Source organism: Bacillus rossius, chromosome 2 (genome assembly GCF_032445375.1).
Source record: "Bacillus rossius redtenbacheri isolate Brsri chromosome 2, Brsri_v3, whole genome shotgun sequence".
NCBI lineage: Eukaryota > Metazoa > Arthropoda > Insecta > Phasmatodea > Bacillidae > Bacillus > Bacillus rossius.
Window position 1 is genome coordinate 87191133 of NC_086331.1, and position 72089 is coordinate 87263221.

Here is a 72089-nt window from a genome sequence, read left to right on the forward strand (position 1 = left end):
TACGTCAAGTAAAGCGAGCGGGAAATGACTATATACAATGAGAATGCTTTTATTGTGAGGTGCAATAATTTAAAAATGACCAAGCGTACCGGTATGGGACTAATTATACAATATGAATGAGGTACTTTAGTGTGATCGTGTCTCGATTGTGCTGCGCCGTTATCCAAATCGTAAGTAGAGGTTATTTTTGTGTGGTTCTATCACCACTTGATGTGGGATTGCATGTAGATGGTTCTAGGCTATTCATTTTTTGAACTCCTTAGACCATATACCTTTTTTTAAATTTTTAATTTAATTAATATGTTCTATCGTCAATAACAACAATTGCATCAATCGTAAGTAGAGGTTATGTTTTGTATGGGTCTATCACCAGGCTATTCATTTTTTGAACTTCTTAGACCCTATTTATTTTTTAAATTTTTAATTTAATTAATATGTTCTACGAAATTTTTAAACTCACTTGATCTGCCAGAGATACCACCACACATACTTAAATTGAAAATAGGTGTGCCAATTATCCTCTTGCGGATTATTAATCAGCCAAAACTCTGCAACGGCACGCGACTTTCGGTTAAGAAATTAACGAATAACGTAGTGGAAGCAACGATTTTAACAGGGCCTTTCAAAGGTGAAGATGTCCTCATTCCTCGAATACCCATGATCCCGACCGATACACCATTTAAATTTAAAAGATTACAATTCCCAATTCGATTGGCATTTGCAATCACAATCAATAAAGTTCAAGGTCAATCTTTAGAATTGTGTGGTTTAGATTTAGATGCGGATTGCTTTTCACATGGACAACTGTATGTTGCGTGTTCCCGAGTCGGAAAACCAGATAGTCTTTATATCTACGCATACAGTGGAAAAACAAAAAATATTGTATATCCACAAGTATTGCAAAATTAAACTTATATGAAATGTATTCTTTGTTTTGTTTCTCATTTCTCAACTATTCAATTACAATGTGCCACAGCGAAGCGTGGCAGGGTACAGCTAGTTACTAATAAATCTACAAGTCACAAGCAAAATGCCTTGTAGCTAAGACAAAATCAAGAAAATATTTTCATAAAACTAAAAGTAGACTCTTGCCGATTTACAAGTCACAAGCTGTTTCTACAAGTAACGTTACACTTATGTTTCATAAAGTTTCTTGTAAAATTCATGTTCTTGTAATCTGTGTAACAAATCAAGTCTTATCAACAATGAAAAAATTTTACAAGTAAAATTTCTATGCTTTATATGGAAGTATAACGAATATACCTAATATTCAAGGAAACTGTGGATTAGATATTGATGTTATTGGGATCAGAGACAATACAATTTCAGACCCAGTATAAAAAAAGGATTTTGTGACAATTTTCGAATTTGTAAAATGTTCTTATTTATTTATATACTCATGTCCACCTCAATAAAAATTAAATTTATTTAAAGCGACTCTCTGTGGTTCACACTCTTTAATAATAATGCAAGTATATTATTTGTTATATTTATAACTTAAGAGAACTCCATTTAAACAAACATATATAAAACAACAAGAAGATAAAAATGTTATGTTACTTCTCAAATCTACATAATATAGAATAAGTTATGTTTCTCACTGTGGTACTTTTTTTCCAGTTTTGCCAAATAGAATAAGTCCAAAAGAAAAAGCAAAAACATAATATTCAGTCCATAAACTAATTTGGTCTTCTTTTGTGATTTTATCTGAGAATGTTTTTATTTTTATATTTTTCTGAAGCGCTGATGGATTGTTATGCATTTTGGGCTTCTTCAAGCTTACTTTTCAATTTTAAGATCAAAATTGCAGTCTCATTATGAAGTTTCCTCTAAAGTTAAACAATTCCATCTGTCTTTTAGGCTTGTATTTCAGTTTTATTAGAGTGCAACTTTTATAAGACAAACCATTTTAATTTTTAACCAGTGCAGCTGTAAAACATTCACATGAAATTAAAGTTTGCAGCTTGTAGACTTGTAGTTTCGTGAAACAGAGCCGTGCGCGCTCTCTCTGAGCGCGTCTCCACATCTGTCGGGCGAGTGCAGCCGGCAGCTCTTGAGTGGTGACTCGGGAAGTCGACGCGTGACAGCGGTATTTGAAGCACGCATTTTTATCGCAATAGAATGCATGTTCCATTGTTAATGTTTACGGTTTCCTGTACAAAGCTTTGAAATCAATTAAAAATTCCAATATCAAATTTTAAAAAGTTAATATATAAAAATTTTCAAAACATTAACTGTCAACACCCCAATTGCACGCTTTTTTATTTTTTTTTCTAGAAAAAAAAACAGGAACCAGATAACTTGATACTTCTTTGTTTTATTTCAAGAATTCGGAGGGAAAACAGCAAGTAAATTCGCTGGCTCCCACTGACATTTGAGGTGGTGACGACACCTCTATGTTGGATGGTTGATATCCTTTCGTAAGTTACTTTACAGGAAAAATATTAAAACAATTCATAGCATATAGAAACCCTTAAATGGTTTCTCAACACTGGCGCAGATTGATTCCGTTGTTTCTCGTATGAGATAACAAAATAAAAAGTAAAATTATTAATGAAATGCAATTGAATTTCTTTTTGAATTATTGTTACAGATTTGACAAATTTACATGCAGCAAAATATAGCGGATTTTAAAATAGTTAAAATGTTGTGTGTGTCTTGATCAGAGTTTTTTTCGAGACGTATTTTCAGACTGCACCCAACATACCCCTCACCACGGAATATGCGTTTAAATGCGGGCGAAAGGGTTAACTAAATAAAGGCTAAAGAAATCTGAAGGATATATAATATTTCGGCAAGTACCATATATGTACGCTATAAAAACATAGACCTCAAACGACCATTGTTCTTATTTGAAGGTACCGTTGGATGGCACTTATGGAACAAATAGTGCACCCTCGTAGCAAGTAGTGCTCGATCGGGGAAGTGACTCTTGTACCAACACTGGTGTTGATGGGTGGTTTGAAAACACAGCGTGGAGCTTTGGGGATGGAGGGGACCGAACAGCAGCACTCAAGGAGATCGTGTTTGTCTCATCCCCCGGCGTCGATTAACTAGGTCTTTTGTGCAGAAACCCACGCTACAAGTCCTAAGACACACATAGACTTGGACTGCAGACAAGAGTGATGCTAGGAAGATCAGAGCAATAGGAACGACGTTTATGAGGAGTATGTCGGCAGCTACGTGGAGATCCAGAATCAGGAATAAACTGGTGCAAGCAAGGACAGGAATATAAGATTTGAATGAAATCATGGAAGAAACAAGAATGAGATGATATGGCCATGTCCATAGAATGAGGAAAGAGAGGCTGCCTATAAAATGATGGAGTTGAAATGCACAGGAAGAAAGCCCCAAGGAAGACTAAGGAGGATATGAGAAGAGCAGATAGTTAGTTAAAGGAGTACAGGAGAGAAGAGAAGAGTGGAACAGATTGAAGGACGAGGAATGGTGGATTGACAGACTTAGCTGACCTGGTCTCAGGCTGGAAGCAGTTGATGATGATGATGAATAGAATCGATTACATGAAACCTATGGCACGAAGCTTCAAAATCTAACTGATTAAAAAGTTTATCGAAAACAAAATCCTAATCATATTAATAGTATTAGAAGGTAGTAAACACAAATATTTGCCAAAACACGTTTTCTTCTTGAAATAAGAAAGTCACCAGAAGATTTATCTCAACATGTTGGCAATCAAAGTAAAGAAATAAAATATAAGTCCAGAATTTACTACAAAGTAATGAGGGTAACCTATTTTTAGGTAGTACTTAAATTCAAGGCTTAATATAGTTATAAATCACTTTGTAAATAATTATAATTATAAATAGTCTTATAAAACTTACCAACCCACAAAAAACTTTACGTAGACGCATTTGTTTAACGTGAATTAGTAGTACTGTTGAAACCAACAATTTGAATAAATCAGTAATTTAATATAATTCTCCTACTTTGAGTAAGGAGTTTTCTTTTAAATCCACCCACTGGAAATAACTCTTTGGTTCTTGATGCTAGATAATATACTTTTTTGCTGTGATGCACATACATCTTTAATGTTTGTGAGAACATTTGGTGCGGGTATTCGCGTAAGCAATGTTATCGATCTGGGTGAATGTGTCCGCCATTCGTGCCATATACGAGATGTTAGAAGTTGAACAGCTGTTAAGAAAAATCAAGGCGGCTGCCCTTTGAAAGATCTTGCCACAATATTGCAGCCGCAAAGTTTCATACTGGGATTATAAACCTCGCAAGAAACGCAAAATCGCAAGGACGCAAAACGCAACAAACGTAAGAAAACTACCACAGTTTATAAAACACGTAAGTAGCAAGACATCGCCAACCCTAAAACTTTAAACTGTAAAACTATTAAAAAATTCCTTCATGAAGTTTTTTTCATAAATAAAATTTTTCACGAAATCGTGTGAAATAATTATTAGTTTGATTGAAACACGTCATATTATTTCACTGTGCGATATTTTAGTACATGAAAAAGTAACGTATATGATAAAAACCGAAAATTCTATGCATATTTATATATGGGATACATAAACGGAAGCTGAAACGCAAGAAGATAAAAGATGGCTCATAGCCGTCATTTAACTTTTGGCGTATTGCGTTTTTTACGTAGTTTATAAACCCGGCTTAAGAATCTCTTTAAATGTAAAACAGGGCGTTTAAAATACGGCGCGTAACTGACCTCCATAATGTGTAAATGAATGTTAGCATTAATATGTAATCCGAAGTATTAAAAAAAAAGCATATATGAACGAACAGAACGGTCCATTCTAGAAAACTCTTAGGTACATTGTTGCAAGGAAATAACTTGCTTATGTTCTTTACAGGATTTCAAATGGCATATATTTCAAACTAGTCGATAAGCATAAGTAATTTCCGTTAAGATTTAATTAAAAGTTTATTTGAAACTATTGCCCAGTACATAGAAAAAATAACATTTTCATTTGAGCTCAATATTAAGAAAGTATGTGGATTAATTTTGGTGAGCACCATTTGGTTAATTAAGGGAAATTTTGAAGTATTAGTAGATATAAATTAATAAAGGAAATTTGGTTACCAACAATCTAAACAGACTGTAATATCTGCATTATTACAAACATTTCTGGATGATTTGTTGATTGCTCAATCACAAGTAGATTATGATTAAAAAAACCATGTAATTAATATATATGTATATACGTAAATGTGTGTGTGTGTTGTTCGGGAAGTCGCCCAAAATATTACAGGAAATTATTTCTTACAAAAATTCATATTTATAGATACTTACATGTATACAAGCCAGTAGTAGTGTAATTCAATCCCTAAGAGTGATATGCTTTTACGAAAATCAGTTTCAGAAATTCTATTCGTGCAATAAATCGAAAACCTTTTAAAATATGTGTTATACTATGACGTTATTTACTCTATTAACAAGCCTTAAACGCACTCTCTCCATTTCCTAAATGTTAAGAGGAATCAACCACCTATTACTTACAAAATTGGTATCTTCCAATTCAGTGGCTATTTCGGGTGAGTTTCCGAACAACTTGTACGTTACATGTGTTCGCGAACGGCAGTACATAAATTTAACGAATGGCAGGGAATGCCAAAAGAATCAATTTTTTTGTTAAATGTCATATGTCAGTAAACGAAACATTGAAAAGTTACAGGCTCAACCAGTGGCACGCGAATTTGAATTTGGCGGACTTCAGGGGACGACCAATGAGTGACCGCAGCGCAGTGGCGTTCAAATGCCCCGCATGATGCAGGCAAAGTGAGTGAGCCATGCGCACTCTGGTGCACAGCACACTGGATCGTTGGTTGTGGTACGTTTAAGTACATGTACGGCTTTGGGCGACTAGCGCAGTGTTGGCTGTTAGTGAGTATAGTGCTGCGATCACGTGTTTTACAAACAAGAATACCACTGCTGACTAACTCACAGAGACAGCCTATACCTATATGTTAACGATGTACGGGCAGGCGAAAAAAATGCAGCAGGGGCAGGCGAAAAAAATGCAGCAGGGGCAGTGCGCATTTACTAAAAGGCACTTTCACAACAGATCTAGTTTACTGAATAGGAAGACCGTCGCACGTCTTCACCAGCGACTGTTTTCACTGCGATCGCGCGTCCACTTAGCCAGTGTAGTCGTCCCTGAAGCCCACCAAATTCACATTCACGCGCTACTTTTCGTGTCTGTAACTTCGCAGGGGTTTCGTTTCCAGACATACGTCCCTCAACAAAAAGTTGCTTGTTTTTACATGTTTTGCCACCCATTAAATTTGTGGCCCGGGATTTGCGAGCAGCCTGTATATACATGTATTTATTTTGTCTGCCACAAAATAAGTCAGGTGAGAATAGTAAGACGGGTAATTTTCGGTGGAGCTAGTGATTTTATATGAGAGACAGAGAAGGGGTAGGCCACACGCCACGCCCTGGCACCAACCCAAGTACCACGAGCAGCCTCCAGCTGTCCAAACATTCGGTCCAACGACACGTCTCACAGACCTCTAGGGCTAGGGTACAACAAGTGGATCGGGCAACACGGAACAAGTTAAAGCCGCAGCATTTAAGATAAATCTTTTACATACAAGTTCTATGTTTGTGGTTTCTCTGAAAAAGTTAAAAAAAATAAAGAAATAAACACAGACTAAAGACAGTTTTCGAGTCAAATCCCACAATTAAAAGCTCCAGTGTCCTCTACCACTCTGTTTGTGCCTGGTGCCGGAACAGATCTCAGTTCCCCTAATGTCGTAACTGTTTTGTCTTGTGAAGCCTACTGTGTTTGTCTGTGCTCTAGTAGTTGTTTTTTTCCCCCAGAATACTTGTTTAATTTCATTGCTGGATTCACATGTGCGTCGCAGTATTGGCGGTGCTTAGTCCAGATAATCTGTATAGTACCGTCATTGGGTTCTTCTGTCTGCAGCTGTGTTGTTCAAAGTGGTTGTTTGTCTAGATTTACTGTTTTTGTTGAAACTGTCTCGTCAGTGTCAGCCCAATGTGTTCGTATGTGCTGTTACATTGTTCTAATTCCTTCCACGGAGTTATCTGTGCTGTGTCTGTACATTTAAGATTTGTCATCGACTGAACTTGTTTTCTGAGTGTTTGGTATTTATCTTTCTTTGTCCATTCTTCGGGTTTTCTCTACGACATACAGTGCAAACTATCAATGACGTGTGTCCAAAATAATGATTTATATCAAGTTATAGTCTCAAAGTTGACAGTTATATAATTAGGTCCAATGGCACCTATTTACCAAATGTCATTTGTAAAGCAAGACACGAAGATTTTTACGAACACTAGAACCACACGAAGTTGTTTACAAATATTGTTTACTTAAAAAAAGTGGCAGAAGGATATGTATACCATTGGAACTACTTTTGAGAACTAATATGAGACGAGTTACATAGCACAGACTATAACGGATGCGGAGGTAGCTCACGGGTAGAGTGGTAGCGATGGGCAAGCTGCAAAATGTATTTACGCCCAAATATTTCCGAGATGGCTAGCAATGCGTCATTAAACGTTTAAACTGCTTGACAGGCGATAGCGTAAGACATCATTCGTGGGAATCTGACTAGTTGTAAAAGTGTAGCTTTGAAATCAAAATGCTCACGGCAGCCATCGGACTTGACTTTCAAAGTACTAGATTCAAGACTTTAGGAATTTGCTCATACACTTTTAATTTCTTGTTCAGTTTTTAATGTTAATCAATGAGTATTTAAATGAAAAAAAAAATTATCATTTTCACACATTAAAATCAGGTAAGCAATATTAAATATATGTGATATGCGTGCAAAAATATTTCATCTTAATTACGTGTTTGGCAACGAAATTATAGTCACCACACAAAGTCTCAAAAAACGTTCTAAACAGCCGCACATCCTCGCTGTACGTTTAAACCCATGAATGACGCTTCTCGGTGGCGTCAGAGCGCATGTGTTGCCTAACTTACTCTCAGAGCATCAAGAGTTACCTACCTTACTCTCAGAGCATGAAATGTTGTCTACCTTACTCGCAGAGCATGAAGAGTTTGATACATTCAAGTCATTCCCGAACAAAATATTCTGACGTTGGTTACGATGTTAAATTACGTTCCCTGTCTTGTGTATCCTAGTTTTGCCAAAATAATTACAAAATAAAACATTTCAACATAACTTAGTATGTGTATACAGGAATAAAATTAAACGCTAATTTAATAATAATACAAAAGCCATGTTATTGGCGTATAATGGCGTTTAACATAACACTGGTCTGCCTATGAAATTATTTTTCCATAATCACTACTAGTGTGGAACTATGATTTAACCGCCTGGTAATGTAGTGACTTGTACGTCACACATGCATCACGATTACTTTATGAAAGGCCGATCATTCTTTATATGCATGTTATTAAGTAATAACTCAGTACAATCAATACGCATTACAATACTGCAAAATTAAATCTGCTAATAAGTTTACATTCTTAATCATAGCACCATGAATGATCTGTCTCATAAGCAGGAAGGTGATAAACTGGTTTTAGAAGCAACGCCACAAAGGCATCTCTCTCAAAGTGTTTCAAAGAGGAACAAACAGGCTAATGCGGCCACCGGATCGGAGTGTTACTGTCGTGTTCGAGATTCAGAAGTGCGAGAGAGTTTGTAAGCACCGGCACGTGCATCTAACATCTCGTCGTCTGCACGCGCCTCTATGAGACATGAGACATGAGACATGAGACGGCCACGTTGCGCCGTGAGCTGCAACAAAGTATATTAACGCATTGCATGTTCCTATGCTACTTGGGAAACTATGTTAAGGCATTTTCGAACAGGAAAATTGCGGCGAAAGAAAAACCAGCACTCGGAAAATGTACGAGTATATTAGAAATGAAAAGCAGGAACTTAAGAAAACTACAGATGTGGGCAGATTTAAAATGTTCCTTGTCATCAGAATTTGGTTAAACTTAAAAATAAACTTTTGAGGCTCTTTATTTGCACTGGTTCGTGGCTAATGCATACTACAGACTACAATTGTAGTGATGAAATAAAACATGAGATTAAGGAAAACTTGTCTGTCGTATCTTGTAATTTTCTTTAGAAAATTATAGCAGCAACGATTCATTGTTTAATTTATTTTCTAATGTATACAATTATTGGAGCATTTAATAGCTGAGAAGCTGAAAACTTTATAGTAAGTCCTTGGTATTTCATTTGATCCATTAATTAAACAAAGCAATTTAAATGTTTTTCTCTGTAACATTATTCTAAAAAAAACTTAAAGAGATATTATTTTGCTTTGCCCAATTCCCCTTAAAAATAATTTGTAACTTTTGAAGCAAATAATAGGCCTACGTCTTTTGTAAATTTTTTATGTTGTTATTTAAGTGAATTTAAGCCAAACTGCGGTTGCTTGTCATACATTTCACTCAGTGCAAGCATATTAGCTGAAATGTAAGAACGGAAATTTGCTTCGGATAGTTTTTTAAGAGTATAGAGTTTGAAAAGAGGAAGCCTGAAGTAATTATTGGAAGTATTTGAAGATCGTGATGTTCTTACCTTTGAAATACATTGCTGTTGAATGCTGTTGTTCGCATGTATATTTCACAGTGCAATTCTCGCTCTCTGATTGAAGTGACCGACTGAAAAATAAATGAAACGTGTGTTTAATAATGGACTTGTTATTAAAATCAAGGCTTACTTATAAAATAAAATGTGTAGCCAAGTTCAAGGAACGTGAAATAAAGACAGAATTTTAAAAAACTACTTTCTATGCGTTATTAATTTTTCTACGTTAATTTAAAAAAATATATATTACACTGCGAACTGATAGAACATCTAATAAATTTTGTAGTTTTCACGTTTAAAAAAAATTTAAAACTGTAAAAAACAAATTTTAAATTAGTTCCAAATTTTACACATAAAATTATTATTCCATTTAAAATTTATAATTAATTTAATTTAATTGAAACTGCCTGTCTCACAACACAGTCGGTTTATCATAATTCCATGATGAAATGAGCAATCCCGTAGTTCTCACTACGAATGATTTGACGTTACCTTGTTGGTCTGGGGTCGGGCCCGCCACGTCTTGGAGCGCACCGCGGTCTTCAGGGAATGGTCTGGCCACCGAGCATTAGCCCGTGGTTGATGTTTCCCTCCGAGTGGGGTGGGGCGCGCTAGGGTGCCCGGGGAGGGGGGGGGGGGGAGCAGTCAGACAGATTCATTATGCAGGGCCCAGAGACAGACGCGGCGAGCAGCGATGTGTGTCAACAATGACTCTGTCCGCCCCGCTGGTTCGCTTCTTGGCCGCCCTGAACATTTCGTTTGATTTTATTTCAACGGTCTTTTGACAACAGTCTCTGCCCTGTTTAATTCGTGGTCTTCAGATTCGTATACAGAACTGAGGTCCTTTTTTATGTTTGTAATAAGTCAGATATACACTCAGCATACCAGTAAAATAAATGAATAAATATGGACGTAAAGAGATTTGGCAAACAACGCTGATCTCAAGATAGTTCTGATTAAATACACTTGACCTTAATTAGTCTTCGATTGTAGTTTTCATCCAATATCTCACTTTACACTTGCAAATAATCAGTCTAATATATAGCTTCAGAAATAGAGTAACTTGTGGAGCATAGACTGAGATCGCTCTTCAGAAAGGGAAGAGGTTTTAACTCAAATGAGAATTTGGAACTATCTCGCATGAATATATTCATTATTATCAGTGCCTGTCAGTGGTAAAATATCAAAAGTTAATTGAGTTCATATGTATACAATTTATCGTATTTTTTCTTTCCTAAAACTTTTGTCTAAATATAATGAAGAAAAACTACTAAGCACTACAGAAATGAACTCAAAACAATTAATTTGTTCAACATACACCAATAAAAACATTATCTCTGGATGGAGTTCATTATGTAATTTTTTAAGGTGCACAGGATGTTTTCATCTGAAATAAACTTCGTCATTGGTCTTAAGGGGTTGGCCCACCTAGAGTTGTTAACATGGTTATCTGGACAGATGCAAAGAAGCGTTAAGGGCGATACCGGCCAGCGCTTCACGTGCCCAAGCAGACGTCTTGTGCTGCGTGCAACTGTGCGAATAAGTTCCGGTTACACAGTGTATGGTATTGTTTCAATTAAATAATAAGAATTGATAAGCCATTAATTCTATTTCACAATGTAGGGTTAGCTATAACCATTGCTGATTTGTCTGTTACCAATTATTAGCTTCAACACAAGAATAGTCACGATTACTAGGCTTATATAAACAATCTAAACAAACGAGTTTGTCATTCTCAACATATTTGAGGTTATGTTGTGCACTGGAGTTTCAACTTGACAGCTTGTCTGTTAAGAGTTCAAACTTTATAAAACATTTTCCTCACGTAGTAGAGTTATAAGATCATTTTTGTATTAAATTTTGTAAATTTATTTTAAGCTCGTAACACAAGATAAAATTTTCAAAATAAAGGGTAGATTAGCCATGAGTTTTGTGCACTGTAAATGTTCACAACCCTAGCGCACCAGCCTACCATACGCACGTTGACCAGACACTTCATGCGGGGACTGATATGTGTTAATCTGTCAACACAGATACCAGGCTTCGTAAGTTGTTCCGCAATCGAGACTTCGTGAGCTCATTATGACCGGATACTAAGTTTTGTAATATCTTCTGAATATGTCTGCCAAAGCTTACAAATGAAACAAAGAAAGAATTGTAATTATTTATACGTTTTTATATATATAACATCCCATAACTCAACTTCAAGTCGAGGACATGATAGGCCGATTAATTACGGTTCTTCATAAAACCAAAAATCAAAAACTGTCGTAGTTTTCGAATTATAAGCATATTTTCAAAAGTTTTTAAATCACCACAATGTACCAAATTATTTTATTCTGTGACTAAACTTCTCGCTGTGCAATCATAAATAACCCCACAGTTGATAACAATTAAAAATAAAATCAAACTTAATATATTTTTGAGGGGGAAAATATATTTGGAAGACCTATGAGTCAAAATGTTTTATCGGGTCAGTTTGAAAATTATTCTGCTTACTTTTTTCTTATTATGTCTAATTAAAGCAAATGACTTGCTTAGTAAGAAAAGTATTTTTTAATACTGTAAATAGTCAAAGTTATCGGATTAAAAATTGTTGCCGATTTAGTCGTGCAAAGCATTGTTTTTCCCAAAAGGTACAGCATGTTTGATTTTATTTTGAATTGTAATCAATAGTAGGGTAATTTATGATTGTTTAGCAAAAATGTGTAGTTACAGTATCTAATAATTTGGTCCAAGGTGGGGATTTAAACATTTTGAATAAATGCCTATAACTCGAAAATTACAATGTAATCAATACGTAACCTAGAGTCTTGCAGTGATTAAAAATTAAATAAAAAATGAAAAGAAATGCTTGTTAGCCTGGAGTAATTTCGTTTGAAAGGATAAACTACCATTCACTCTCATTTCAGTTTAATACTTTTTAAATGTATTTTAGTATCAAACAATAAAACTTATTTTACAAAATTTGCTTATACATCAAGCTCCTAGTATTATTAAAATAGTATTCACAGGCTTACGAAAATAATAATAGTATGTTACTAACGCAAAGTATACTGTTGCAAACCTTTAACACGCTACATTTAACATGGCTGATTTATTTTATGTCAATTATGAACTTTTTCGTTACACTCGAAGCCAATCGTGTCTCCATCTGATTGAACAAACATAATCCACAGTTCTCTCATCGTGAACCTTAAAAAAACACTATCTTTTGTACAAAACATAAAAATTTACTACTTGTAACTATTTTGCAAATTCCCGAGGACGACTCGGCCTGGAAAATTAAAAATGCAGTACGCCCCTCAAAATCAAAGTCAATATGTTTATATACTCTTTTCAACCATTGTACACTGATCACCTTTTGCAAAAATCTACAAACTGCTACTTGCACCGAGTTTAACTGAACCATGTTTACTTCGCAAAAATTCTTCGAGTAAACGAAATTATAATCTCACTCCTCAACCACCATCTCAAACCTAAAGGCTAGCAAACAATTCACATACCAATTTAAAATCACGACCAGATCATTACAAACAATGTCGCGTATTCATATTAAACTTACTATGCCACCCGGCATTCAACTGCGAGCTGAAAACTGCCCAGGATGAGCAAACTATAGTGCTCAAACTTATTAAAGGCGTTTTCTCTAACATAATTTACACAATATTGAAGCTAGAGCAAATTACCTTATCTTAATATCCTCGCGTATGTTTACCATCTGAGATAGTTTGTTACCGCACGAACAAGACGTTTGGAACTCAAGTCGTGCTGCGATCTCACTACCATACTTCTCAATACATTTATGCATTTACAAGATAAGTGGAGTACGAATACATGTATATAACAACTATGCAGACTCTGTCCGAGTCAACATTGCAAAGGGCTCACAAACATTATCATCCTAACTACTAATTAAATACAATCGGGACTACTACTCACACTAGTGTTGCCCACACACCAGTTCAGCGACCGTCACCTATTCTTAAAATATAACAACATTCCTAGCCAAGAGCTCGACGAAGAAGAAAGTTCTATCATGCAGTAATCATAATTCCAACTGTCTACTACCCAATGCGCATGCGCGGAGGGGAAGAAATCAACTAACGAGTGGGAAGGATAGCTGAATCATGCTGAAGGGGAAAGGCACAGTCCAGAATCGGAAACCAAAACCTTGCGGCGGGTTCTTCAAATCCTAAGCGTCTACTCCTTACTGCCGGTCCCATCATCCTGGCTTTTAACCCTTACTAGGAACTGTCCAGTCACAAGAGTTTATTCCATGTTCATGCTCCTCACTCCACTCTCTCAGAATTTAGTCCCCCTTAGTGTCAGTTCGTTGCATAGTCAGATACGAATCATTGCATAATGTTCCCAAATAATATAGATACAGATACAGACGAAGTCTCAAAGAGAAGATGGAAGAGCAGACTCTATTATGAAAAGTAACAAAGATCAGAAAATAGTTCACTGGAGCCTTGAAAGACGTCATCCGCACTAATGAGTTGTCGTGCATAAGGCCTAGTTTCCAGGAGGGCAGTTGTTCGGGCGTCCAATAACTCGATGTTAATCAGGTTCCACGGTGGCAGGCAGCATGGCATGTTGACAGGGCGCACATCGTTGGCAGTCATCGCAGAGATAGAATCCGCAGCAGGGGTGTCAACCGCTATCTTCTGAACAGGCAAATCTTATTCTGGATCCAGACGACTTGGCGACATAAAACATTAACTTGATTCATAATCACATGTTTACGATCTAAGAGGGAACTTATGTTGTGGAACATGAGTGTTTCAAAGGAGTAGTATAGAAATGTATGTCCGGGAACAGGCTTCAGGCTGTGGAGCGTGGAGATGAACTGCCATCTTGGATTCTGACGTCACGGCGGCCATCTTGGATAACTGTGACCTGGACCTGGTTCCTGATGGCCAAATTGGATGACGTCATGTACGCCATCTTTAATTTTGTTGTCATGTCCACCATCTTGTATCTGGCATCACAGTCAATTTTTCGATTCTGATATTATGTCCGCCATCTTGTATTCGTCTGCTGGAGGCCACCATATTGGATACTACCATCTTTGTTTCTGCTATTTGTTCCTAGAGAGCACCGGCATCGCTATAACTCATTAACATAAGGTCGATGATCCATTACTTACCAATGGTGTTATGGTCGTTATCGACACATTAACTTAAATTTTTATACAAAATACATTGGAAGCGCGGTTATTCGAACCATGACAGATCGGTTCTCTGGGTTGGAAAACATACGCCTTTAATCGCATGGCCATTGAGAAATTTGCCAGACAAAGAATTAAATAAGGCATATAAAACAAATAAAACACATATTCGGAATTGTATTTTTTTTAATTTGAAGAAATAATAACATAACCTGCTAAGAGGGCGTTGCCACCATATTTATTTTCAATATTTGCTACCAAGAGCGATAGTTAATACACATCGTCTGCTATAGGGCACTGCCGTCATCTTGTTTTCAGTAATCGATACAAGGAGCGCTAGTGTCCTGTAGTACACTCACAATCTGCTAGAGAGCGCTGCCACCATATTAGTTTAATTTTTAATCGCAAGAGTGCAGTAGTATTTTCTACTATAGCGTTCACCATTTTGTTGGCCGTCTTGGCTGCCATCATGAAAATCTGAAATTATTGACCTCGTAATTCGGAAAAAATTCCAAATATCATCAAAAATATTACTTATTAAAATAAGTATTGATTCCATCAATTCATGCCCATGGTTTGATACCAGGAAGTACAGAGTTAATTAAAGTCATTAATTATATATTACATCAGTATAAGATTCCCGGTACAATAAATATAAAATATCAATATCACATGAAACAGCAGGACAGAGGAGGAGTTAGCACACACCAAGTGCTAGTCACTCATGTGGTATGGACCATGTGTTCAATATCTACCACAAGCATAGCAGCAACTTGATAATTTGTTCTTGCATCGTGTAGTAAATCGTATACAAATACATATGAAGTTTAGAGTAGTCATTTACTTTGTTTCCTAAACACCTAAATTCAAGCTCGTTAAACACAAAGTTTAAAAAAAAATCTCAAGGCAAGAGACAGAGGCTGGACGAACGAGACTCCTCTGTCGCTGCGGGCAGAGATTTGCAAGCTTGCAGAAGCATCGGGAGGCCAGCTCGCTACAACTAAATAAAACTTGTTAAAATCATAACCCGGTACATGAAAAGTACTTGCTGGAATCGGTTCAAAGAACGAAAAACAGAACGAGAGTTAAAAAATAGCCTAAGAATGTAACATTTGCGCCCGAAAAATATTGTAATGCACGTGATCTAACAGAGAGTCGAACTCAAAGCATATGTAAATTAAAGAAAGACATCGCCACGAAAAATATGATACAAGAATTCTTCACATAAGCTAAGCGAATCCCAACCACGAGACATTATTTTTTTTCGATACTCGGCGAACATTTTAAAAAAACTCATGTACAATGCCTGGCATATCCGAACTACGAGGCCAATCATGATCTAATTACAGACTTGACGAGGCACATTCAAAAAGGAAACGTATTTGGAAGCAAAATTTAAAATGGAGAACATTTGGAAGCATGTACAAAAAATGAAGCACATTTGGAAGCACATTTTAAAAGGAAGCACATTCGGAAGCACTTTAAAAAAAGAAATAAATTTAAAAAAAGAGGCACATTAGGAAGCACATTAAACAAGGAAGAACATTAAAAAAAGGAATCACATTTGGAAGCACATTAAAAAAGGAAGCACATTTGGAAGCACATTAAAAAAAATAAATTACATTTAAAAAAGGCAGCATATTTGTGAGCACATTTGTAAGCACATTAAAAAAGAAAGCACATCTGGAAAAACTTAAAATAGGAAGCACAACTGGAAGAACTTTGAAAAGAGGAAGTATATTTGGAAGCACAATCATAAAAGGAAGCACATTTAGGAGCACAATAAAAAAAGCAGTTACTCGGGAAGGTAGGTCTCTCCCTATACAGTAAAGGTGATGAAGTCTTGGGTGTTTAAATGAAAACAAGAACAAGTTGTTCCATTACAATATTTCCATTTTTTACAATAGAATAAATATACATAAATAAAAAATGAATAACAATTATTAATAAATTTCACTTCACACATTCATGCACACAATGAAAAAAAATATCCTCTATAACTTCTGGTTAAAAGTTACATACTTGGTACATAAAATTGATATTATTTAAAAGGTTAAAACATTTTCCAAGTTAAGAAGACCCAAACAAATTACATTCGCGAATGGCCGCTCTCCAGCCAACAAATGATCCCGTTCTTAAAAAAAAAATAAAAATAAAAAAAAACCTCCTTAAAATACCTTCCCTGGGTAGCTAATTTATTACCTCAAAATTACGTAGACACTGCGTGACGTGAAAACTTGTCAGCAAAACGACAAAAAGAAAAGCGGCCACTGTTTCGTCACGATTCTAACCACGCGGCGCGTTATCATCGCATCGATCCAGCGCCTGGCAACCTAGCAATCTGACGGTAGGTTGCGACACTGTCGGCGCGCTACCAGACTCGTGCGCATGCTTAGCTCTACCAATTCAGCTCACAAATTATGATGGTCAATGCTTTCCAAACTTTCCCGAAAGAGGTGGCTTAAAAGCCTCTGACGGCCGGCCGCGCCGCACCAGGCGTCACGCCACCCGTCCTAGGAAAACTAAACGACATGCACATCCCTACAAGTACAGCAGAAACCTAATACAGAACCCAGGTGTCGCAAACAGCGCGCCGGAACTGCACGAGGGGACGAAACAACTAAAAATTAAAAGACAAGGAACTTGAAAATTTCTACTTCGTGACCATTTTGTTATTCAATTCTCTTTGATCCGTTAGAGCATCATACATCCCACATAAAAATAAATAATATTTACCCCAACATAACAGTATGTGATATTTGTTGGTGGAACGCAGAACTATTTGGCCATGAATATTTCAGAATGACTAATTATCGCTGGTGGATTACTGAAATACATATTTAATTATTAGGGGCAGGCATTTTTCGCGAATAAATCTTAACGCCTATTAGACTGCAACAAGGTAGGGGAACATGGGGCAAAATGGGGTATCTAATGGTTGTAAGGTAATATAAGTAGTTAGAAATGTTACAAATTGATAAATTTGATTTTTAAATGATACTTTAGTCTATGAAGGATAACTAAATCATAAATTGAAAGATAAAAATTACTATTGATTTTAATAATTATCATTTAAATAAGAAAGTGCATTTTACCCCATTTTGCCCCTAGTATGGGGCAAAATGGGGTACAGTTATAAAAAATTTTGAAACCAATAATTTGAATTTTCTAAATAATTTTAATATATAGTTAACATTTAGCATTAAATATGAGCATACAATTATGTTGAATGAAAATACAAAAAATTATTGCAGTTAGTGTGCACAGGGTTCACAGATGTGAACCACTTCGTCACCATCACTGTCAACACCAGCACACGAATTGTGAGCCAACTTTAAACATCTTGAACAATTTATCCATCCTTCATTTGACTTAGAATAAAAGTCATTTCATTACAGGCACTCCGCATCGTCATCTTGACTTTCTTCACTCTCACTTATTGAGCACTTGAGGAGAGGAGACTTTATGTTTTTCATTCTTTTATTTTTTCGCTCATCTAAATTGAGCTGTTTCTGTGCTGTTCGTGTCAATTTTTTGGTCTTTTTATTCTGGGTGACTAGTAATTCTCCCTTATAGGGAGATGTAGTAAGAATTGCTGTTGTTCCCCTTTTACGTGTTTTCCTCTTTTCGCCTTGTGCTACTTTGGGGACAGGTAGAATATTTTCAGGAGAACAATTTGGGAAAGTGGAGAGAGTAGCTCTACTTTGAAAGGATGTTTGAGGCAAGGGCGTTGAAGTTGCTGTTTGGAGTTCTGCATCTGCCGAGTTAGAGCATCCTTCTTGGGGGTCATCTGTGGGAGGAATTTGCAGAGGTGGTACAGTGCTAGGACCATCAGCTAGTAAACCTATGTCAGTGGGATCTGCAGGAAGAAAATCTAATTAAGTGAACACATTCTTATTAACAGGCCAGATCCCAGTCTTTCGAAAACCATTGATGGCAGTTAACATAGTTGCAACCTGCAAGTAAGCTGATCCAAACAGAGATGCAAGCTGAAATAACGTCACTACGCGTCCAGGATGAGAACGCAACAATTTCCTCACTTCATCTTCGTAATACTTGCTGAGGGGCTTCATGAATGATACATCTAGTGGTTGTAGACGATGGGAACAGTGAGGAGGAAAGCACAGTAAAATAACACCATTTTCCCGGGCTGTATCAATAAGTTGAAGGTTTTTAGTATGAGATGCATGCCCATCAAGCAAGAGAAGCACTGGTGATTGTTTGGATGCTCTAGAAAAGATAACAAATTTATTAAATCTCGAAATAAATGATTCCTTTGTGATCCATCCTTATTCAACCTCAGCCCATGATCGAGGAGGTAGTCCTGTTGGAAACTCTTGTTGCGTCCTTTTCCTTGGAAAGATTAGCATAGGTGGTATATAAACACCAGCAGCCGAAAAAAAAATTTCTGATGTTACAGTTTCCCCTCTTTCAGCTGAAGTCACAGTACCAACCTGCCGTCTACCCCTCTGAGAAATAATTCGGGAATGACCTTTGGGATTAACCATGATTCCCGTCTCATCAACATTATATATTTTATCTGCAGTGAGGCCATATTTGTCAAAAATTTAGTAAAAAAAACATGGGGCAAAATGGGGTAGTAGGTTCCCCGTTTTGCCCCTTGAGAAACATTTTTGGTTACAACCTTCTAGCTAAAAAAGTACTTATCTAAAACATTAGATGGCATTCATAAATTGTTGCTAAAGACATGCACTTTTTTATTAGTATAAGTATAAATTTTAAATAAGTAAGTATATTTAGTTACCTTGGCTGGAATATCACGTAAACATTGTAAAACACACAGTCTGAAACAGCATACTGCCACTTCTAACGAATTGCAAACAACAAGAGGATTCCGGATACGCTGTAGCATTGCGTTTCACTTTGGAGTTTAAGTTCCGTCTACACATAACAGGTGGCAGCAGGTTATTGACGATAAAATCGTGGTACCCCGTTATGCCCCGCTTCCCCGTTCTTCCCCAGGTTCCCCTATATCCGCACCAGTGGTTTCTTCCTTTGTGATTGGCGGCCGTCTGCGAGAGAAGTCGTTGCCTTATTTGACCGAGCCACTCGGGACGCGTTTACTTCCCCACTGAATTACTGTGATTGGTGTTGTGACAATCGACATGCGCCTGAAAGACATTCATCCAATCACGAAACACAGACGATGCTACAGTGTTTTAACTTATAACTAATCTCAAAATCTTTTCGCGAAATATACATGGCCCTATTAATTATTTATTTCAACGAAAATTCTCAGTAGTATGTATTTTGTATAAGTCGCAGAAGTTTACATGTTGTTACTGCAGCAAGGAGTTTACCTTGAGAAAGAATGCTAAGTGCCATAAGAGGAGCAAGTTTATTTATGGCCCTCGCCAAAATTCATTTAATTATGACAAGTTTAGTCGCAGAAATATCTTGAATAAACATCGCAGATCTGTACAACCAATCTGACTAATAATTACGAGGATTAATCAACAACAGAAATGCATCTGATTAAAGCTTTAGCTCCGATGTACTTATTACATGCGAGTTTCTAAACCCTTGCGGACCGGCCTGTACACCCGTAAAGGTAGAATCCACCCCAAAAAAATATGGCTTGGGAAACGGATACGCCGTATCATCGCAGCCCAGCCCATAGCCATCGGTAAGGGCTATGTCGAGAACCTCAAGACCTTCCACCATTTTGTTTTCCACCATTTTTAATTATGACGTAATTGTTACAATTTTCGTTACGGCCGCCATCTTGAAAATCTGTCATTATTATGCTAGAAAATTTGACAAATTTCAAAATTAATCAAAAAATGTTATTAATAATTTTTTTATTAAAAACGCACTTACATCATGAAGTCCTCGGTTCTAATTCGGTAAGGGAAAAATAAAAATGGCGATGGATCCTTCCCCCATGGTGGCTGCTGATAGACTGACCCCCACCACTAATACCAATGCATATGTGAACTAACACCTCCTCCTTCCAACAACCCGTTTTTTTCTTCAGAACTTACTCGCTACAACCCCTCCCCACCTTCGTATTTTTTTTTTTTTTTTTTCAGAAATTACTCGTTTCTCATCTCTCCAGCTTTAATCTCACTGGCTCACTATGCTCATTCCTAATTGGCCGGTACCCCACCCTCTTATTAATTGCAATGCTATTGGCTACCACCCCTACAATACTCACTGCTTAATGGCTCCCCTTGATTATTTATTGCTATAGTCACCCAGTGTATTATTGGCTAGCACTCACCCATTCCCCTACCGTTTATCCTATAAATACGGAATCGCTGCGAAGCCCTTGTTCCTCACCCATTATGGCTTCTACTAAGCCTACCACGGAGAACGTTCGCGATTTCATAATGGAGGTTGTTCGCGGCTGTGTTGGAATGGACTTTGAAGAAAACCACCAACACATCGCATCCTCCATCATCAACATTCTGGACAGGTATCCCGAGGACGAGGTGTTTGTGCTATATCTGCACCATGCGAATTTTTCCTGCGTAGAGGTTGCAATGTTAACGCAAGAGGTAATGAAAACGAGGGAATTGACAGCCGATTGGTGGGAGAGCGAGGATTATGAAGAAGAGTTTTAAATGTCATGTACAATAAGTCGCTCACCTCAACCAATACCAGCATCACAGTTTCGCCGAGGTATCCAGTACTGGGAGCGAGTCATTCTCCATAGTTCATTTATTTTTTAAATATTGTAAAGCAGGAGCTTTATTTATCGCCGCTGAAGAAACTGTATGCATCACCTGCAGTGCTGCAACAATAGGTGCAACCAACATCGGAAACCCTGGAGCCTCCAGCAACAAGGATCGCCACTGCCGTCGACACCGAGGTCTGCAACGGTTCTACCCTCGACAGGAGTCTGTAAGCTCCAGTGACTCTGATGATGAGACCGGGACATCAAGGCTGAGTGAACACTAAGATGGACGTCACGTCTCCAGGTGAGGCACCGGACCTACAGACTGTATCGCTTTGTACGCGGCCGTCGACCCATGATTGGTACGCCAATGGTGATATGTTGCAGGAACATTCAGACAAAGACTTATGGCTCTGGTAGTGACACTGATGCACCTAACATTGATTCGGGCTCCGGTACCTTTATAAGACCGTTGCCAATTTGTCTCCACCAGATCCTATAGTGCTCGAAACAGACTCAGTCGTAGCTACTATTCGATATTTCAAACGTACATTACACAAGTATCCGGGTTAGTATGCACTGCAGTGAATATGAAGTGTGTCTTAATGAACCATACGTGTATTTTACCACAATACCTATCACCATTACATACTTTGAACAGTGTAGGTATCGTGTTCATTTTCGACTCCAGTGGAATAGGAACATACCTTACAAAACATCTAGACTCTTAACTGTGTTTCAGTGTGAGTATCAGAACTGTGTTATTGGTCTTTGCCACCTTCGTGCTATATTTCATTGTACGTTGGCCGAACTGAAGGCATACCGATGGCGAGATGAGGATCAAAATTATACTGAATGGTGTCAAAGAACGAAACATTTCCGTTATAGCCCACTTACATCACCACAGTGGCTGCGCTCTCACTATACTCCGTGAATTAGTCATCCATTTTCCGTGGCCCGAACGCGCATATTGCGTGACGCAAACTTGTCTGCAGCTAAGCACATAATATACAAGCAGGAGCCTATAAATAACTTACATGGTAATGGTGTACATACTGAGAAGAAAATAATGGACTGTAATGAGAATTGCGACCCGTGTTTTGCGAGCACGAAGTAGTTATATTCATTTTATCGTATTGTTAATCAAAAATAAAAAAAAGTTCAAATGCCAGCCCAGGTACTATTGCAAGAACTAATACGAAGATCGTCAGTGTTCCGTCAGTGTGAACTGTGCTGATGTATGCTTGCATCCAAATGTCAGAATAAACATAAATGTATACATGTTTATAAAAAAACAATATAGCTAGTAAACATACTGCAAGTTTTATTTCTAGCACAAACCCAGGTCATGTAATAAAAAAGTTGAGAAATGAAAAATATTGTAAAAATAATCGATAAGTACGAAGTAAATAAATAATAATTACGTATCTGTGACAAAATCAAGTATGTAGCCTATGTAGTAAAAAACTATAAATGTTAAAAATATTACAATAATTTTAAATCTTTTCCCATTAAAATCTGATAATAATTACAAATTTCAATATGGCGGGCATTATGTCAAAATCCAAGATAGCAAAAACAATTTATTTAAATTTTTATTATTATTAATTTTAATTTTTTTCCCAATTTGTATTATAAAAATATAGATTTCCAAGATGGCGGCCGTAACGAAAATTGTATTGGTGACATCATAATTCAAAATGGTGGCAAGTTCTATAAATCAAAATGGCGGTAATTCAAAATTGCGGAAAGTTCTAGAAAACAAAACTGCAGCTGTGAATTTCAAAATGGAAGAATCCAAGATAGAAGATTCAAGATGACAGCCTGGGTCAAGGTCAAGGTCATCCAAAGATGGCTGGCATGACATCACAATCCAAGATGGCATCGACAATACTCCATCCTCAGCCAGAAGCCAGGCGCAGGAAGCCCTATTTTATACTACTCTGTACCTAACTTGTACTGGGCGGGGGAACTGTAGCGAATAAAAAATATCCTAATGTTTGTATATGTGTTATTATTAATTCCTTACCACGACTCTAAATAAGAGATATATATTTTTTTTATGATTTAATATTCGAGTTAAAATATTTTATTGCCTCATAAATATATCAAGTTGACTAAAATTTAAAAATAAAACATATTAGTATACATTTTTTCAAATAACTCATAAAAAATAAAAATTAGAAAAAAAATCAGCTGAAAAAAAAAGAGTTTTATTATTTTCATAAAATTTAAGCGGTACCATTTATTTTATCATGTCGTGTCCACATTGTTGCTGTCAGAGATTAACCACAGTGGTGTCAGTTTCACATTATTCTTTATTTTTCTTAGGTTCATGGACAGCGAAACCAGTATTATTTTATAATTTAATACAAAAGAAAATTAAAAAGGAAATTTTATTTAGGAAAAATAATTAAGTACTATTCGTCTAATCTTAGGAAACTGTTAATCATTTTTCCTCTTGTACCTATTAGTGTCACGTTTCCACGATACAATAGATTATGTAATTCTTAAAGTGTGTGATGATTAATTACCAATTCCACACAGATTCGTTCTAACACTGACTTTATTTTTCTCACTAGTAAAAAACATACCTGCACGGGTATTTATGTGTTTTATTAAATTAACACTTGAACCAAACCAACTATCAAATTTAGTTTTTTTTTCTGCAAGGACCCTTTGCCCAACATACATTTTTTTTTATCATCTCTGAAAACAAACATAATTACCACAAGAAACCGCTAGTCAGAGGAGTTAGCACACCAAGTGCTAGTCACTCATGTGGTAAGAGCCATGTGTTCGATCCTACCATAAGCATTGCAGCAACTTTGTATTTATTTTCATGCCTCATGTAGAAAAATAACCTCCAATACATGTGGAGTTAAAAGTATTCACGTACGAATAGTCAAAGTACCTAAATTCAAGCACGTTAACCACACAGCTTTTAAAAATATTCACGAGGCAGAGGTTGGCCGAACGAGAATCATTTGCCGGCGCGCGGGGAGAGATTTGCAGGATACCGACCACCTGGCCGCTCGCTCGAGGCCTCGCTTCCCAGCTATCGCGCTAACACATCAAAACTTTGTAGAATCATTACCCTTTACATACAAAGTACTTATTGGAATAACTTCAAAGCACGAAAAACGAAATGAGAATTAAAAACTAGACTACAAATACCTAACTTGCGATCAAAAAGAGTCGTTGTGTGTATACCAGAGTCGAACCCAGGTACCATTCTGTGCAGGTAATAACTTTAAAAATTTTAAAAAGCAAAAGGTTTACAACAAACCACTTTCTTGCATACATTTTTTGGGAGCGCGTCGTTTGGCCTAAAATATTTGGCCTAAAACTGTTTGAGAACATTCACTTGGCCTAAACTTTTTTGACCTAAAGTCATTAGGCCTAAAATTATTTGGCCTAAAGATGTTTGGCCTAAACATATTTGGCCTAATTTTCATGTACCCAATATTCTTGTTAGTAATCAGTAACGAAAATATGAGAAACTTGGCCGAAGAGTTGTTTGCCAAGTAGTTTTAAATCGCACAGTATATAGTCCATCGAGAGCACCAGTTTTATTCACTGGGTCGGTTAATTAGTTTTTTTTTTATATATTTTTAATATCGGCACATTAGTGTCAGGTTATAATTTTAAGACCACAAAATTTTTCAAAAGTCTATTAATTTTATTTCGTGGAGTAATAAATTATTTCACAAAAATGATTTGATCGGAATTGCTTTAATGCTACGTTATTACCTACATGTGCCAGCACTTCACCAGCTTCAAAACATATTCATCATACACTTACACAAGATATAAACAATTACGGTATCCAATTTCTTTACATAACCAATTCAAATACAAAATTTTAAAGCATGCAGACGAACTTTTAGGCAAAAATTATGTTAGCATAAATAGCCTAGCAAAATAAAAATAAAAAACACCCACAAACGAGACGAAATGCGTATTACAGACCTAACTATATTGACAGAATTACTGATCACATGTAATTTAGTTAGTTAAGAAAAAAATTGTAAAGTATGTTAAGATAAATAAATTAAATGTTTTCATGCTATATTTTATTTAAAATCACATTTTACATACAGTTAAAATATCAACCTTGTATTACTAGTTCGCATACAGTTCTCAGTCTATGCTACATAATCTTATATTCAAGAAATATTTTCAGTTTGTTTTTAGAGTAAAACAAAAAAAATACAACTATCTCTCATAGATCCTGGTACAACTGTTCAGGCAATGTTATGCCTTAGAGCCCTGCAGATGTAGATGTCAGGGCCCTACTTTTACAAATTTTATGGTGTTTTTTCAAGTAAAATTTTCGTGTGGCCTTCTCACACAGAAATCTCGTGCGGTCAAGATTACTTATACAACCATTATTTTCATGGGTTCGTGTATTTTGTCGTCGTTCTAATCTTTTACCACAGTAGCGGCATTGACACAGCAGTGAACCATCATATTCCGATGCTATAGCAGTAGTTTGCGATGATGTAATATCCGCTAAAGTAGTAACAGAATCTGATTTCAGTAAGTCTTTAAAAGCCTCATTGTGTGATGATGTAGTTGTTGTAGATGACAGAAATCCTTCGCCATTACCAGCAGTTCTTCGATGTACAGCTTGCAAATGAACTTGGCTTTTACAGTGCCTAGTCAAATTACTTTCCTATGTGACATTTACACCACATTCGTCATATGGAAATGTCGCACGATTATCGTTCCTTCTGCAGCAATGATTTTCATGTCTGCTTGCATTTTTTAGATATTAAAAACTTTTGTCACAGTACCTACACAAGTAGTATGTAAATGTTCCTCTGGCATTAGGAGTAGGAGTGTGGATTGCGGATTGTGTCCGCCATCTTGTATTGTGACATACTGTCGGCTATCTTGAAAGACCTTGACTTTGACCTTTGACCTTTGCCATCTTGGATTACACTATCTTGGATTCCGCCATATGGATTCCGCCATATTGGTTTCCACTATATTGGATTCTGCCATTTTGTATTCCACTATATTGGATTCCGCCATCTTGGATTATGCCATTTTTCTTGAACTCCACCAATTATTTGAATGATGACATCATTGTTGCAATTTTCGTTATGGCGGCCATCTTGAAAGTCCTAATTATTGTCAGAAAAATTAAAAAAAAAAATTAAAATTTATAAACAAATTAATTAAAAAAGCACTTTCATAATGGAGTCCTCGGTTCGAACCCGGTGAGAAATCCTTCTTTCATGGTGACTGATGGCAGGCTGTCCCCTCCCCCACCACTAATATCATTGCATATATGAACTACGCCCTCCCCCTCCTACCCCCTCCCCACCTTTGGCCAATCACCCCTTTCCCTGAAATTTTTCTTGGAATTTCCCACCTCCACCTCTTACCCCCACCCCACCATATATTTTCTTAGGACTTCCCCCCCTCCAACCACCCCCTAAACCATTTCCCAAAAAATATTTTTTTCTTGGAATTTTCCCCCTCCAACAATCTCCCACCAATAATTTATCTTCTAGAAATTGTCTCCCTCCCATTCCCCCTCTCCTTTCTGACATTCCCGCCCAATTTTCTGATCCCTACCCCCCACCCTACCTTTTAGACTATAAATACCAACCCGATGACCCAGAAGCGTTCTGAGCTGGCTGGCAGCCCGGCGGGAAACGGAAAAATGTCGCCCCCGAAACAACCAGTCCCACCCAAAATCCACGCGGACAGCAATGTCCAAGCCCCCAACCTCCCGCATGGTAGACTCTTTTCTACTCTGTCCAACTCTTCTTGAAGAACCACCCTTCTGTTTCCCTTAACCAACCTGCTTGGTATTAATGCATGGAATTTTGCTCCCGCATGTAAGTACCCAGGGTTTTCCCTGTGTCTATGCAGGTTTTATCTGGGCCCAACCTATCTAGTTTTAGTCTAGAAAAGTCAGTGAGGAGAGTTAGTCATGACGCCAATCGCTGCCATGGCTGGCCAATCCCCCTCCTAGCACATGATTCATGCTACCCCTCCTGCATGGCTAACATCCTGCGTGATTAGAGCGTATAGACTTCAGCCTGAGATGCACTTAGTCTCCCTCCCTAAACAGGACCCCTCCCAAATACACTTAGTTTTTAGTTAGGTTAGGAAAAAATCGGAAGCCTTCAGTTTACAAGTTATTCGCCCGCACCAGTCGTCTACCGAAGAGGCAATGAAAGTAGCCATCTTGTATTATGACATCACAGTTGCCATCTTGTTTTCGTATTCTGGATGCCGCTATCTTGGATCATGACATCACAACTGCATTTGGTTTTTGTCTGCTGTAAGTCGCCATCTGATATCATATCACAACCGCCATATTGTTGTTGTAAGTTGGAGACCGCCATCTTGGATGACATTTTGAGTAGTATAGGAAAGTATGTCCTGGGACTGGCGCTGGCGCGTGGAGCCAGAGCCGGTGTCCGCCATCTTGGATTGTGACGTCACGGCGGCCATCTTGGATGAGCGTAACGGGACACAGCGTAACGGGACAAGTTTGACCTTGACCTTTGACCCTCAAAATTCGCCAAAATTGGGCAAAAATTGCCCAAAATTCGTCAAAATTTACATTTCTGTGGAAAAAAATTCCGCCAAAAATTTTCAAAAAATTCCACAAATTAAAAATTTCTCTTTTCGAGGGAAAAATTCCCATTTCGAGGGAAAATTTCCCGTTTTTATTCCTCAAAAATCCCAGCGGCTAGAAATGTCCTGATAGAGGCTTAAGCATCCTTAACTCAAGCCTCAGTTAAGCCTCTGACGTCATCATGGATGATGACGTCACCGCTGCAATTTCCGTTACGGTCGCCATCTTTAACTTTTTTATGTATTACCCGATTTTAATGAAATTTTTTTTAAAAATTAAATAATAAAATTTTAACAAAATAATTATAAAAAATATACTTTTACGACACGGAGTTCGGAGTCCTCGGTTCGAAAGCGACGAATGCAAAAAAAATTAAAAATGGCGACAGGCTCCTTCCTCAATGGTGGTTGCAGGCAGACTGACTCCCACCACTTTTTTCAAAGCATATATATCGCCACCCAGTATGACGTCACGTCCACCATCTTGAAATTTGGACGCCATCTTGAAAATCTTTATTTATTATCCGAATTTAATGAAAAAAATTCCAAAATTCATCAAAAAATTAACGTATTTGAATTCTGTTTGATTATATCGATGTACCTCCTTGGTTCGATTCCCGGCGAGAGTAAACGGTCGATCCTTCCTCCATGAAAGCTACCTAGACTGATCTAACACCAACAATACCAAGGTATATATCGTCAACTGGTATGACATCATGTCCGCCATCTTGTCTTCATCCGCTGGAGACCACCATCTTGTTTTCGTCTGCTAGAGTGTGCCGATACCATGTAGTATAATTATCTGGTCACCATACTTTTGTCCTCAACTGTTGACATTGAACATTGACCTTGACCTTGAACTTTGACCTTGACCTTGAACTTTAACCTTGACCTTGAAATTTGACCTTGACCTTGAAATTTGACCTTGACCTTGAAATTTGACCTTGAACTTGAAATTTGACCTTGACCTTGAAATTAGACATTGTCCTTGAAATTTGACTTTGTCCTTGTCGACCATCATGGATCCGACATTTTATGTTCAGTACATGCTACCAGGAGCTACCACCTGCTGGAGTACGTCATATTGTGTGTGTACTTGTATTATAGAGTTTATTTCCATCTGGATAATTTTATTCTAACCCGCTACAGTGCAGTAATAATTTATTATGGAGGTTCCCTCCGCCATCTTGAAATTCGGCCGCCATCTTGAAATCATGTAATAATGTAGCTAGAAAAGCGGGAAAAAATCCAAAATTCATTAAATAAATCACTCATTAATTTACATATTGATTCGATCGATTCCCGTCCTCGGTTCGATCCCTGGCCGATACAAAACAACTTTAATTAAAAAAAATACTAAAAAAGTGTTAGGTTTGAGAAAATAAAAACACCACAAGTTCTTTTAAAAAAAATTTATTAAATAAATTCAATACACTACTACAAGTACAAAAAACACTGACAAATTACCAAAGCCTTTTGGATTCCTCGATTCAAACAGTCTTCTTATTGTACGGACTAAGCCTTTTACATGACTTTAAATGTCTATCCGATCCGTTCATCACCGCAGCCAGAGACGGACTGAAGTTCATAGCACCTATATATAGTCTCATTAGCCGATACAACACATTAGTCAAATCAACAACCATGTTCATTATACTTCTCGGAGCATTTTTTATAATGACGATGTAAGCTGTCGAGACGTGAAATTAGTTTATTACATTTTATGCACTGAAATTGTATTCTTTGAACATTATAAGAACAACCGCTTCTTTCATGTCTGCGAGCATTTGAGGTGATAGTAAATGATGCACCACAGTATTTGCACTGATGCGAAGTACGCTCTTCATTAATTGAAGTATTCAATGCTGATGAAACTTCAGCTGATGGTGGAACAGCACATATCGAAGTCTCCTCCAGTGTAGTCAGAGACGTTGCCAACGGGATCTGCTCCAACATCGTCGGCGCCGACGTCATGGTTCCCGTAGTCGATGGTACATCCTCCATCGAGTACGACGTTAAAGTCGGTAAAGATGCCATCGAAGTCTCAAGAACAAGCAATTACACGTCTTATGCACCAGAAGAAACAAACTAGGTGATCCGTACACCGTCGACGGCAGTAACAAACTGAGCGTCCTGCTGTCTAGGACTCGTTTATATACATTAACCGGTTTTAATAATACGCTAGTCAAATCAAGAACATTTTACTAAAATACTAGAGTCAAAACAACATTAAAAAAATAGAAGCACCATCAAAAAAAAAGTAAGCACACTTGGAAGCACCTTCAAAAAAGGAAAAACAATAGGAAGCACCGACTACGAAAAGGCAGCACATTTGGAAGCACCGACAACGAAAAGACAGCACATTTGGCAGCACCGACAACGAAAAGGCAGCACATTTGGAAGCACCGACTACTTAAAGGCAGCACATATGGAAGCACCGACTACGAAAAGGCAGCACATTTGGCAGCACCGACAACGAAAAGGCAGCACATTTGGAAGCACCGACAACGCAAAGGCAGCACATTTGGAAGCACCGACTACGAAAAGGCAGCACATTTGGAAGCACCGCCTACGAAAAGGCAGCACATTTGGAAGCACCGACTACGAAAAGGCAGCACATTTGGAAACACCGACAACGAAAAGACAGCACATTTGGCAGCACCGAAAACGAAAAGGCAGCACATTTGGAAGCACCGACTACGAAAAGGCAGCACATTTGGCAGCACCGACAACGAAAAGACAGCACATTTGGAAGCACCGACTACGAAAAGGCAGCACATTTGGAAGCATCGACAACGAAAAGGCAGCACATTTGGAAGCACCGACAACGAAAAGGCAGCACATTTGGAAGCACCATCATCGAAAAGACAGCACATTTGGAAGCTCCATCAACTAAAAAAAGGCAACAAGGAAGCACAAGTTACGAGATCTAAGTCTTAGTTAGAAATCAGAATACAAGAAATAAAAACATTAAATTCTTATAATTTAAATTATTTATTTTATTGCTTTATATTATACAAATGCAAGTAAAACAAGCCATTATTGTATGTAGCCAGCATTCCTCAGTTCCTTGAGTATGAAGGATATTTCTTTGATGCACGAATAGTTTCCTGCACAAAGCGAACCATGTAGAAGTATTAGCCGGTCAACCAATATGTTTGGATCTTTCCATGATGTGTAATCAATCTCTTCTACCACCATCTTCCTTGCACCTTTATAAATATTATGATCTCTGGTGTCTTCCGTTTTACCACTAACCTCAGGGTAACTTTCATGTTTGAGACGGTGATCATCACAAGCTTGATCAGATTTATTTAATATATCACGTCGTTTCCACCGTTTCGGTCTCAGGACACCGCCACATTCTTCGATCTTGGCAGCTTTAGGTGCTTCATCATAGTCTATGTCTTTGTCAACAGCCTCAGAGTCACTGTAACAATCACTGTAGAAGGAATCGTCTTCAACCAATTTACCGTAATAATTCGATGTTGATGATGTTGAAGTGTCTTCATCGTCTTCATGCTTCCTTTTTAGGAGTCCATAATTTTTACAAAGTAGGAAAGATCTACTTGAATTCGGCTGGAATATATTCTCACTTTTCACGTTAAGGATTCTTCCATTGTCTTCATTCTTCCGTAAATCATCAACCTCCTTAAATTTAAGTTCTTTGTCGAGATCGGAAGAGCCAAGAAAATTATTGTCGTAATGCAGATCACTCTTCCTTAGGATGATAGATTCATCGTTGTCCTCTAGCTTGTACGCAGGCTTGGCGCTACAAGTTCTGCCATGTCTTTTTAGGCTCTCTCTCCGCGTAAACGACTTGCTACATCGAACACAACTTATCATATTGCGCAGTGGATTTTTAACACAGTCATTCTTCTCGTGTTGTCTTTTATTCTTTCTCAAGATAAAATCTTTACTGCAAAACTTACACCTATGTTCTTTCGATACAGCGTCAGATCCCAAATCAGAATTCATATTAGTTACTGAGACTAATGCCAGATACCAATTGAGTGTTTTAAATTAGATCCAATACTTAAATAGAAATTTTTTCATATTTCATCAGCGAGAATTAATATATCTCCTGCAAAAGTACTTTATGCATGTAGTTCTGCTTTTCAACAACAGATGTCGCCACATGTTGCTTGCAGGTAAATAATATTTAGTTATTTTATGCGGGATGCGGGATGCTCACTAACGATCGCAAAAGAAGGATGGCTTCGCTAGACTCCAAGGAAAAGGAAGTTCGTCTTGCATGTTGGTGCTCCACAGATGTCTCATGGCATAATATTAATTTGACTGAGTAATGATATGTGTTAATTCCACCTTATAAAAATATTGCAAGTTTTGATTTAGTAGCAGAAATTATCGAATTAAATGTAACTCCAAATAAAATGACATGTCTCATTAGACAAAAAAAAATCCATGCAGAGAGCGGTTTCTCAGAATAGTCAGAAACACTTGAAGAAACCACAGGAATGATTGCAAGAACACGGGAAAACCCATAAAAATACTGACAAGAATAATGAGGAGCACACAGAGAAAACCATCAAAATATTGACAAGAATATTCAGGAGCACACGGAGAAAACCACCATAATATTGACAAGAATAATCGGAAGCACACGGAGAAAACCGCCACAAGTTTTCTTTGTTATCATAAAATTACAGAAAAAAATTAAAAATAAAAAAACACAACAAAATCAAAAACTGATTATGCTAGCTTGTGAACTTCTCATTGTTGAGCAAAGATAGAGTTCTAGTCCAAGCCAGAATCAGTTTTTGAATTTGTTGTGTTTTTTTATTTTTAATTTTTTTCTGTAATTTTATGATAACAAAGAAAACTTGTTGCGGTTTTCTCCGTGTGCTTCCGATTATTCTTGTCAATATTATGGTGGTTTTCTCCGTGTGCTCCTGAATATTCTTGTCAATATTTTGATGGTTTTCTCTGTGTGCTCCTCATTATTCTTGTCAGTATTTTGATGGGTTTTCTTGTGTTCTTGCAATCATTCCTGTGGTTTCTTCAAGTGTTTCTGACTATTCTGAGAAACCGCTCTCTGCATGGATTTTTTTTTTGTCTAATGAGACATGTCATTTTATTTGGAGTTACATTTAATTCGATAATTTCTGCTACTAAATCAAAACTTGCAATATTTTTATAAGGTGGAATTAACACATATCATTAGTCAGTCAAATTAATATTATGCCATGAGACATCTGTGGAGCACCAACATGCAAGACGAACTTCCTTTTCCTTGGAGTCTAGCGAAGCCATCCTTCTTTTGCGATCGTTAGTGAGCATCCCGCATCCCGCATAAAATAACTAAATATTATTTACCTGCAAGCAACATGTGGCGACATCTGTTGTTGAAAAGCAGAACTACATGCATAAAGTACTTTTGCAGGAGATATATTAATTCTCGCTGATGAAATATGAAAAAATTTCTATTTAAGTATTGGATCTAATTTAAAACACTCAATTGATATCTGGCATTAGTCTCAGTAACTAATATGAATTCTGATTTGGGATCTGACGCTGTATCGAAAGAACATAGGTGTAAGTTTTGCAGTAAAGATTTTATCTTGAGAAAGAATAAAAGACAACACGAGAAGAATGACTGTGTTAAAAATCCACTGCGCAATATGATAAGTTGTGTTCGATGTAGCAAGTCGTTTACGCGGAGAGAGAGCCTAAAAAGACTAGGCAGAACTTGTAGCGCCAAGCCTGCGTACAAGCTAGAGGACAACGATGAATCTATCATCCTAAGGAAGAGTGATCTGCATTACGACAATAATTTTCTTGGCTCTTCCGATCTCGACAAAGAACTTAAATTTAAGGAGGTTGATGATTTACGGAAGAATGAAGACAATGGAAGAATCCTTAACGTGAAAAGTGAGAATATATTCCAGCCGAATTCAAGTAAATCTTTCCTACTTTGTAAAAATTATGGACTCCTAAAAATGAAGCATGAAGACGATGAAGACACTTCAACATCATCAACATCGAATTATTACGGTAAATTGGTTGAAGACGATTCCTTCTACAGTGATTGTAACAGTGACTCTGAGGCTGTTGACAAAGACATAGACTATGATGAAGCACCTAAAGCTGCCAAGATCGAAGAATGTGGCGGTGTCCTGAGACCGAAACGGTGGAAACGACGTGATATATTAAATAAATCTGATCAAGCTTGTGATGATCACCGTCTCAAACATGAAAGTTACCCTGAGGTTAGTGGTAAAACGGAAGACACCAGAGATCATAATATTTATAAAGGTGCAAGGAAGATGGTGGTAGAAGAGATTGATTACACATCATGGAAAGATCCAAACATATTGGTTGACCGGCTAAGACTTCTACATGGTTCGCTTTGTGCAGGAAACTATTCGTGCATCAAAGAAATATCCTTCATACTCAAGGAACTGAGGAATGCTGGCTACATACAATAATGGCTTGTTTTACTTGCATTTGTATAATATAAAGCAATAAAATAAATAATTTAAATTATAAAAATTTAATGTTTTTATTTCTTGTATTCTGATTTCTAACTAAGACTTAGATCTCGTAACTTGTGCTTCCTTGTTGCCTTTTTTTTAGTTGTTGGAGCTTCCAAATGTGCTGTCTTTTCGATGATGGTGCTTCCAAATGTGCTGCCTTTTCGTTGTCGGTGCTTCCAAATGTGCTGCCTTTTCGTTGTCGGTGCTTCCAAATGTGCTGCCTTTTCGTTGTCGGTGCTTCCAAATGTGATGCCTTTTCGTAGGCGGTGCTTCCAAATGTGCTGTCTTTTCGTTGTCGGTGCTGCCAAATGTGCTGCCTTTTCGTAGTCGGTGCTTCCAAATGTGCTGCCTTTTCGTTTTCGGTGCTGCCAAATGTGCTGTCTTTTCGTTGTCGGTGTTTCCAAATGTGCTGCCTTTTCGTAGTCGGTGCTTCCAAATGTGCTGCCTTTTCGTAGGCGGTGCTTCCAAATGTGCTGCCTTTTCGTAGTCGGTGCTTCCATATGTGCTGCCTTTAAGTAGTCGGTGCTTCCAAATGTGCTGCCTTTTCGTTGTCGGTGCTGCCAAATGTGCTGTCTTTTCGTTGTCGGTGCTTCCAAATGTGCTGCCTTTTCGTAGTCGGTGCTTCCTATTGTTTTTCCTTTTTTGAAGGTGCTTCCAAGTGTGCTTACTCTTTTTTGATGGTGCTTCTATTTTTTTAATGTTGTTTTGACTCTAGTATTTTAGTAAAATGTTCTTGATTTGACTAGCGTATTATTAAAACCGGTTAATGTATATAAACGAGTCCTAGACAGCAGGACGCTCAGTTTGTTACTGCCGTCGACGGTGTACGGATCACCTAGTTTGTTTCTTCTGGTGCATAAGACGTGTAATTGCTTGTTCTTGAGACTTCGATGGCATCTTTACCGACTTTAACGTCGTACTCGATGGAGGATGTACCATCGACTACGGGAACCATGACGTCGGCGCCGACGATGTTGGAGCAGATCCCGTTGGCAACGTCTCTGACTACACTGGAGGAGACTTCGATATGTGCTGTTCCACCATCAGCTGAAGTTTCATCAGCATTGAATACTTCAATTAATGAAGAGCGTACTTCGCATCAGTGCAAATACTGTGGTGCATCATTTACTGTCACCTCAAATGCGCGCAGACATGAAAGAAGCGGTTGTTCTTATAATGTTCAAAGAATACAATTTCAGTGCATAAAATGTAATGAACTAATTTCACGTCTCGACAGCTTACATCGTCATTATAAAAAATGCTCCGCGAAGTATAATGAACATGGTTATTGATTTGACTCATGTGTTGTATCGGCTAATGAGACTATATATAGGTGCTATGAACTTCAGTCCGTCTCTGGCTGCGGTGATGCACGGATCGGATAGACATTTAAAGTCATGTAAAAGGCTTAGTCCGTACAATAAGAAGACTGTTTGAATCGAGGAATCCAAAAGGCTTTGGTAATTTGTCAGTGTTTTTTTGTACTTGTAGTAGTGTATTGAATTTATTTAATAAATTTTTTTTAAAAGAACTTGTGGTGTTTTTATTTTCTCAAACCTAACACTTTTTTAGTATTTTTTTAATTAAAGTTGTTTTGTATCGGCCAGGGATCGAACCGAGGACGGGAATCGATCGAATCAATATGTAAATTAATGAGTGATTTATTTAATGAATTTTGGATTTTTTCCCGCTTTTCTAGCTACATTATTACATGATTTCAAGATGGCGGCCGAATTTCAAGATGGCGGAGGGCACCTCCATAATAAATGATTACTGCACTGTAGCGGGTTAGAATAAAATTATCCAGATGGAAATGTACTCTATAATACAAGTACACACACAATATGACGTACTCCAGCAGGTGGTAGCTCCTGGTAGCATGTACTGAACATAAAATGTCGGATCCATGATGGTCGACAAGGACAAAGTCAAATTTCAAGGACAATGTCTAATTTCAAGGTCAAGGTCTAATTTCAAGGTCAAGGTAAAATTTCAAGGTCAAGGTCAAATTTCAAGGTCAATGTCAAATTTCAAGGTCAAGGTCAAAGTTCAAGGTCAAGGTCAAATTTCAAGGTCAAGGTTAAAGTTCAAGGTCAAGGTCAATGTTCAATGTCAACAGGCGAGGACAAAAGTATGGTGACCAGATAATTATACTACATGGTATCGGCACACTCTAGCAGACGAAAACAAGATGGTGGTCTCCAGTGGATGAAGACAAGATGGCGGACATGATGTCATACCAGTTGACGATATATACCTTGGTATTGTTGGTGTTAGATCAGTCTAGGTAGCTTTCATGGAGGAAGGATCGACCGTTTACTCTCGCCGGGAATCGAACCAAGGAGGTACATCGATATAATCAAACAGAATTCAAATACGTTAATTTTTTGATGAATATTGGAATTTTTTTCATTAAATTCGGATAATAAATAAAGATTTTCAAGATGGCGTCCAAATTTCAAGATGGTGGACGTGACGTCATACTGGGTGACGATATATATGCTTTGAAAAAAGTGGTGGGAGTCAGTCTGCCTGCAACCACCATTGAGGAAGGAGCCTGTCGCCATTTTTATTTTTTTTTTGCATTCGTCGGGTTCGAACCGAGGACTCCGAACTCCGTGTCGTAAAAGTATATTTTTTATAATTATTTTGTTAAAACTTTATTATTTAATTTTTTTTATAATTTTTAAAAAAAAATTCATTAAAATCGGGTAATACATAAAAAAGTTAAAGATGGCGACCGTAACGGAAATTGCAGCGGTGACGTCATCATCCATGATGACGTCAGAGGCTTAACTGAGGCTTGAGTTAAGGATGCTTAAGCCTCTATCAGGACATTTCTAGCCGCTGGGATTTTTGAGGAATAAAAACGGGAAATTTTCCCTCGAAATGGGAATTTTTCCCTCGAAAAGAGAAATTTTTAATTTGTGGAATTTTTTGAAAATATTTGGCGGAATTTTTTTCCACAGAAATGTAAATTTTGACGAATTTTGGGCAATTTTTGCCCAATTTTGGCGAATTTTGAGGGTCAAAGGTCAAGGTCAAACTTGTCCCGTTACGCTGTGTCCCGTTACGCTCATCCAAGATGGCCGCCGTGACGTCACAATCCAAGATGGCGGACACCGGCTCTGGCTCCACGCGCCAGCGCCAGTCCCAGGACATACTTTCCTATACTACTATTATGTCTTCATTTTATTTTTTTGTTTTGATGGAGGCCGCCATCTTGGATACCTCCGTCTTTGTTCTTAAAGTGCATCAGCATCGCTCTCTGTCTCATGCATGTAACATCGATGTTTCATTATGTTCCAATGTTGTTACAGCCCCTAAAAACATATTATATTTAATTGTTTTAAACAAAATACAGTGTAAACACCGTGATTCGAACCATAATAGCTCGAGGTTGGAAAACATACGCCATTAACTACACGGCCATTGAGACATTTGTCAAATAAGATATATAAGATATAATATGCATATTCGGACATGATTTTTTTTTTAATTTGAAGGAATAATACAGTTTTTAGTTATCTTGTACCAGTCAGCGTCATCCTAGCTGAAGTTGCTGAATCTTCTATTAATTAATTTCTTTAGTCCCTTTGAGGAGTTGATATTCTAGGTTTTCTCGCCCAATCTAGCTTCGGGAATATACAAGAAAGGATACTAAAAAGGTGGAATTGAATTTTTCTGTAGACATAATTTTAGTTCATTTTTGTTATGGTATAAGAAAACTTCAGTGCATTTTTTCAGCTTGAAAGTCATTAAAATTGCAGGGAAAAAAATTGAATGGCCCAAAAAATAATTGGAATTAGAATTCGATGGATTAAAATTATACTACGACTGCGTGCTATTTCATATTTAAATTGAAATACTACAATTATAATTATTCAATTAATTGAAGAAAAAAATTATATCGCACCGAAAATGTATTGTGCCCACACAAAATATTCATTGCTAATTTTCAGTATGTGCGTAGTTCAAATATTAAAATTAAAATTAAGTACATTATTTTTATTCCGCGAAAATTTGTTCAGTAGTTAAAATTATATACACAATTTTTATCCTAATACAATTATATAAATAATTTTAATTCTCACATTAAAATTCGGGGCAATAAATTGTCTACGTAATTTTAATTTGAGAAATAAAATTATTGAAAATATTATAAATAAAAAAAATGTGTTAGTCCTATGAACAAGGTGACCGATCAGAAACGGGGCGAGTAGTATATAATAGGGCATACGGGGACTGGCGCTGGCGTGTGGTGCCAGGTGCTGGTCCGTCATATTGGATTGTGATGTCACGGCGGCCATCTTGGATGAGTGTGACCTTGACCTTTGACCTTGACCGTGACCCCGGCGATATTTTGTATCCGCCATTTTGGATCCGCCATCTTGGATGATGTCATTTTGTTTCCTCGAACATTCCACCAATTTGTTGTCCGCCATTTTTAATTATGACGTCACCGTTGCAATTTCCGTTACGACCGCAATTTTTTAAATAATTATTTATTATCCGATTTTAATGAAACATTTTTAAAAACATACATTTACGACATGGAGCTCGGAGTCCTCGGTTCGAACCCGGTAAAGGCAAAAACAAAATGGCGACAGATCCTTCCCCCATGGAGGCCACCAGCAAACTGACCCCCCACCACTTTGTTCATAGCATATATATCTTCAGTTAGCATGTCATGTCCGCTATCTTGAAAATCCATAATTTTAATGCTAGAGATTCGAGAAAAATTCCAAAATTCATTAAATAAATTTGTAATCAATATAGTGAATGATTCGATCGATTCCTGTCCTTGGTTCGATACCTGGACGATGCAAAAATTGTAATATTATGTAAATATAATAATTTCAATAAATCATGTTCAAAATTCTTAAAGAGGCTTAAAATCCTAAACTACCAGCCTACAGTATGCTGTTATGTCCACCATCTTGGAAATTTGTATTTATTGAACCATGAGTTTATAAAAAATTATTATATTCATAAAAAAATCAATCATTAATTTACATATCGAATCGATACTTGGTTCGATCCCTGGGTGATACAAAACAACTTTAATTTTAAATAATACCAGAAAAGTGACAGGTTTGAGAAAATAAAAACAGCACGATTTCTTTTAAAAAACAAAAAAAAATTATTACATTAATTCTACAATAATACAAGTATAAAAAAAACAGAAAATATAGTAAAGTCTTGTGGATTTCTCGATTTCTGCATCTACCACCCACGAATTAAAGCAAGGTGGAAGCCCCACCACTTGACGTAGGATCGTCCATTTCTTCGTTTTATAATATTCTCCACCAAGTACGTATCAGGATACAACGTAGGCTGAATCTCTTCGGCATAGAAGCCGCCAGGAATAGGTTTGTGGTCCAAGTCCTCGAGGTAGTATGTCCTAGGCTCCGCAGCAACGTAAATTATTTCGTTTTGAAATAATAAATCCACAATAGTGTTTTTCACTTGTGGTACGCAATTTTACTTTCGTCCCACTCCAGGCCATGGTAGTATTTACATAGCCATTCGTTTGTGCGTTTATGTTTTACGTCTAGTAGTTTCCAGGAATACGGAGGTCCAAACGTGCGAGTTCGAGTCTTGTCTCCAGAGGTGACGCTAATTTCCTTGAGCACGAATCCATTTTGACTCTGGAAACCTTGCAGGTTGCAGTACATCTTGTCGCTAGCAATGCTCGGTCGTAACTAAATTATTATCGAAAATGAAACAGTATTTATGTCAGAATTTTCAAAAGTTTGTCTCGACAATTGTACGATGCAAGCCGATCGTGAAGTATCAGACAAAAAGCATAGGTGTTTGGTGGAATATTTCCGCGAGTCGTTAGCTCGATCCAACAGTCGATGATGTTTGAATTTATTCGATCATCCTGTTTGGAAACGTCAAACACCATTAACGGAGCCTTGTTCTTGAAACTGTCGGGACTCAGTATCGGTGACTGTCTCCGCCCATAGTAAGCTTGCTGAAACTTGGTGTAAATTTGATATGCGAGAAGAAATCTTCCACTTTCAAAGTCCATGTTCATATCAACATATGGATATCTTTCGCTGTTTAAAAATATTTTTACATTACGTATTTGACAGTTATCGAATAAGGAGCGACTTACTCCTGCATTGAGCTGTCTTCCAGTCCGAAACCCGACGATGATGTATCTTGGTTTTTCCGTAGCGAAGCTGGATTTTACTATACAATTGGTACGCTGACTATGAGGCAAGCCAGGATAAGTTTCCAGGCTCCAGGATCGGAATGGCACATCGAAGTTCTTGCCATTTTTTATGTTCTTCAACATCTTGACTCGTTCAACGGTGCTCACTTGGATGTGGGGCAGCATCCACTCGATAGACTGTAGTGTTAGCGATATATCTTGAGGGTTAACTGTTTCGGCGACAATGTCTGCTTCTAGCCAACACGCACATTAATGCAATTATTGCATTAATGTGCGTGTTGGCTAGAAGCAGTACAAGCTCTTGTTTCTAATTAATGATTATATTCTTGTAGTCCTCAGCGAATCCAAGAAGCATAGACAGAGGAACACAAACTTCGAACTTCCCTTCGGCATAAACCGGAAGCTTATATTCATCCTCGAGAGCCCAACCGGCCATCTTTGCAGCAGAAAGTTCATTTGGCGTGAGCGAAAGGTAATTTTTCACAGCAGATGTTATGCCTACATCTCTTGTCTGGTCTACCTCGACGCCATTGAGTACATATGTACTTCGCTCGATTAGGTGAAGAGTAGTATGTAAATGACGGAGCTGGCACTGGGTCCTGGGTGTGGTGCCTGTGGTGCCGACCGCCATATTGGATTGTGACGTCACGGCGGCCATTTTTGACTCAAAATTCCTCAAAATTCCTCAAAAATGACTCAAAATGACTCAAAATTTCCCGTTTTCGAGGGAAAATTTCCCGTTTTATTCCGTAAAAATCCCAGCGGCTAGATAAGTCCTAAAAGTGGCTTAAGCATCCTTAACTCAAGCCACTGTTAAACCGCTATCAGGACTTGACCTTGAAACCGACCGCAATATTGGATCCGCCATCTTGGATCCGCCATCTTGGATGACGTCATTGTGTTCTCGAAAATTCCGGCTATGTGTTTTCCGCCATTTTGTATGATGACGTCACCGTTACAATTTCCATTACAGCCGCCATCTTTAATTTTTTTATTTATTATCCGATTTTAATAAAAAAAATTTTTAATAATTATAAAAAAAATTAAATAATAAAATTTTAATAAAATATTAATAAAAAATATACTTTTACGACACGGAGCTCGGAGTCCTCGGTTCGAACCCGACGAGTGCAAAAAATTAAAAATGGCTACCGATCCTTCCCTCACAGTGGACGCAGGCAGACTGACCCCCACCACTTATGTCAAAGTATACATATCTTCACCTAGTATGATGTCATGTCCGCCATCTTGAAATTTGGACGCCATCTTGAAAATCTTTATTTATTATCCGATTTTAATGAAAAAAATTCCAAAATTCATCAAAACATTAATGTATTTGAATTCTGTTTGATTATATCGATGTACGTCCTTGGTTCGATTCCCCACGAGAGTAAACTGTCGATCCTTCCTCCATGAAAGCTACCTAGACTGATCTACCACCACCAGTACCAAGGTATATATCATCAACTGGTATGACATCATGTCCGCCATCTTGTCTTCATATGCTGGAGACCACCATCTTGTTTTCGTCTGCTAGAGTGTGCCGATACCATGTAGTATAATTATCTGGTCACCATACTTTTGTCCTCAACTGTTGACATTGATCATTGACCTTGACCTTGAAATTTGACCTTGACCTTGAAATTTGACCTTGACCTTGAAATTTGACCTTGACCTTGAAATTTGACCTTGACATTTGATATTTGACCTTGACCTTTAAATTTACCATGACCTTGAAATTTGACCTTGACCTTGATAATTGAATTTGACCTTTAAATTTGACCTTGACCTTGAAAATTGACCTTGACCTTGAAATTTGACCTTGACCTTGAAATTTGACCTTGACCTTGAAATTTGACCTTGACATTGAAATTTGACCTTGACCTTGAAATTTGACATTGACCTTGAACTTTGACCTTGACTTTGAAATTTGACCTTGACCTTGAAATTTGACCTTGACGTTGAACTTTGACCTTGACCTTGAAATTTGACTTTGACCTTGAAATTTGACTTTGACCTTGAAATTTTACTTTGTCCTTGAAATTTGACTTTGTCCTAGTCGACCATCATGGATCCAACATTTTATGTTCAGTACATGCTACCAGGAGCGACCACCTGCTGGAGTACACCATCTTGTGCGTGTACTCGTATTATAGAGTACATTTCCATCTGGTTAATTTTATTCTAACACGCTACATTGCAGTAATCATTTATTACCGAGGTGCCCCCCGCCATCTTGAAATTCGGACGCCATCTTGAAATCATGTAATAATGTAGCTAGAAAAGCGGAAAAAATCCAAAATTCATCAAAAAAATCACTCATTAACTTACATATCGATTTGATCCGCTCCAGTACTTGGTTCGACCCTCGATCGTTACAATAATGTTTAATTTTATGAAAAAAATAATAACTTCAATAAACCATGTTCAACATTCTTAAAGAGACTTTAAATCCTCTACTACCATCATCCTATAAGCCATCAAGACCACCATATTGGAAATTCGTAATTGTAATGCTAGAGAATCGGGAAAAAGTTCAATATTCATTAAATAAATTTGTAATCTATATACTGATTGATTAGATCGACTAAGGTCCTTGGTTCGATCCCTGGCCGATACAAAACAACTTTAATTTTAAAAAAAGTACCAGAAAAGTGTAAGGTTCGAGAAATAAAACACCACAAAGTCTTTTACAATCATAATATTTACTACACAATTTCTATCCTACTACAGGATCACTTGCGAAAGACAGCAATCTTATAAACATTTAGTTTTGCATAGACATGCAACGACTACTTCTTAGCTCCAACAGCTCCAAATGCTCCAACAGCTCCAAATGCTCCAACAGCCTCCAAATGCTCCAACAGCCTCCAAATGGCTCCAACAGCTCCAAATGCTCCAACTACCTTTTCTTTCAACAGCTCCAATGATATTGGGCTACAATGCTACGAGTCTAAGAGACAACGAGGCTACAAGGCTACGAGTCTAAAAGGATCTAGCTGGTTCCGAGTTATACATGGCTAAGAGACTGCATGACTAAAAGACCGCATGGCTACGAAACTACATGTCTACGAAGCTACATGGATACAAGTCTACTCGGCTCCAACACGCAATGTACACACAGTACAAACAGGAAAACGAAACGTACAAACAGGAAAACGAAATGTACAAACAGGAAAACGAAATGTACAAACAGGAAAACGAAATGTACAAACAGGAAAACGAAATGTACACACAGGAAACGGGACGTACACACAGGAAAACGAAATGTACACACAGGAAAACGAAATGTACAAACAGGAAAACGAAATGTAAAAACAGGAAAACGAAATGTACACACAGGAAAACGAAATGTACAAACAGGAAAACGAAACGTACAAACAGGAAAACGAAATGTACAAACAGGAAAACGAAATGTACACACAGGAAAACGAAATGTACAAACAGGAAAACGAAAGTACACACAGGAAATCGGAACGTACACACAGTACACACAGGAAACGGAATGATCACACATACAGTAGCGGAAACACAGACTTATTTGGAAATCAGGATACAAGAAATAAAACATACTTTTTTAAAATATAAATAATTCATTTTATTTTTCATTAGTACACACATGACAGTTAATCAAATGATTAATGTATGGAGCCAGCGTTCCGAAGTTCTTTAAGTATGGTCGATACTTCCACGATATGCGAGTAGTTTCCTCTACGAACAGATGCCACCATCAGTCTTAGCCGGTCAACCAATATGTTTGGATCTTTCCATGATGTGGAATCAATCTCTTCTGCCACCATCATCCTTGCACGTTTATTATAAATATTCTGATCTCTGCTGTCCTCCGTTTTAACACCAACCTCAGGGTTACTTTCATCATCGAGCCAGTGATCATCACAAGCTTGATCAGATTTATTTATTATATCACGACGTTTCCATCGCTTCGGTCTCAGGACACCACCACATTTTTCGGTCTTGTCAGCTTTAGGTTCTGCATCACAGTCTTCGATCACGTCGCCAGCTTCAGAGTCACTGTAGCAATCACCGTAGAAGGCATCGTCTTCACCCAGATTACCGTATAAGAACTCGTTATCGTCGATGTCGAAATGTCTGCATCGCCTTCATGCTTCCTTTTTAGGAGTCCATTATTTTTACAAAGTATGGAGTATCTGCTAAATATAGGCTTGAGTGTATTTTCACTTTTCAAGGTGTTGATACTTCCAATAGTTTCAGTCTTCCCAAAACCATCAGCATCCTTCAATATTTGTTTCTCGTCACGATCGGCGTGCTACGGCTTCCATCATTTCTATATTAATAATATTATTTGTCTTAAAATCTCCGCGTCAGTGTCACTATCACAGACGTAAAGATATCATCTTTGTAGCTGTCATCAATATTACCATGAGCTGCATCAATATCACTCATTTTATGATATCGTTTCCACATTTCAGTTGTCAGTGATTTACCCGCAATCTATGATCTTGTGAGCTCCATTCTCATTTTCTGTAAAAGCTAGTGTGTACAGTTATATTATTTAATCCTTCAACCCATCATCCCAAACCCAATTAAATCATCTTAGTATATAGAAAAAAAATCATCAAAGTTCCTTTCATTTAATCATAGGAACCGCTTCATCCCTTTCACCTTTAGTAGGTATAGTTTCTTGAGCCCAAGAGTCTTTCATTATATACCATGCAGTGTTCTTTAAGAGATGTGATATACCACCATTTCAACATACATATCCATACTATCATTAATTTGTTTACACAAAAAAAAACCTTCACGTTATTTTTACATGTCTTATTAAATTACCACTTCGACTAAAATAATTACCACACATAGTAATTTCTACAAAGGACACTTTGTCCAAGACATTTTAACCAGCATCTGTCTGAAAACAACCATGTCCCATCTATATCACAAAGTAAACGAGGGTTAGTGGAGATAGGTCAAACAAGTGCTAGTCACTCATAGGGTAAGAACCATGTGTTCGATACCTATCTCTAGCAACTCTGTATTTTTCTTACCTCATGTATAAAAATATCTTCCTATACATACGTTTTTAAAAATATTCACGTACGTCTAGTCAAAAGTACCTAAATTCAAGCACGTCAACCGCAAAAAAAAAATTCTCAAGGATAGAGGCAGAGACTACACGATCGTGACACGCCTACCATCACCTGCAAATGAACATTGACCCCTCGCGCGGGAATTGCAAGCTGGCAGAATGCTGCGACACTCATATGTTTTGCTCAAGACATGCATACATCACGCCGCTAGCCTTCCAACTCATTACATGTAAAACTCCAGTGAAATCGTAATCAAGCTCATGTAAAGTACTTGACGGAACCACTTCAAAGTATACATCACTGAACCAGAGCAGAAAATCAGCCTACGAACGTATATCCTGCTACCTACAAAAATAAATGTGTAGCACATATACGAGAGGAGTCGATTCCTTCATACCATACTCAATACTCTGATAATTATAAGCAGCAAAATATTTTAAATCAAGACCTTAGCCAGTATACATTTTTTCTGTTATGATGTAAAAATTCATGTTAGTAGTCAGCAACGAAGGAGTGAGTAACTTGGACGAAGAACCGCTTACCAAGTATCCGGAATCTTACTGATACAACCTATCCAGTGCACCAGCATACCCCGAAGTGTGGTCAATTGATAAACATTCTTTAATTTTTTAATATCACCTCCATAGTGTACACCAATATATGACAGGTTACGATTAAAGACCATAAATTTTCCCACAAGTCCGTTAGTTTTATTTCGGGAAGTAATAAATTATTTCTCAAAAATAAATCAAGTTCTTAGTCAGATTTGCTCTAATGCTACGGTATTACCTGTACCAGCACTTTACCAAAACATCTCCCATAAAAAATCTTAAGAATGCAGATGACATACACAGTCAAAAATAATTTTAGCAAAAAAAACAGTCTTCATCATTATTGGTAAAACAAAATAATACACACAAACAAGACAAAACGGACATTACAAACCCGACCTAAATTACGTGTCACATGTAGTTTATTACATTAAGATAAACAATGTAGGTTAGGGAAAAATAAAAAAAAATTCTTTAATTCTATAATTTATTTAAAATTGTACATTTATACACAATAAAATCTGACATGGTATAAATATCGTATACATTTCTCAGTCCGTGCGACATTCATTTTTATTAAAATAAATTATTATAGTTCGTATTAAGAATGACAAAATACAAATAATTCATACAGATCACGATACATCAGTTCAGGAGTGTAACACCTTAGAGGGTCTGAAATTATGCTAGAGACCTTCCTTTACAAAATTTATAATGTTTTTTCAAGTAAAATTTTCGTGTAACCTGTATACCGCACTTCTCACACAGAAATTTTACACGATCAAGATTTCTTCTGCAGCCATGCTTTTCATGGAAGCGTGTACTTCGTAGTCGTTCAAATCATTTACCACAGTAGCAGCACTCATACAGATATTCATTGCAATTACCAACGCTTCCCCGATGTACAACTTGCAAATGAACTTTGCTTTTACAATGCCTAATCAAATTACTTTTGTTTGTGAAATGTACACCACACGGGTCACACGGAAATGTCACACGATTAGCGTTTCTTCTACAGACATGATTTTCATGTCTTCTTGCATGTTGTCGGTATTTAAAACTTTTGTCACAGTACGTACACAGATGTCTCGTCGTTAGACCTTGAGTCACCGACGGCTCGGAAAGTATCTTACTTTCAATGTGCACTGCTGTTGTAGGCGACGAAGTCCCGTATGTTGCATGAGCTGGATATTTCCCAGTCGACATTGACAGATCATCTGTACTGGATGCCAAAGAATATGATGTATACACGACTGATGCAGAAGCTGGGAATTGCTCACAAAATGTTGTATTTACCAAATGCGATGTAGTTGCAGGTATCGGAGTCTCCTCTGCGTTCGATAATGCACACATTAAAGTCTCTTGAAGTGAAGAGACAGTAGATACAGCCATCATCGGGATCTCTGGAGATGGTAGCCTCGTTACCATCGGAATCTCTGGAGCTGCTCTCATCGTTGTCATCGAGATCTGCTTCGTCATCATCACCTCAGTCGTCAGGGACCCCGGTGAAGACACGATACCCTCCGTCAAGATCTATGCAGTCGTTGACCCCGCCACCATTGGGATTTGTACCGATGTTGACGTTGCTACCATTGAGTTCGGATACACATCAATATTCATATACAAGACTTATATGCAGACAAGCCAAATCATCAGATCTGCACTGCACCACTACAAGAGGTGGACTGAGGGACCTGCTGTCTCAGTCTCGCTTAAATAACCATGTTCGCTTGTAAAATACGCAAGTCAATACATCATCCATTGTTATTACTTAAAAAAAATTAGGAATTTCAAGGAATGTTAATTTAAATTATATATACAATCAACTAACCACACATCCTACATACACGGTTAATTTAGACTTAATAGAGGAGCAAGAGTCTGTAATCAATGGAACTTTCACAACCCAAACAAAATTTAAAGTAGGTACCCAAATTTAAATATTATGTAGAGCTACACATAACATCCAACTTACTCCAAATGACTACAACACATGATTAAAATAATTTATACGATACCAGGCTAGGTCCAAAGTCAATTTTTTTTGTACCTCTCATCTTCAGTTCAGAGGACCTTCAGTGTTGATATAGCTACAGCCAAGACATGTCCAGTACCACACATCTTCAAAGCCTTCAAAGTCGATCCTTGTTAAGCCTTACGACAAAAGTCTCCGAAACAAGAGACCTACTCTACAAGATTACTGGACATTTTAAGCTTGTCATAGCACACATCGATAAAAATCTTCGTAAATAACCCAAAATATTATCAGACCACTAGCATTCGATTTATGCACATACAGTAGGTCACCAAAATATTCGTCAACACATGACCATTCTACATTAAGCTCCTCACTTACTTATATCAGCCTAATCGACTACACTCAGCACACATAAACTAAAAGAAGTCAAATAACATCCTATTATTTATTTACATTCGAATATTTAACAGCATGCCGACTGCTAATTAAATAAGCCTGACAGTGAACATGTTAGCAAAGTTTACTTTTATATAGGACCAGGAATCCATTGAACCTTCAGAACCTAGCTACACATACACAGTGCTGGATGCAAGGAATTCTACACTCATTTGTCATCACTGACACTCATATTACATCATAGGCACTTGAGTCAACACTCATTTTCCATCATTAACATTCACACAAACGCAAATTAACCACCATCGACACTCAATTCAACACTCACTTTCCATAATCTAAACTCAATTCGGCAGTCATTTTCCATAATCGACACTCAATTCGACACTCATATTCCATCATCGACACTCAATTCGACACTCATTTTCCATAATCGACACTCAATTTAACACTCATTTTCCGTCATCGATACTTAATTCTACATACTCCTTCCTTCTTCGACACTCATTTTCCATCATCTACATACAGTAAAATGGAAACTTTTCATCATCCACACACACACACACACACAGATACATATATAAATATATTCATACTCAACTCAATTCTTTAAAGTAGCAAACACATGAACTTTATTAGGGCAGGAATAACGACACATTTTAATAACAATTTTTAAAATTATAATACAAAAGTATAAAATTTCATCAGTCAATACACATTACTAACTTATTATATATACCCTGAAATTCTAATTTCATCAAGAATAGTCCACGTTTCTTTGATAACTGATACAATTTCGTCATCTTGCGAAACAAGTAAAAGTCGCAACCTGTTCGTTAACACGTTCGGGTCTTTCCACGATATATAATCAATTTCACTTGATGCCACCATCTTCTTCGAATGTTTGCTGAACATATTCTGAAATTCGTAATAATGATTATGATAATTTGTATCAACATCATCGGTGATGTTCACATCTTTATCAAACACACTGACATCTTCATCTTGCATATCCCAGTATTTCGAATTTTTTGACATTGGAGTCATAAACAGATTCTGCTAGCTTGTGAACTTCTCATTGTTGAGCAAAGATATAGTTCTAGTACAAGCCAGAATTTTATGTATTTTTTGTATTTTATTTTGTCATTTAAAATTTTTATTATTTTTTTTGTTATTTATTAAATATATTTTTCTGTATTTTTATGATATCAAAGAAAACTTGTGGTGGTTTTCTCCGTGTGCTTCCGATTATTCTTGTCAATATCATGGTGATTTTCTCCGTGTGCTTCCGATTATTATTGACAATATTATGGTGATTTTCTCCGAGTGCTTCTGATTATTCTTGTTAATATATTGATGGTTTTCTCCGTGTGCTCCTGATTATACCTGACTAGACATCTTATGGTTTTCTCCGAGTGCTTCTGATTCTTCTTGTTAATATATTGATGGTTTTCTCCGTGTGCTCCTGATTATACCTGACTAGACATCTTATGGTTTTCTCCGAGTGCTTCTGATTATTCTTGTTAATATATTGATGGTTTTCTCCAAGTGTTTCTGATTATTCCTGGCTAGACATCTGATGGTTTTCTCCGAGTGCTCTTGATTATTCTTGTTAATATATTGATGGTTTTCTCCAAGTGTTTCTGATTATTCCTGGCTAGACATCTGATGGTTTTCTCCGAGTGCTCCTGATTATTTGTGAAAAATCTATCTCTGCATGAAGAATTTTTTACTTAATGAGTCATGTCATTTCTATTCAGAGTTACATTTAATAAGTGAAATTCTGTCAATAAATCACCACTTACAATATTTTTATCAGGTGGATTTAAAAAATAATAACCTTACTCAGACAAATAATATGCTTTGAGACAGCTGATAAGCATTAACATGAAGGACAAACTGTATTGTTCTTGGTGTCTAAGACAGGTAATTTTATTCAGAGTTTCGTATAAATTTCCGAAGTCATATTATCAAATCAACACTTAAAAAATAATTTTAACAGGTGGAAATCACACAAAAACCAAAGTTCATTAATCAGACGATCACTACGTCATGAAACAACTGAGAAACGCTATCACACACGAAGATTTCCCTTCCCCTTGAGTTCTAGCGAAGCCTTCCTTCTGTTGCGATCGTAAGGGAGCATCCTGCATCCCACACAAAACATTGACTGCTTATACAGACAACTGATACATGATGGTTGCTAATATGAGAATAGATTATCTTGTGATTCTTGCTAGACTATGATATTATTCACTAATTTTTAAATAAGGTCAATGTTCTTCCTCTTGAGATCTAGGGAGGTACACCTTTTTCTGATTATGCTAGCTTGTGAACTTCTCATTGTTGAGCAAAGATAGAGTTCTAGTCCAAGCCAGAATCAGTTTTTGAATTTGTTGTGTTTTTTTATTTTTAATTTTTTTCTGTAATTTTATGATAACAAAGAAAACTTGTGGCGGTTTTCTCCGTGTGCTTCCGATTATTCTTGTCAATATTATGGTGGTTTTCTCCGTGTGCTCCTGAATATTCTTGTCAATATTTTGATGGTTTTCTCTGTGTGCTCCTCATTATTCTTGTCAGTATTTTGATGGGTTTTCCCGTGTTCTTGCAATCATTCCTGTGGTTTCTTCAAGTGTTTCTGACTATTCTGAGAAACCGCTCTCTGCATGGATTTTTTTTTGTCTAATGAGACATGTCATTTTATTTGGAGTTACATTTAATTCGATAATTTCTGCTACTAAATCAAAACTTGCAATATTTTTATAAGGTGGAATTAACACATATCATTACTCAGTCAAATTAATATTATGCCATGAGACATCTGTGGAGCACCAACATGCAAGACGAACTTCCTTTTCCTTGGAGTCTAGCGAAGCCATCCTTCTTTTGCGATCGTTAGTGAGCATCCCGCATCCCGCATAAAATAACTAAATATTATTTACCTGCAAGCAACATGTGGCGACATCTGTTGTTGAAAAGCAGAACTACATGCATAAAGTACTTTTGCAGAAGAATATATTAATTCTCGCTGATGAAATATGAAAAAATTTCTATTTAAGTATTGGATCTAATTTAAAACACTCAATTGGTATCTGGCATTAGTCTCAGTAACTAATATGAATTCTGATTTGGGATCTGACGCTGTATCGAAAGAACATAGGTGTAAGTTTTGCAGTAAAGATTTTATCTTGAGAAAGAATAAAAGACAACACGAGAAGAATGACTGTGTTAAAAATCCACTGCGCAATATGATAAGTTGTGTTCGATGTAGCAAGTCGTTTACGCGGAGAGAGAGCCTAAAAAGACATGGCAGAACTTGTAGCGCCAAGCCTGCGTACAAGCTAGAGGACAACGATGAATCTATCATCCTAAGGAAGAGTGATCTGCATTACGACAATAATTTTCTTGGCTCTTTCGATCTCGACAAAGAACTTAAATTTAAGGAGGTTGTTGATTTACGGAAGAATGAAGACAATGGAAGAATCCTTAACGTGAAAAGTGAGAATATATTCCAGCCGAATTCAAGTAGATCTTTCCTACTTTGTAAAAATTATGGACTCCTAAAAAGGAAGCATGAAGACGATGAAGACACTTCAACATCATCAACATCGAATTATTACGGTAAATTGGGTGAAGACGATTCCTTCTACGGTGATTGTTACAGTGACTCTGAGGCTGTTGACAAAGACATAGACTATGATGAAGCACCTAAAGCTGCCAAGATCGAAGAATGTGGCGGTGTCCTGAGACCGAAACGGTGAAAAGGACGTGATATATTAAATAAATCTGATCAAGCTTGTGATGATCACCGTCTCAAACATGAAAGTTACCCTGAGGTTAGTGGTAAAACGGAAGACACCAGAGATCATAATATTTATAAAGGTGCAAGGAAGATGGTGGTAGAAGAGATTGATTACACATCATGGAAAGATCCAAACATATTGGTTGACCGGCTAAGACTTCTACATGGTTCGCTTTGTGCAGGAAACTATTCGTGCATCAAAGAAATATCCTTCATACTCAAGGAACTGAGGAATGCTGGCTACATACAATAATGGCTTGTTTTACTTGCATTTGTATAATATAAAGCAATAAAATAAATAATTTAAATTATAAGAATTTAATGTATTTATTTCTTGTCTTCTGATTTCTAACTAAGACTTAGATCTCGTAACTTGTGCTTCCTTGTTGCCTTTTTTTAGTTGATGGAGCTTCCAAATGTGCTGTCTTTTCGATGATGGTGCTTCCAAATGTGCTGCCTTTTCGTTGTCGGTGCTTCCAAATGTGCTGCCTTTTCGTTGTCGATGCTTCCAAATGTGCTGCCTTTTCGTAGTCGGTGCTTCCAAATGTGCTGTCTTTTCGTTGTCGGTGCTGCCAAATGTGCTGCCTTTTCGTAGTCGGTGCTTCCAAATGTGCTGCCTTTTCGTTTTCGGTGCTGCCAAATGTGCTGTCTTTTCGTTGTCGGTGTTTCCAAATGTGCTGCCTTTTCGTAGTCGGTGCTTCCAAATGTGCTGCCTTTTCGTAGGCGGTGCTTCCAAATGTGCTGCCTTTTCGTAGTCGGTGCTTCCAAATGTGCTGCCTTTGCGTTGTCGGTGCTTCCAAATGTGCTGCCTTTTCGTTGTCGGTGCTGCCAAATGTGCTGCCTTTTCGTAGTCGGTGCTTCCATATGTGCTGCCTTTAAGTAGTCGGTGCTTCCAAATGTGCTGCCTTTTCGTTGTCGGTGCTGCCAAATGTGCTGTCTTTTCGTTGTCGGTGCTTCCAAATGTGCTGCCTTTTCGTAGTCGGTGCTTCCTATTGTTTTTCCTTTTTTGAAGGTGCTTCCAAGTGTGCTTACTTTTTTTTTGATGGTGCTTCTATTTTTTTAATGTTGTTTTGACTCTAGTATTTTAGTAAAATGTTCTTGATTTGACTAGCGTATTATTAAAACCGGTTAATGTATATAAACGAGTCCTAGACAGCAGGACGCTCAGTTTGTTACTGCCGTCGACGGTGTACGGATCACCTAGTTTGTTTCTTCTGGTGCATAAGACGTGTAATTGCTTGTTCTTGAGACTTCGATGGCATCTTTACCGACTTTAACGTCGTACTCGATGGAGGATGTACCATCGACTACGGGAACCATGACGTCGGCGCCGACGATGTTGGAGCAGATCACGTTGGCAACGTCTCTGACTACACTGGAGGAGACTTCGATATGTGCTGTTCCACCATCAGCTGAAGTTTCATCAGCATTGAATACTTCAATTAATGAAGAGCGTACTTCGCATCAGTGCAAATACTGTGGTGCATCATTTACTATCACCTCAAATGCTCGCAGACATGAAAGAAGCGGTTGTTCTTATAATGTTCAAAGAATACAATTTCAGTGCATAAAATGTAATAAACTAATTTCACGTCTCGACAGCTTACATCGTCATTATAAAAAATGCTCCGAGAAGTATAATGAACATGGTTATTGATTTGACTCATGTGTTGTATCGGCTAATGAGACTATATATAGGTGCTATGAACTTCATTCCGTCTGTGGCTGCGGTGATGAACGGATCGGATAGACATTTAAAGTCATGTAAAAGGCTTAGTCCGTACAATAAGAAGACTGTTTGAATCGAGGAATCCAAAAGGCTTTGGTAATTTGTCAGTGTTTTTTTGTACTTGTAGTAGTGTATTGAATTTATTTAATAAATTTTTTTTTAAAAGAACTTGTGGTGTTTTTATTTTCTCAAACCTAACACTTTTTTAGTATTTTTTTAATTAAAGTTGTTTTGTATCGGCCAGAGATCGAACCGAGGACGGGAATCGATCGAATCAATATGTAAATTAATGAGTGATTTATTTAATGAATTTTGGATTTTTTCCCGCTTTTCTAGCTACATTATTACATGATTTCAAGATGGCGGCCGAATTTCAAGATGGCGGAGGGCACCTCCATAATAAATGATTACTGCACTGTAGCGGGTTAGAATAAAATTAACCAGATGGAAATGTACTCTATAATACAAGTACACACACAATATGACGTACTCCAGCAGGTGGTAGCTCCTGGTAGCATGTACTGAACATAAAATGTCGGATCCATGATGGTCGACAAGGACAAAGTCAAATTTCAAGGACAATGTCTAATTTCAAGGTCAAGGTCTAATTTCAAGGTCAAGGTCAAATTTCAAGGTCAAGGTCAAATTTCAAGGTCAATGTCAAATTTCAAGGTCAAGGTCAAATTTCAAGGTCAAGGTCAAATTTCAAGGTCAAGGTTAAAGTTCAAGGTCAAGGTCAAAGTTCAAGGTCAAGGTCAATGTTCAATGTCAACAGTTGAGGACAAAAGTATGGTGACCAGATAATTATACTACATGGTATCGGCACACTCTAGCAGACGAAAACAAGATGGTGGTCTCCAGCGGATGAAGACAAGATGGCGGACATGATGTCATACCAGTTGACGATATATACCTTGGTATTGTTGGTGTTAGATCAGTCTAGGTAGCTTTCATGGAGGAAGGATCGACCGTTTACTCTCGCCGGGAATCGAACCAAGGAGGTACATCGATATAATCAAACAGAATTCAAATACGTTAATTTTTTGATGAATTTTGGAATTTTTTTCATTAAATTCGGATAATAAATAAAGATTTTCAAGATGGCGTCCAAATTTCAAGATGGTGGACGTGACGTCATACTGGGTGACGATATATATGCTTTGAAAAAAGTGGTGGGAGTCAGTCTGCCTGCAACCACCATTGAGGAAGGAGCCTGTCGCCATTTTTAATTTTTTTTTGCATTCGTCGGGTTCGAACCGAGGACTCCGAACTCCGTGTCGTAAAAGTATATTTTTTATAATTATTTTGTTAAAATATTATTATTTATTTTTTTTTATAATTTTTAAAAAAAATTTCATTAAAATCGGGTAATACATAAAAAAGTTAAAGATGGCGACCGTAACGGAAATTGCAGCGGTGACGTCATCATCCATGATGACGTCAGAGGCTTAACTGAGGCTTGAGTTAAGGATGCTTAAGCCTCTATCAGGACATTTCTAGCCGCTGGGATTTTTGAGGAATAAAAACGGGAAATTTTCCCTCGAAATGGGTATTTTTCCCTCGAAAAGAGAAATTTTTAATTTGTGGAATTTTTTGAAAATTTTTGGCGGAATTTTTTTCCACAGAAATGTAAATTTTGACGAATTTTGGGCAATTTTTGCCCAATTTTGGCGAATTTTGAGGGTCAAAGGTCAAGGTCAAACTTGTCCCGTTACGCTGTGTCCCGTTACGCTCATCCAAGATGGCCGCCGTGACGTCACAATCCAAGATGGCGGACACCGGCTCTGGCTCCACGCGCCAGCGCCAGTCCCAGGACATACTTTCCTATACTACTATTATGTCTTCATTTTATTTTTTTGTTTTGATGGAGGCCGCCATCTTGGATACCTCCGTCTTTGTTCTTAAAGTGCATCAGCATCGCTCTCTGTCTCATGCATGTAACATCGATGTTTCATTATGTTCCAATGTTGTTACAGCCCCTAAAAACATATTATATTTAATTGTTTTAAACAAAATACAGTGTAAACACCGTGATTCGAACCATAATAGCTCGAGGTTGAAAAACATACGCCATTAACTACACGGCCATTGAGACATTTGTCAAATAAGATATATAAGATATAATATGCATATTCGGACATGATTTTTTTTTAATTTGAAGGAATAATACAGTTTTTAGTTATCTTGTACCAGTCAGCGTCATCCTAGCTGAAGTTGCTGAATCTTCTATTAATTAATTTCTTTAGTCCCTTTGAGGAGTTGATATCCTAGGTTTTCTCGCCCAATCTAGCTTCGGGAATATACAAGAAAGGATACTAAAAAGGTGGAATTGAATTTTTCTGTAGACATAATTTTAGTTCATTTTTGTTATGGTATAAGAAAACTTCAGTGCATTTTTTCAGCTTGAAAGTCATTAAAATTGCAGGGAAAAAAATTGAATGGCCCAAAAAATAATTGGAATTAGAATTCGATGGATTAAAATTATACTACGACTGCGTGCTATTTCATATTTAAATTGAAATACTACAATTATAATTATTCAATTAATTGAAGAAAAAAATTATATCGCACCGAAAATGTATTGTGCCCACACAAAATATTCATTGCTAATTTTCAGTATGTGCGTAGTTCAAATATTAAAATTAAAATTAAGTACATTATTTTTATTCCGCGAAAATTTGTTCAGTAGTTAAAATTATATACACAATTTTTATCCTAATACAATTATATAAATAATTTTAATTCTCACATTAAAATTCGGGGCAATAAATTGTCTACGTAATTTTAATTTGAGAAATAAAATTATTGAAAATATTATAAATAAAAAAAATGTGTTAGTCCTATGAACAAGGTGACCGATCAGAAACGGGGCGAGTAGTATATAATAGGGCATACGGGGACTGGCGCTGGCGTGTGGTGCCAGGTGCTGGTCCGTCATATTGGATTGTGATGTCACGGCGGCCATCTTGGATGAGTGTGACCTTGACCTTTGACCTTGACCGTGACCCCGGCGATATTTTGTATCCGCCATTTTGGATCCGCCATCTTGGATGATGTCATTTTGTTTCCTCGAACATTCCACCAATTTGTTGTCCGCCATTTTTAATTATGACGTCACCGTTGCAATTTCCGTTACGACCGCAATTTTTTAAATAATTATTTATTATCCGATTTTAATGAAACATTTTTAAAAACATACATTTACGACATGGAGCTCGGAGTCCTCGGTTCGAACCCGGTAAAGGCAAAAACAAAATGGCGACAGATCCTTCCCCCATGGAGGCCACCAGCAAACTGACCCCCCACCACTTTGTTCATAGCATATATATCTTCAGTTAGCATGTCATGTCCGCTATCTTGAAAATCCATAATTTTAATGCTAGAGATTCGAGAAAAATTCCAAAATTCATTAAATAAATTTGTAATCAATATAGTGAATGATTCGATCGATTCCTGTCCTTGGTTCGATACCTGGACGATGCAAAAATTGTAATATTATGTAAATATAATAATTTCAATAAATCATGTTCAAAATTCTTAAAGAGGCTTAAAATCCTAAACTACCAGCCTACAGTATGCTGTTATGTCCACCATCTTGGAAATTTGTATTTATTGAACCATGAGTTTATAAAAAATTATTATATTCATAAAAAAATCAATCATTAATTTACATATCGAATCGATACTTGGTTCGATCCCTGGGTGATACAAAACAACTTTAATTTTAAATAATACCAGAAAAGTGACAGGTTTGAGAAAATAAAAACAGCACGATTTCTTTTAAAAAACAAAAAAAAATTATTACATTAATTCTACAATAATACAAGTATAAAAAAAACAGAAAATATAGTAAAGTCTTGTGGATTTCTCGATTTCTGCATCTACCACCCACGAATTAAAGCAAGGTGGAAGCCCCACCACTTGACGTAGGATCGTCCATTTCTTCGTTTTATAATATTCTCCACCAAGTACGTATCAGGATACAACGTAGGCTGAATCTCTTCGGCATAGAAGCCGCCAGGAATAGGTTTGTGGTCCAAGTCCTCGAGGTAGTATGTCCTAGGCTCCGCAGCAACGTAAATTATTTCGTTTTGAAATAATAAATCCACAATAGTGTTTTTCACTTGTGGTACGCAATTTTACTTTCGTCCCACTCTAGGCCATGGTAGTATTTACATAGCCATTCGTTTGTGCGTTTATGTTTTACGTCTAGTAGTTTCCAGGAATACGGAGGTCCAAACGTGCGAGTTCGAGTCTTGTCTCCAGAGGTGACGCTAATTTCCTTGAGCACGAATCCATTTTGACTCTGGAAACCTTGCAGGTTGCAGTACATCTTGTCGCTAGCAATGCTCGGTCGTAACTAAATTATTATCGAAAATGAAACAGTATTTATGTCAGAATTTTCAAAAGTTTGTCTCGACAATTGTACGATGCAAGCCGATCGTGAAGTATCAGACAAAAAGCATAGGTGTTTGGTGGAATATTTCCGCGAGTCGTTAGCTCGATCCAACAGTCGATGATGTTTGAATTTATTCGATCATCCTGTTTGGAAACGTCAAACACCATTAACGGAGCCTTGTTCTTGAAACTGTCGGGACTCAGTATCGGTGACTGTCTCCGCCCATAGTAAGCTTGCTGAAACTTGGTGTAAATTTGATATGCGAGAAGAAATCTTCCACTTTCAAAGTCCATGTTCATATCAACATATGGATATCTTTCGCTGTTTAAAAATATTTTTACATTACGTATTTGACAGTTATCGAATAAGGAGCGACTTACTCCTGCATTGAGCTGTCTTCCAGTCCGAAACCCGACGATGATGTATCTTGGTTTTTCCGTAGCGAAGCTGGATTTTACTATACAATTGGTACGCTGACTATGAGGCAAGCCAGGATAAGTTTCCAGGCTCCAGGATCGGAATGGCACATCGAAGTTCTTGCCATTTTTTATGTTCTTCAACATCTTGACTCGTTCAACGGTGCTCACTTGGATGTGGGGCAGCATACACTCGATAGACTGTAGTGTTAGCGATATATCTTGAGGGTTAACTGTTTCGGCGACAATGTCTGCTTCTAGCCAACACGCACATTAATGCAATTATTGCATTAATGTGCGTGTTGGCTAGAAGCAGTACAAGCTCTTGTTTCTAATTAATGATTATATTCTTGTAGTCCTCAGCGAATCCAAGAAGCATAGACAGAGGAACACAAACTTCGAACTTTCCTTCGGCATAAACCGAAAGCTTATATTCATCCTCGAGAGCCCAACCGCCCATCTATGCAGCAGAAAGTTCATTTGGCGTGAGCGAAAGGTAATTTTTCACAGCAGATGTTATGCCTACATCTCTTGTCTGATCTACCTCGACGCCATTGAGTACATATGTACTTCGCTCGATTAGGTGAAGAGTAGTATGTAAATGACGGAGCTGGCACTGGGTCCTGGGTGTGGTGCCTGTGGTGCCGACCGCCATATTGGATTGTGACGTCACGGCGGCCATTTTTGACTCAAAATTCCTCAAAATTCCTCAAAAATGACTCAAAATGACTCAAAATTTCCCGTTTTCGAGGGAAAATTTCCCGTTTTATTCCGTAAAAATCCCAGCGGCTAGATAAGTCCTAAAAGTGGCTTAAGCATCCTTAACTCAAGCCACTGTTAAGCCGCTATCAGGACTTGACCTTGAAACCGACCGCCATATTGGATCCGCCATCTTGGATCCGCCATCTTGGATGACGTCATTGTGTTCTCGAAAATTCCGGCTATGTGTTTTCCGCCATTTTGTATGATGACGTCACCGTTACAATTTCCATTACAGCCGCCATCTTTAATTTTTTTATTTATTATCCGATTTTAATAAAAAAAAATTTTAAAAATTATAAAAAAAATTAAATAATAAAATTTTAATAAAATATTAATAAAAAATATACTTTTACGACACGGAGCTCGGAGTCCTCGGTTCGAACCCGACGAGTGCAAAAAATTAAAAATGGCTACCGATCCTTCCCTCACAGTGGACGCAGGCAGACTGACCCCCACCACTTATGTCAAAGTATACATATATTCACCTAGTATGATGTCATGTCAGCCATCTTGAAATTTGGACGCCATCTTGAAAATCTTTATTTATTATCCGATTTTAATGAAAAAAATTCCAAAATTCATCAAAAAATTAATGTATTTGAATTCTGTTTGATTATATCGATGTACGTCCTTGGTTCGATTCCCCACGAGAGTAAACTGTCGATCCTTCCTCCATGAAAGCTACCTAGACTGATCTACCACCACCAGTACCAAGGTATATATCATCAACTGGTATGACATCATGTCCGCCATCTTGTCTTCATACGCTGGAGAGCACCATCTTGTTTTCGTCTGCTAGAGTGTGCCGATACCATGTAGTATAATTATCTGGTCACCATACTTTTGTCCTCAACTGTTGACATTGATCATTGACCTTGACCTTGAAATTTGACCTTGACCTTGAAATTTGACCTTGACCTTGAAATTTGACCTTGACCTTGAAATTTGACCTTGTCCTTGAAATTTGACCTTGACCTTTAAATTTGACCTTTACCTTTAAATTTGACCTTTACCTTGAAATTTGACCTTTACCTTGAAATTTGACCTTGACCTTGAAATTTGACCTTGACCTTGAAATTTGACCTTGACATTGAAATTTGACCTTGACCTTGAAATTTGACCTTGACCTTGAACTTTGACCTTGACCTTGAAATTTGACCTTGACCTTGAACTTTGACCTTGACCTAGAAAATTGACTTTGACTTTGAAATTTTACTTTGTCCTTGAAATTTGACTTTGTCCTAGTCGACCATCATGGATCCAAAATTTTATGTTCAGTACATGCTACCAGGAGCGACCACCTGCTGGAGTACACCATCTTGTGCGTGTACTCGTATTATAGAGTACATTTCCATCTGGTTGATTTTATTCTAACCCGCTACATTGCAGTAATCATTTATTACCGAGGTGCCCCCCGCCATCTTGAAATTCGGACGCCATCTTGAAATCATGTAATAATGTAGCTAGAAAAGCGGAAAAAATCCAAAATTCATCAAAAAAATCACTCATTAACTTACATATCGATTTGATCCGCTCCAGTCCTTGGTTCGACCCTCGATCGTTACAATAATGTTTAATTTTATGAAAAAAATAATAACTTCAATAAACCATGTTCAACATTCTTAAAGAGACTTTAAATCCTCTACTACCATCATCCTATAAGCCATCAAGACCACCATATTGGAAATTCGTAATTGTAATGCTAGAGAATCGGGAAAAAGTTCAATATTCATTAAATAAATTTGTAATCTATATACTGATTGATTAGATCGACTAAGGTCCTTGGTTCGATCCCTGGCCGATACAAAACAACTTTAATTTTAAAAAAAGTACCAGAAAAGTGTAAGGTTCGAGAAATAAAACACCACAAAGTCTTTTACAATCATAATATTTACTACACAATTTCTATCCTACTACAGGATCACTTGCGAAAGACAGCAATCTTATAAACATTTAGCTTTGCATAGACATGCAACGACTACTTCTTAGCTCCAACAGCTCCAAATGCTCCAACAGCTCCAAATGCTCCAACAGCCTCCAAATGCTCCAACAGCCTCCAAATGGCTCCAACAGCTCCAAATGCTCCAACTACCTTTTCTTTCAACAGCTCCAATGATATTGGGCTACAATGCTACGAGTCTAAGAGACAACGAGGCTACAAGGCTACGAGTCTAAAAGGATCTAGCTGGTTCCGAGTTATACATGGCTAAGAGACTGCATGACTAAAAGACCGCATGGCTACGAAACTACATGTCTATGAAGCTACATGGATACAAGTCTACTCGGCTCCAACACGCAATGTACACACAGTACAAACAGGAAAACGAAACGTACAAACAGGAAAACGAAATGTACAAACAGGAAAACGAAATGTACAAACAGGAAAACGAAATGTACAAACAGGAAAACGAAATGTACACACAGGAAACGGGACGTACACACAGGAAAACGAAATGTACACACAGGAAAACGAAATGTACAAACAGGAAAACGAAATGTAAAAACAGGAAAACGAAATGTACACACAGGAAAACGAAATGTACAAACAGGAAAACGAAACGTACAAACAGGAAAACGAAATGTACAAACAGGAAAACGAAATGTACAAACAGGAAAACGAAAGTACACACAGGAAATCGGAACGTACACACAGTACACACAGGAAACGGAATGATCACACATACAGTAGCGGAAACACAGACTTATTTGGAAATCAGGATACAAGAAATAAAACATACTTTTTTAAAATATAAATAATTCATTTTATTTTTCATTAGTACACACATGACAGTTAATCAAATGATTAATGTATGGAGCCAGCGTTCCGAAGTTCTTTAAGTATGGTCGATACTTCCACGATATGCGAGTAGTTTCCTCTACGAACAGATGCCACCATCAGTCTTAGCCGGTCAACCAATATGTTTGGATCTTTCCATGATGTGGAATCAATCTCTTCTGCCACCATCATCCTTGCACGTTTATTATAAATATTCTGATCTCTGCTGTCCTCCGTTTTAACACCAACCTCAGGGTTACTTTCATCATCGAGCCAGTGATCATCACAAGCTTGATCAGATTTATTTATTATATCACGACGTTTCCATCGCTTCGGTCTCAGGACACCACCACATTTTTCGGTCTTGTCAGCTTTAGGTTCTGCATCACAGTCTTCGATCACGTCGCCAGCTTCAGAGTCACTGTAGCAATCACCGTAGAAGGCATCGTCTTCACCCAGATTACCGTATAAGAACTCGTTATCGTCGATGTCGAAATGTCTGCATCGCCTTCATGCTTCCTTTTTAGGAGTCCATTATTTTTACAAAGTATGGAGTATCTGCTAAATATAGGCTTGAGTGTATTTTCACTTTTCAAGGTGTTGATACTTCCAATAGTTTCAGTCTTCCCAAAACCATCAGCATCCTTCAATATTTGTTTCTCGTCACGATCGGCGTGCTACGGCTTCCATCATTTCTATATTAATAATATTATTTGTCTTAAAATCTCCGCGTCAGTGTCACTATCACAGACGTAAAGATATCATCTTTGTAGCTGTCATCAATATTACCATGAGCTGCATCAATATCACTCATTTTATGATATCGTTTCCACATTTCAGTTGTCAGTGATTTACCCGCAATCTATGATCTTGTGAGCTCCATTCTCATTTTCTGTAAAAGCTAGTGTGTACAGTTATATTATTTAATCCTTCAACCCATCATCCCAAACCCAATTAAATCATCTTAGTATATAGAAAAAAAATCATCAAAGTTCCTTTCATTTAATCATAGGAACCGCTTCATCCCTTTCACCTTTAGTAGGTATAGTTTCTTGAGCCCAAGAGTCTTTCATTATATACCATGCAGTGTTCTTTAAGAGATGTGATATACCACCATTTCAACATACATATCCATACTATCATTAATTTGTTTACACAAAAAAAAACCTTCACGTTATTTTTACATGTCTTATTAAATTACCACTTCGACTAAAATAATTACCACACATAGTAATTTCTACAAAGGACACTTTGTCCAAGACATTTTAACCAGCATCTGTCTGAAAACAACCATGTCCCATCTATATCACAAAGTAAACGAGGGTTAGTGGAGATAGGTCAAACAAGTGCTAGTCACTCATAGGGTAAGAACCATGTGTTCGATACCTATCTCTAGCAACTCTGTATTTTTCTTACCTCATGTATAAAAATATCTTCCTATACATACGTTTTTAAAAATATTCACGTACGTCTAGTCAAAAGTACCTAAATTCAAGCACGTCAACCGCAAAAAAAAAATTCTCAAGGATAGAGGCAGAGACTACACGATCGTGACACGCCTACCATCACCTGCAAATGAACATTGACCCCTCGCGCGGGAATTGCAAGCTGGCAGAATGCTGCGACACTCATATGTTTTGCTCAAGACATGCATACATCACGCCGCTAGCCTTCCAACTCATTACATGTAAAACTCCAGTGAAATCGTAATCAAGCTCATGTAAAGTACTTGACGGAACCACTTCAAAGTATACATCACTGAACCAGAGCAGAAAATCAGCCTACGAACGTATATCCTGCTACCTACAAAAATAAATGTGTAGCACATATACGAGAGGAGTCGATTCCTTCATACCATACTCAATACTCTGATAATTATAAGCAGCAAAATATTTTAAATCAAGACCTTAGCCAGTATACATTTTTTCTGTTATGATGTAAAAATTCATGTTAGTAGTCAGCAACGAAGGAGTGAGTAACTTGGACGAAGAACCGCTTACCAAGTATCCGGAATCTTACTGATACAACCTATCCAGTGCACCAGCATACCCCGAAGTGTGGTCAATTGATAAACATTCTTTAATTTTTTAATATCACCTCCATAGTGTACACCAATATATGACAGGTTACGATTAAAGACCATAAATTTTCCCACAAGTCCGTTAGTTTTATTTCGGGAAGTAATAAATTATTTCTCAAAAATAATAAATCAAGTTCTTAGTCAGATTTGCTCTAATGCTACGGTATTACCTGTACCAGCACTTTACCAAAACATCTCCCATAAAAAATCTTAAGAATGCAGATGACATACACAGTCAAAAATAATTTTAGCAAAAAAAAACAGTCTTCATCATTATTGGTAAAACAAAATAATACACACAAACAAGACCAAACGGACATTACAAACCCGACCTGAATTACGTGTCACATGTAGTTTATTACATTAAGATAAACAATGTAGGTTAGGGAAAAATAAAAAAAAATTCTTTAATTCTATACTTTATTTAAAATTGTACATTTATACACAATAAAATCTGACATGGTATAAATATCGTATACATTTCTCAGTCCGTGCGACATTCATTTTTATTAAAATAAATTATTATAGTTCGTATTAAGAATGACAAAATACAAATAATTCATACAGATCACGATACATCAGTTCAGGAGTGTAACACCTTAGAGGGTCTGAAATTATGCTAGAGACCTTCCTTTACAAAATTTATAATGTTTTTTCAAGTAAAATTTTCGTGTAACCTGTATACCGCACTTCTCACACAGAAATTTTACACGATCAAGATTTCTTCTGCAGCCATGCTTTTCATGGAAGCGTGTACTTCGTAGTCGTTCAAATCGTTTACCACAGTAGCAGCACTCATACAGATATTCATTGCAATTACCAACGCTTCCCCGATGTACAACTTGCAAATGAACTTTGCTTTTACAATGCCTAATCAAATTACTTTTGTTTGTGAAATGTACACCACACGGGTCACACGGAAATGTCACACGATTAGCGTTTCTTCTACAGACATGATTTTCATGTCTTCTTGCATGTTGTCGGTATTTAAAACTTTTGTCACAGTACGTACACAGATGTCTCGTCGTTAGACCTTGAGTCACCGACGGCTCGGAAAGTATCTTACTTTCAATGTGCACTGCTGTTGTAGGCGACGAAGTCCCGTATGTTGCATGAGCTGGATATTTCCCAGTCGACATTGACAGATCATCTGTACTGGATGCCAAAGAATATGATGTATACACGACTGATGCAGAAGCTGGGAATTGCTCACAAAATGTTGTATTTACCAAATGCGATGTAGTTGCAGGTATCGGAGTCTCCTCTGCGTTCGATAATGCACACATTAAAGTCTCTTGAAGTGAAGAGACAGTAGATACAGCCATCATCGGGATCTCTGGAGATGGTAGCCTCGTTACCATCGGAATCTCTGGAGCTGCTCTCATCGTTGTCATCGAGATCTGCTTCGTCATCATCACCTCAGTCGTCAGGGACCCCGATGAAGACACGATACCCTCCGTCAAGATCTATGCAGTCGTTGACCCCGCCACCATTGGGATTTGTACCGATGTTGACGTTGCTACCATTGAGTTCGGATACACATCAATATTCATATACAAGACTTATATGCAGACAAGCCAAATCATCAGATCTGCACTGCACCACTACAAGAGGTGGACTGAGGGACCTGCTGTCTAAGTCTCGCTTAAATAACCATGTTCGCTTGTAAAATACGCAAGTCAATACATCATCCATTGTTATTACTTAAAAATATTAGGAATTTCAAGGAATGTTAATTTAAATTATATATACAATCAACTAACCACACATCCTACATACACGGTTAATTTAGACTTAATAGAGGAGCAAGAGTCTGTAATCAATGGAACTTTCACAACCCAAACAAAATTTAAAGTAGGTACCCAAATTTAAATATTATGTAGAGCTACACATAACATCCAACTTACTCCAAATGACTACAACACATGACTAAAATAATTTATACGATACCAGGCTAGGTCCAAAGTCAATTTTTTTTGTACCTCTCATCTTCAGTTCAGAGGACCTTCAGTGTTGATATAGCTACAGCCAAGACATGTCCAGTACCACACATCTTCAAAGCCTTCAAAGTCGATCCTTGTTAAGCCTTACGACAAAAGTCTCCGAAACAAGAGACCTACTCTACAAGATTACTGGACATTTTAAGCTTGTCATAGCACACATCGATAAAAATCTTCGTAAATAACCCAAAATATTATCAGACCACTAGCATTCGATTTATGCACATACAGTAGGTCACCAACATATTCGTCAACACATGACCATTCTACATTAAGCTCCTCACTTACTTATATCAGCCTAATCGACTACACTCAGCACACATAAACTAAAAGAAGTCAAATAACATCCTATTATTTATTTACATTCGAATATTTAACAGCATGCCGACTGCTAATTAAATAAGCCTGACAGTGAACATGTTAGCAAAGTTTACTTTTTTATAGGACCAGGAATCCATTGAACCTTCAGAACCTAGCTACACATACACAGTGCTGGATGCAAGGAATTCTACACTCATTTGTCATCACTGACACTCATATTACATCATAGGCACTTGAGTCAACACTCATTTTCCATCATTAACATTCACACAAACGCAAATTAACCACCATCGACACTCAATTCAACACTCACTTTCCATAATCTAAACTCAATTCGGCAGTCATTTTCCATAATCGACACTCAATTCGACACTCATTTTCCATCATCGATACTCAATTCGACACTCATTTTCCATAATCGACACTCAATTTAACACTCATTTTCCGTCATCGATACTTAATTCTACATACTCCTTCCTTCTTCGACACTCATTTTCCATCATCTACATACAGTAAAATGGAAACTTTTCATCATCCACACACACACACACACACACACACACACAGATACATATATAAATATATTCATACTCAACCATAGGCGTGCGCACGGTAGGTGCCACAGGTGCCTTGGCACCACCATTAGGGTTAACGTTATTTTGTTTTTTACAAGCACAAATAATATATACTTACAAAAATCCGTATTATTTAAAAAAAAAAATGTTTTCCAATCGTGTCGAGTTACAGATATGTGCTCATAACACTATCAGTATAGCAATTATGAATCGAACCAACTATACACACGGAAACAAGCCAGGTTCAATTGCTTGTGTTGTGCGCCGACAAAACATTTTTGTTGTATTCCAAAAGTTAAAACTTTTGCCCACTCTTATTTGTGTATTTTTATTATTTTAATATTTTACATATTAAAGGTATGTTACAAAAACCCCCTTTATTTGTGGATTTTAAAACTTAACATTTGAGAATGTTTTTTCTAGCATTTATTTGGCGTCTTCAGAAAACATGTAAGTACGGTTTTCCAAAGCCACCAGCATGAATTCCGTGCAAAAAATTTGTGCAATTTACTTTATGGCTCAACAAAGCTTAAAACTGTAAATAGTTTAGTAGTTTTCCTGGCGATTATAACGTACAAAGCCATAATTTGTTATAAAAAATGTTAAAATTTTTACATCTGTGGATTTAATGTTTTTGTTCGGAAACACCTTAAATAGCACCATTTTGCGCTTTCAAAACCAAATTTTTCCGGGGGAGGACCCCCGGACCCCCCGCTTTAGGCTCGGGGTCCGTGAATTATAGGGCTGTTGTGTAATCTGGCACCACCAATACTGTAGTCCTGCGCACGCCTATGTACTCAACTCAATTCTTTAAAGTAGCAAACACATGAACTTTATTAGGGCAGGAATAACGACACATTTTAATAACAATTTTTAAAATTATAATACAAAAGTATAAAATTTCATCAGTCAATACACATTACTAACTTATTATATATACCCTGAAATTCTAATTTCATCAAGAATAGTCCACGTTTCTTTGATAACTGATAAAATTTCGTCATCTTGCGAAACAAGTAAAAGTCGCAACCTGTTCGTTAACACGTTCGGGTCTTTCCACGATATATAATCAATTTCACTTGATGCCACCATCTTCTTCGAATGTTTGCTGAACATATTCTGAAAATCGTAATAATGATTATGATAATTTGTATCAACATCATCGGTGATGTTCACATCTTTATCAAACACACTGACATCTTCATCTTGCATATCCCAGTATTTCGAATTTTTTGACATTGGAGTACCATCATTGGTATCAAGCTTACTTGCTAATTTTCCAAAAAAAATATTCCAAAGTCCGTAGAAGTCTACTATAAGACGACTTGTCACTTTTTTTGGAGATGTTACTTTCATTATCTTCTACCTTACTTATATCTTCAACACCAGTTAAGCTATTTCCTTCCTCAAAACCTGGAGATATTTTAACACAATCGCTTTTAAGACTAGGTAGATCAATTTCATTGTAAGACATACTGTCCCCGAGCATAGCGTCTCCATCTACGTACTTTATCTCCTGCGCGAGCTTGGCTTTACAAGTTTTATCATGTCTTTTTAAATTATCTCTTCGTGTCAACCGTCTTCCACACTTGCCACAAATTAGTAATTGACGGTATGAGCTTTTATCACATTCGTTCTTTTCATGTCTACGAGCATTATAGATGTTATCAAATTATTTGCTACAGTATGTACAATGTCCTACAGATCGAGATCGATATTTGTGTATCGTACCTTCACTAGTCTGTACGTACTCCATAATGGTTGAATAGCAACTAAAATTATTTCTTAGGTACTTCGTATTTTTATGTATGAACATTTATCAATTATTTACGAAAAAAGATTTTTTTTTCTCATTTTGAAAAAAAATCATGTTCCACGCAGTTTTACTACCCACCTTCATATTTCCTCATATGTTATGTTGTAAAAGCAAACAAAGTTGGTTGTAGGTTATGGAATGCTCACTCACGATCTCTTGAAAAAGGTGTACCTCCCTAGATCTCAAGAGGAAGAACATTGACCTTATTTAAAAATTAGTGAATAATATCATGGTCTAGCAAGAATCACAAGATAATCTATTCTCATATTAGCAACCATCATGTATCAGTTGTCTGTATAAGCAGTCAATGTTTTGTGTGGGATGCAGGATGCTCCCTTACGATCGCAACAGAAGGAAGGCTTCGCTAGAACTCAAGGGGAAGGGAAATCTTCGTGTGTGATAGCGTTTCTCAGTTGTTTCATGACGTAGTGATCGTCTGATTAATGAACTTTGGTTTTTGTGTGATTTCCACCTGTTAAAATTATTTTTTAAGTGTTGATTTGATAATATGACTTCGGAAATTTATACGAAACTCTGAATAAAATTACCTGTCTTAGACACCAAGAACAATACAGTTAGTTTGTCCTTCATGTTAATGCTTATCAGCTGTCTCAAAGCATATTATTTGTCTGAGTAAGGTTATTATTTTTTAAATCCACCTGATAAAAATATTGTAAGTGGTGATTTATTGACAGAATTTCACTTATTAAATGTAACTCTGAATACAAATGACATGACTCATTAAGTAAAAAATTCTTCATGCAGAGATAGATTTTTCACAAATAATCAGGAGCACTCGGAGAAAACCATCAGATGTCTAGCCAGGAATAATCAGAAACACTTGGAGAAAACCATCAATATATTAACAAGAATAATCAGGAGCACTCGGAGAAAACCATCAGATGTCTACCCAGGAATAATCAGAAACACTTGGAGAAAACCATCAATATATTAACAAGAATAATCAGAAGCACTCGGAGAAAACCATAAGATGTCTAGTCAGGTATAATCAGGAGCACACGGAGAAAACCATCAATATATTAACAAGAAGAATCAGAAGCACTCGGAGAAAACCATAAGATGTCTAGTCAGGTATAATCAGGAGCACACGGAGAAAACCATCAATATATTAACAAGAATAATCAGAAGCACTCGGAGAAAATCACCATAATATTGTCAATAATAATCGGAAGCACACGGAGAAAATCACCATAATATTGACAAGAATAATCGGAAGCACACGGAGAAAACCACCACAAGTTTTCTTTGATATCATAAAAATACAGAAAAAAATATTTAATAAATAACAAAAAAAAATAATAAAAAAATTTAAATGACAAAATAAAATACAAAAAATACATAAACAGATTCTGCTAGCTTGTGAACTTCTCATTGTTGAGCAAAGATATAGTTCTAGTACAAGCCAGAATTTTATGTATTTTTTGTATTTTATTTTGTCATTTAAAATTTTTTATTATTTTTTTTGTTATTTATTAAATATTTTTTTCTGTATTTTTATGATATCAAAGAAAACTTGTGGTGGTTTTCTCCGTGTGCTTCCGATTATTCTTGTCAATATTATGGTGTTTTTCTCCGTGTGCTTCCGATTATTATTGACAATATTATGGTGATTTTCTCCGAGTGCTTCTGATTATTCTTGTTAATATATTGATGGTTTTCTCCGTGTGCTCCTGATTATACCTGACTAGACATCTTATGGTTTTCTCCGAGTGCTTCTGATTCTTCTTGTTAATATATTGATGGTTTTCTCCGTGTGCTCCTGATTATACCTGACTAGACATCTTATGGTTTTCTCCGAGTGCTTCTGATGGACTGCCACCACTTAGCCTAAAATCGTTCAGCCTAATACCCTCTCTGAAACACTATTCAGCCTAAAGTCACACAGCCTAAAGTCATTAAGCCTAAAATCACTCAGCCTAAAGTCTTTCAGCCTAAAGTCATTCAGCCTAAAGTCATTCAGCCTAAAGTCATTCAGCCTAAAGTCACACAGCCTAAAATCGTTCAGCCTAAAGTCACCTAGCCTAAAATCATTCTGCCTAAAGTCGTAGAGCCTAAAATCGTTCAGCATAAAGTCGCTTAGCCTAAAGTCACTCAGCCTAAAGTCGTTCAGCCTAAAGTCACTCAGCCTAAAGTCACTCAGCCTAACGTCGTTCAGCCTAAAGTTGTTCAGCCTAAAATGTTTATGTCTTATGTTTTAAGTATCTGACTGCTGTAAAACCATTATTTTTTATTACAAACGCTAAGTGATTGTAGTGCCATCTAGGGAGCAGTGTTGGAACTATTCTCGAAACCTAACTCTCGAGATGTAAAGCAAAATGTCTGACATCTGGTAAGGGATTGGGGAACCCACAGAATGATGATAAGCAGCATGTGCTCATATGTTTGCATGCATGAAATAGGATTAAATTCGAGCCGAAGAAATAATGACAGGAGACACTTCAGTATAATAAAACATATATAAAAATCACTAAAAATTTGTATTTAGCAGCTATATTTTCTTAAACCTAAAATAATAACGTTGGAAGCAGTCAATATCGAACTGTGAACACAAGCTTTGCACAATTTATTTGTGAAATTTTTCCACGTTTTTACACATACATAATAATATAGGGGTAACTCAAAAAAAGAACGTGTAGGTAAATATTAAATTTTATTCTCAAGGAATTATAAACATAATCGTAACACACTAACAAATATTCAAGTTTATCACAAATTCGGTAACAAAGTAAAGAGCATGACAGCGTATATACTGTACGAAATCTTTGGT